At 39.1% G+C, this 72089-nt stretch overlaps 3 protein-coding genes across 4 annotated transcripts in view; 1 reads left to right on the top strand and 2 right to left on the bottom strand.

The window, feature by feature from the left end:
- Positions 1 to 10112, top strand: part of stc2b (stanniocalcin 2b) — a 12518-nt gene extending 2406 nt beyond the window's left edge. The window contains exons 2-4 of the mRNA XM_079587105.1: positions 6393 to 6535; positions 6720 to 6931; positions 9390 to 10112. Coding sequence (XP_079443231.1) covers positions 6393 to 6535; positions 6720 to 6931; positions 9390 to 9765 — 731 coding nt within the window. The 3' untranslated portion in view covers positions 9766 to 10112. The remainder of the gene's footprint in view (positions 1 to 6392; positions 6536 to 6719; positions 6932 to 9389) is intronic.
- Positions 10113 to 17844: 7732 nt separating this feature from the next.
- bnip1b (BCL2 interacting protein 1b) lies at positions 17845 to 30586 on the bottom strand. Its single transcript, XM_079587106.1, has 6 exons — positions 30448 to 30586; positions 30200 to 30292; positions 28521 to 28612; positions 28320 to 28421; positions 26838 to 26956; positions 17845 to 19227 (listed from the first exon to the last, which is right to left on the bottom strand). Exons 1-6 carry the CDS (start codon positions 30529 to 30531, stop codon positions 19031 to 19033), a joined length of 687 nt encoding a protein of 228 aa, XP_079443232.1. The 5' UTR covers positions 30532 to 30586; the 3' UTR covers positions 17845 to 19030.
- On the bottom strand, positions 30486 to 63410 carry crebrf (creb3 regulatory factor). 2 transcript variants are annotated; one of them, XR_013794754.1, is made up of 10 exons: positions 63270 to 63410; positions 48436 to 48646; positions 48210 to 48335; positions 45880 to 47095; positions 43816 to 44010; positions 43410 to 43599; positions 43105 to 43178; positions 41708 to 41830; positions 40510 to 40733; positions 30486 to 30618 (listed from the first exon to the last, which is right to left on the bottom strand). XR_013794754.1 is itself a non-coding variant. In XM_079587102.1 (10 exons), the coding sequence occupies exons 2-10, from the start codon at positions 48442 to 48444 to the stop codon at positions 30579 to 30581; spliced, it is 2088 nt and encodes a 695-aa protein (XP_079443228.1). In that variant the 5' UTR covers positions 48445 to 48646; positions 63270 to 63410; the 3' UTR covers positions 30515 to 30578. The 2 variants fall into 2 exon arrangements, 1 of the variants encoding a protein (XP_079443228.1); XM_079587102.1 differs by having other exon boundaries at positions 30515 to 30618; positions 40619 to 40733.
- Positions 63411 to 72089: the final 8679 nt, after the last annotated feature.

The raw sequence follows: 72089 nt of genomic DNA, 5'->3' as shown, positions 1-72089 counted from the left end.
TACAATTATGCGTCATAGTTTCGAACATCTCTGCTTTCAAAGTATACACAACAACACAAAGTGTTATTAAATGTTATTAAAGGTAATATTTTAATATTTAAAGTTATTAAATCTAATTTCGTGAAGAGTACGCCCATCTAATCTTCAAATTAATACCAAGGTATAAAAATGAGCCTCTTACCACTTCCCGTTGTTAGTTCTTTCAGCATTTGGCACACCCAAACCCACATTATTACTGACTTCCAGGAAATCGCGATCCATACGGTTCGCCTCCAACCTGCCTCAGTTTCAGCCTTCAGCCGATGCCACCACTTCCTCGTTCGCCGCTCATTCCCGCTGGCAATATTTCCATGGCCACCCCGATAGTGACTCTCACCTTTCCCCCATCCACAAGTGAGACCGTTATTGCTTCCTCTGTACTCAATTCTAATATTTCTCTCCATCCTGCCTTGCAGTCTCAATCAAATCCATCCAGCTGTGAAATAAACCAAAACGTGTGGCTGCCTTTGCAAATGGGCAAGCGTACGGATTTGAGCGAGTTTGACAAGGGCCAAATTGTGATGGCTAGACGACTGAGTCAGAGCATCTTCAAAACTGCAGCTCTTGTGGGGTGCTCCCGCTCTGCAGAGGTCAGTTTTAAAAGTTGTCCAAGGAAGGAACAGTGGTGAACCGGCGACAGGGTCATGGCTCATTGATGCACATGGGGAGCGAAGGCCGGCCCGTGTGGTCCGATTGACTGTTGCTCAAATTGCTCAAGAAGTTAGTGCTGGTTCTAATAGAAAAGTGTCAGAATACATTGTGTATGGGGCTGCATAGCCGCAGACCAGTCAGGGTGCCCATGCTGAACCGTATCCACCGCCGGAAGTGCCAACTTCGCATGTGAGCATCAGAACTGGACCACGGAGCAATGGAAGAAGGTGGCCTGGTCTGATGAAGCACGTTTTCTTTTATATAACGTGAATGGTCGGGTGCGTGTGCATCCCTTACCTGGGGAACACATGGCACCAGGATGCACTATGGCAAGAAGGCAAGCCGGCAGAGGCATTGTGACGCTTTGGGCAATGTTCTGCTGGGAAACCCTGGGTCCTGCCATCCATGTCGGTGTTACTTTGACACGTACCAGCTACCTAAGTGTTGTTGCAGACCATGTACACCCTTTCATGGAAACGGTATTCCCTGGTGGCTGTAGCCTCTTTCAGCAGGATAATGCACCCTGCCACAAAGCAAAAATGCTTCAGGAATGGTTTGAGGAGCACAACAAGTTTGAGGTGTTTACTTGGCCTACAAATTCGCCAAATCTCAATCCAATCGAGCATCTGTGGGATGTGCTGAACAAACAAGTCCGATCCATGAAGGCCCCACCTCGTACTTGCAGGACTTAAAGGATCTGCTGCTAACATCTTGGTGCCAGATACCACAGCACACCTTCAGGGGTCCAATTGAGTCCATGCCTCGACAGGTCAGGTCAGGGCTGTTTTGGCAGCCAAAGGGGGACCAACACAATATTAGGAAGGTGGTCATAATGTTATACCTGATCGGTGTATACACTCTTAATCACATCTTCTCTTCCAGTTTCTTCTAATGCAATGGATCCACCACCCATCTCTACTCATCTACGCTCACAGATTCTAGCAGGTGCGGAAATAGATCTCTCTTTTCTCCTCCCCTCTGTTTCAATTAGTGAACCCCGTTATTTCAATTATCAACCCTAATTTTTTTATCTCAAATCCAATCGAATTCTCACTATGGCTGAATTTTGCATCGATTTTGAAGATACACAGAAATAATTTGTTCTGTCTTCACTTCAAGATGCAAAGAACTGAATGACTTTTTATCTATCATGGCTGAACTGTCTCACTCCTATGGCGGTTCTCATTTTTTCACCTATTACAAGCTATTTTCAGCCAAATGCATGGCCTGAGTCACCCAGTGGAATCAATGTCCTTTCTGGGGAGCTCTTGACCTGGACCTGGATCTTTACCATAAAGTTTTCCTGCGCTGCCGAAGTGTGTCTTGCGTTTTGTATAATTCCACCACACATGAGCCTTCCTCGTGCCCCTTTTTCAATCCCGCCCCTCCAAGCAATTCAGGCACTAATCCAGGCACTTCTCAATTCATCAGTTCTACATCATATGTACCACAGTCTAAAGGCGATTCCAAAAGCAGCAATTTCAGGTTCACTTCAGGCAGACAAGTGTGTAATAACTTCAATCAATTTGGCTGCACTAGACAATGCTGAAAATATCTACATGTATGTAATTTATGTGGTGGAGCTCATGTTTGCTCTGTGTGCCCTGTCTTATTGCTCTTTAGCAACTCAAATAAAAAATTTAGCAAGTATCTGTCTTCTCCTATCATTGTCTCCTGTTTAGCACACAAACTGCTGACACACTCATGTCTCGTTTTCTATCAAAAAAATCTGAGCATTAGCCCCGGAGGTGGACCCAGACCCAACCCCAGTACTTCCCTATTCAGACTTAATATTCCTATAACTCATCCACTCAAACACCTCCACACCTTATCTCTGGACTCAATATTCCACACCGTCTCACCTAGAACACTACAATCCAACTGGACAGCATGGGGAGCCTTTAAACAATTCCATCCCTCCTACAACCAGCCTTTTCCCAACCTTTCCCTCCTTTCAATTTCTTCATTTGTCACGTATCTCAACCAAGTTAAGTCCATCCAATCCAGTACCATCAAAGTCTATTTTAGCGGCATTCAATTTTTCTTTCAATTAATCTACGGCCATCCATGTCCCTCTATAACAAACCCCTAGATTACACTCCTAATCAAGGGAATCCCAAAAAAACAACTCTCCCTGATTCCTGATCTAAAATAACACTCTCCCTGATTCCAGGCAACATTTAACCATTGATCTCTGTGGTAAATGCCTGACTTTCCTCCATTTGCCCTCCGATACAGCAAGAACTCTGAATGCCATGTTAACCCTGGCTTTTTTCGGGTTACTCAGAGCTTCTGAAATCACGACCAGTTCCAAATTCAACCCACCCATCCACCGAACCGTCTCCGACCTCCAAGTACTGGATAATGACACCATCCGTTTTCTCATCAAACGTAGCTAAACTGATTAATTAATGTTCCCATCCATATTTTCAATCTACCGACCCCCATCCAGCCATATCAATCTCTTTCCTTCATTCATGCACACTGGAAGGTTCAGATTTCCTCCCTGCTCAACCCCCTTTTCATTGACGAAAACAATCTTTCAGTCACTAGGCACCAGTGGCGTAGCAAGCTTTTCAAAACTGTGGGGGATGGATGTGGTCAGGGATGTAAAAATATGTTGTGTGGACCTCTGTCCCTCTAGGGGGGTACTAAATAAAATTTTGTACATTTTAAGGTTAAATGCATCAATCTGGTGCACTTTGAGAGCTCAAAATTAAAAGCTTCAACCGGTTTCGACCCATGAACTGTGCACACTGAACAAAGAAAAAGCATTGACTTGTACCTAAAGAGGGCTCAAACATCTTTTTAGTTATGATATAGAGTCTCAATCTACATTAGCCTACATTATGACTGGTGTTTTAGAATGCCAAACATTTATTATAATAATATAATAATGATTTATATAATTATTCCTACGATGGAAAATCCATATAGCCTATAAATGTATGCTACTGTATAAATGAAAATTAATATTTCAAAAGTATAGAATAGGAAAATTACAATACTTTTGTCCTAATTTCTTCACTTGCAAGAAATAAACACTTGAGCTTTTATTTTGGAGAAAACACCAGATCACCATGCTGATCACGTGAGCAAAGTGCGCACTTTTCTTTAAATCACGCAGCAGCACAAACAGAATGCCTACTTAAAGTCTTGTGCTGTTTAGTCTAAAAATCGAAATATAATACCGAAAACACTCGACATGTCAACAAAACATAAACATAACATCTTCCCAAACCCATATCAAGCTTGTTTTAAACCTCGAAAGCATAAACACTCATTCAAAGTACCTTTAAAAGGGAGATGTAAATAACCATAACCATAAGTTCCCGCCTCCTCAGCACAAGCTGACCGATAAATCTAACACACCAAGAGAGGCGGGACTTAAGGCAGAACAGCCAATCATCAGCCAGTCACACTCAAAGCCGGTGTCGTGTTCGAGAGGGAGGGGGAGAGGAGGAGCCGCTGCGAGCGCACACACAGAGCGGCCAGAGAAACGGAGGAGCGACTGTAGTACGGCGTTTGTGCAAAACTGCGGAAAAACTGCAGAAAAAGTGCGGGTGTTAAACCCTCTCACCGGGAAAAGTGTGGGTGTTAAAACACCCACATCCCCCACGGGTGCGACACCCCTGCTAGGCACAAGAGCACTTACCACCGCAGCCCAAAAAGGTCTGCCTGATTGTCCAATTAAATTACTGGGTCGCTGGTCCTCAGATGCCTTTCATTCTTACATTCGTTCCAACCTCAGTCTCATCAAACAAAAGACCATCTAACTCTTGCTTCTTTTTAATCTGGTTACAATCTTCTCAAGATAGCTGCCCCACGAAACCCAATCCAACCAGTGCCCGCCCAACTTGATACTGCCACTGTAGTGCCCTGCTTAACTTGATAGAATGATCAAGTACATTTAATGCAAATAGTATGAGGACATTGAGAAAATTCCAGTGGACTACCATAAATTTGTATTTTTAAAATGCATAAGCATATGAGTATGGTTATAACAATAATTTAGGTAACAGGACAGAACGTTGAGATTGACCTTCCCAGACGTAGTTACAATATCATCAAATATACAGGTCTTCTGTACACTTTAGGTCTTCAAATGACCTTCGGAAAATCCAGATGATGCAATATCCTGTTAAAAATGGGGGGAATGTGTGGTAACAAGGATGAGTGAAAACCTGGAGACACAACTAAAATGTGTATTTTATTTTATTTTTAAAACGTGTTTAGAGCACAGATGGGATACACAACAATGCAAAAGGGAAAAAAATCTGAAAGATTATATTTCATGTTAAAATTTTGTGTTAGAGAGTGGGGACAGGTAACAAATGCTATTTTTCAGTGTTTTAGGTAGTTAAAATAATATATTTTACATTTGCAGTTAGATATTTGCAGTTAGATTAATGTGCAGAACACTTTGCCTAATAATAAAATGTATTTTAGAGTTAATTCTCATGCATATTTGTACATAGGGACAGAAATGGCACCCATTCAGTGAAATGGCCCACATACATCCCTTAAAACTGAAACATTGTCAGACTCAGGCCGTTTTTTATTTACTGTAAATAAAATGAGCTACTATGGCAGGAGTAATGTGTAACTACTCTAAAAACTGTAATGCATTAGATGCTTTGTTTCCAGTCAAGACTTCGAGAAACGTGTGCACGCTTTCATCACCAGCAGGGTGGATTATTGTATTGGACTCCTCACTGGCCTTCCCAAAAAGACACTTTGCAAGACACTTGCAGCTCGTACAGACGCTGAGCAGAACCAGAACATATGAACACATCACACCAGTCCTCAGGTCTTTACACTGGCTCCCAGTCACATTTAGGATTGATTTTAAAGTATTATTACTGGTATATAAATCATTCAATGGCCTAGGTCCTCAATACATTGCAGATATGCTCACTGAATATAAACCCAACAGATCACTCAGATCATTAGGATCACATCAGCTAGAAATACCAAGGGTTCACTCAAAGCAAGGAGAGTCCGCTTTTAGCTATTATGCCAGCCGCAGCTGGAACCAGCTTCCAGAAGAGATCAGGTGTGCTCCTACAGTAGCCACATTCAAATCCAGACTCAAAACACATCTGTTTAGCTGTGCATTTACTGAATGAGCACTGAGCCACTGTGCGTCCGACTGTTTGCACTGTATTTTACTTTATTTTTTATTCTAAACTGTTTTAATTATTCTTATTTCTTTTGATTATTTTAATTTCTTCTATGTAATGCACTTTGAATTTAGCCTGGTTCTACCAGACTCTCGTACATTTCATTTGTACAGAGAGTCTGTACCTCTCTCCATTGACAAGCATTAACTTCATTGTAGGCGGGTTACTCTGTTGAAGTTTAAAACTATTGGATCTGCCCAGAGACACTCTGGATCTGCCATAACCAATCGCTAACGTTTGTTCGTGACGTATGACGACTCAAACTAGCGCACAACCTCAACGTCATCGTTCTCAGACACTCCCTCTGTTCGCTGATTGGACCGGTAAAAAATTGACTGGAGAAAACCCAAGAATACACCGCAAACCCAGACGTAGTACTAAAGGAAAATGAAAATTGAGCGGAAGCACGTAGGAGGGCGGAGCCAGGCTACTTTGAATTACCATTGTGTATGAAATGTGCTATGTAAATAAACTTGCCTTGCTTTGCCTAATGTTCTCTGTCCCCCAAACGCTCTCCAGCGGAGATTCAGCAGTGTCTGGTGAACGCAGGTGATGTGGGCTGCGGGATGTTCGAGTGCTTTAACAACAACTCCTGCGAGATCCGCGGACTACATGACATCTGCATGACATTCCTCCACAACGCAGGCAAATTTGACTCCCAGGTATGATCCTGACTTACTCACTCAAATCCCAATATGCGGTATCCCGTTACTAAGAGCTAGCAGTTTGCTCACTACGTTCATATCATTAGACATACTTGAGCTGAAATCATCTTGGTCAGCATTTTGCCATTAACTGCACGTGCTAACGGCTCCGGGTTGATGAAGGACTTGTGCATCACCGCAGGGAAAATCGTTCATCAAAGACGCGCTGAAGTGTATGGCCCACGGACTGCGCCACAGGTTCAGCTGCGTCAGCCGCAAGTGTCTGGCCGTGAAAGAGATGGTCTTCCAGCTGCAGCGCGAGTGCTACGTCAAACACAACCTCTGCTCGGCCGTGTCGGAGAACGTCAACGTCATGGTGGAGATGATCCATTTCAAGGACCTGTTTCCTAAAGGGTGAGTTCTTCAATATAATTGCAAAGTTAGCCGCGTTTCCACCCAAATTACCCAGAACTATTTGTCCCAGGAACTTTTTTTTCCCCCAGACCTGTGGCTGTCTGCATTTCCACCACAGTCTAAAGTACCGTGACGATTAGGCAAATAGTCCTGTGACGTATAACTGCTCGCTACTTTTCAGTTCCTACTGGGTTTCATCCTCTGATGAGAAGGTTCAGGCTTTATTAGGCTTAAATTCAGTCTTATTTTTTAAACTCCGTTGTTGATTCGAATAGCAAACAACTCTTACTGCACGCACCGCAACAGATTAAAAAAATTGGTGGTTAAAAACAAATACTGCGTTAGAATCAACCTGTCAGCATGTTCAGCGCCCAAGTCCCACCCCTGGAAGTTCCTGAACGTTGAAAAAGTACTTCCTCGCTAGCAGGGACTTTCTGAGGGGGAAATATTTACCTGGAACTTCATTTAGACTCTAGTTCCTGCGGTGGAAAAATACCAAGTCCCACCCCAAAGTCCCCCTAGTTCCTGGGGAAAGTTCCTGCGGTGGAATCGCGGCTATTCATATAAAAATATACTATTTTCTGGTACTTTGTCGATAACAATAAATATTTAGCTGAGTATGTTTTTGTGCTGGTGTCTAAATACTGTTTTAGGTCTTTCATATTCTTCATGTTCTGTGTGGTGGTTAGTTCACAGCATATTTGGCACCTTAAATTGATTTCCAGGAGCATTTTTGCCTCCTAGGGTATTTATTGGCATCGATGGTTTCATGAATAATTTTTAGCACCCATGGAACTTTTCCATTCCACAAAGGGTTCTTTAAAGTTTTGAAATGTTCTTCACACTAAGAAAAATTAATTATCTCTGAAATGTTCTTTGGGGATATAAAAATGGTTCTTCTAATGCATCACTGCGAAAAACAAACAAACAAAAAAAACATTTTGGAACCTTTATTTTTAAGAGCATAAGGACATTTTTTTCTAACTTTATTAGAGGTATGCAGAATTTTTGTCAAATTCTTACATTCAATCAATACAATCAATTAGATTAATAAGACACTATTTCAAATGAAATCAGTAGCAAGTAAATCCATTTTGCAATGCAGAAGTGGAACAGAAGCTGCATTTACAGTAGCATTTAGATGTATTTACACTGAAATTACAATTTTATAAATGAGATTTATAATATAATATTATAATCATATTTTTAATATAAAAAAAATGAAATTATACTTTTAAGTCACCATTATATCACAATTCTTATTGCAGTTTACTATAAATTATTTATCAAAATATCTTCCCTTCCCTCTTGCAGCAACATCTCTTCTCTTTTCTGATGACGAGGGCGGGGCAACCTGTCACTCACATGTGATCAACCAATAGCAAACCACAGCCATCCCCTATTCCCTTTCCTACATTTCTTATTGTTCTAGTAGCCGTTTTACTCCGATGTCACAATAAGAAAAAATCACAACTTTCCGTTTCATGCCGACTTGACTCATTCATTTCATTTAACCGATTCATTCAAATGGCTGATTAATTCAGGAACGAACCAAGTGAACCATTTATTCGTTCAAAAACGCTGATTCATGGAAACAAAAACAAAAAAAACGCTGATTCATGGAAAAAAACAACAACAAAAAACGCTGATTCATGGAAATGAAAAAATAAAACGCTGATTCAGGAACGAAACTCGGCTATGAGTTGCTCAGAAGAGACACAATCGTTCTGCTGTGGCTTTGGTTGCAACTACTCTCGATGGCGATATAGAGCAAGAACAGATAATCTTGTTTAAAATGTAACTCACAATATTACCTTAAAAGTCTGTAATGTCACATTTACAATCGTGCGAAAAAATTTGAACAAAAAAACAGCACGCTTATACATTTTTGCAGACTGAGTGACATACTTTATAATGCCAGCTAATTGTTTAAAGTTCCCCTGCAGTCAATAAGTATCTCTTAAATCTCATCTTTGTTCACCAAAATGACATATTTAAATGTTTTTTTCCTTGAAAAAAAATTTTCATGCCTTAAAATAGCTTGAATGTAACTCTACACCCTTGCTTCATTTATACGCGGTTCTTTGAATATATGCAAATGAGCCCCGCCTCCACTCACTCACTCAGCTCAGAGATCCACTGGTTGACGATCACACGTTGATCTGATTGGTTACAAGGTAGTTTGTGGCGTCAGAAACACCAGCGATTTTGTCTTTGGTTCACTGCAGTTTTAAGCAGAAAATACTCAGCGATGCTGTCGACTTATGAATTTACACATGGTTTGTTTTAAAGCATATTAAAAACACCACATAGACATATTAACAACATTAAACACTTGATTTTCACCACATGGGGACTTTTTTACGACAATTCGAAAACATTATCACTACATTTCACACACCCTTACTTCAATATCAGACGTGTGGGTAACAGTGTTTTTTCTGTCCTCCACTGAAAGGCCCCACGTGGAGTTGGTGAACGTCCTGCTGGGATGCGGCGAGGAGGTGCGTGTCGCCATCGGCCGGCGAATACGAACTCAGTGCGAGCAGAACTGGGGAGCTCTGTGCGGGAGTCTGAGTCTCTGTGCCCTCGGGAAGGTGGAGAACCAGGCCAGTCCCACTCTCGCCCCGGTCCCAGACATCACCACCCCACCGGGACCCAACAGCAACTCCCTCCCTCCCGCCAGCCTGCACCTCCCCGAGCCTGATGGGGAACCGGCCTGGACGCTCACAGGAGGAGATGAAGATGAACGTCAGTCCTCAGGTCCTCAAGACAACGCCTCTGAGGTGGAAAAAGAGCTAAAGAGGGCTCTGAATGCCACCAAGAGGAGGTGAAGGGAAGACCTCGTGCCTTTAGCCCACACTACAGGTCAAACGTGTGGAATAATTACCTTTTTTTATGTTTTTGGTTTTGGAAAGAAGTCTCATATGCACACACAAATACAGTAAAAACAGCAATATTGTGAGAATTCATTACAATTTAAAAGGACTGTTTTCTATTTGAATGTATTTTAAAATATAACATTTTCAGCATCATTACTCCAGTCTTTAGTCACGTGATCCTTCAGAAATCATTCTGATATGCCGATTTGGTTTTGAAACTATACTACTTTTTTTTTTTCAGGATTCTTCAATGAATAGCAAGTTTAAAAGAGCATAATTTATTTCAAAATAGCAAAATTATAAAAAAAAATGATACATTTTTTGATCAAAATGTGCTTTTTCTGCGTCTTTTCTGAATTAAAGTGTTTATTTAAATAAAAAAATACTGCTTACAAATCTTTGATTGGTAGGCGTACCAGGGTTTCTTCAAAAAAATTAGGCAACAAAAACATTGATAATAATAATAAATGTTTCCTGAGCATCAAATCATCATATTAGAAAATGAAGAATCATGTGACACTGAAGACTGGAGAAATTATGCTGAAAATTCAGCTTTGATCACAGGAATAAATGACATTTGTTTATTTATTAAAATAGAAAACAATTATTTTAAATTGTAATAATTGGGTAAATAATATTTCGTAATATTACTGTTTTGTTTGTTTTTTCCTGTTTTTTTAACCGAATGCATGCAGCGTTGCCGAGGGACTTTTAAGAGATGGTTCCACACACGGGCCTGTGGTGCAGAGAAGGGCTTGCTCACCGCCTCACTGAAGGACAGATCATGCGGTCTCCAGTGAGTCTGTAAGAGCACCAGCGATGACAGGGTATTGCAATGTGTCCTTCTGTGAGAACATGGACCGGGACAGTATTCGATCGGAGTCTCAAATATTTCAGAGGCGTTTCACCCTTTGTAGATTGTGGACTAAGTGCATTCCTCAGACTCTCCAGAATGCTTAGCCTGCGGTCCTGAAGAGCATTATTACAGAAACCGGGCCTTGTGTTTTTGTGATGACATCATTCCATAAGCTCAGTATTTGTCTGCTTTGAAGCCTGGCCATTTGGGTGAAGCTCACAGAAACATGTCTGGGTCACATGTCACCCCAAAAAATAAAATATATATTTTTTATATATATATATATATATATATGTATTGTGGTGCACCGCACATATTGTGGCCACGAATTAATAATTCGCTCTCTCGTTCTGGTAAATTGTGGCCACGTTGTACTAGTTTGTTTTAATTTATCTAAATAAAACAAGTGGTCAAATTATTACAACGTGGCCACGATTTAGTAAAACAATGGAACAAATTATTATACGCATGATTTACTTAAAACAAGAGAATGAATTAGTAAACGTGCTGACGTATTAGTAAGTCTTGGTAACTAAATGTTAATTCGTGGCCACGGCATATATCCGTATCAATTTAAAAACATACAATTCAAAATTATGAAAAATTATTTATTACATTACTGTTTAAAAGTTTGGTTTGTTTTTTTTTGTAATACTTTAATTCAGAAAGGGCATATTTACAGTAGCTGTCAAAAGTTTGGAAACATTCAAATGTTTTAATGTTTAAAAAAAAATCTTCTGCTCACCAAGAATGCATTTATTTAATCAAAAAATACAGTTAAAACAATTTTCACCATAATTTCTTCAGTCACATGATCCTTCAGAAATCACTCTAATATGATGATTTGCTGCTCAATAAATATTTATTGTTATTATTATCAATGTTGAAAAAACGTATATCTCTGGAACACTAGGTGGCGCTGTGTTCAAACTTAGCAGGTACCTTCAGGACATGCTGTCAATTGACCCTACCAAATTTTGTGTCAATATGTCAAATTGTTTAAAAGATATTGCAATTTATAAATAAAAAAATCTAAATGGCGGACCGATGGTTCATCCGATCCTGGCAAAATAGTTCTCCACGGATTCGATCAATCCACAGACATCAAGCTCACAATAATGACAAACTGTTCAAAAGTGATGTGCAAAAATAGCCATTTTCCAGATCTCATGGCCTGCAGGCGTCACTGTGTCACCAAATCTCCTTCCGATAGATCAAAGTTTGGCTGAGATACAGCCTCTTAAGTTCACAACATCATAACTTTTGAACAAAGATGAATAAAAAATCTGTAATTTCTGTGCGGCTCAGTCTAAAGGTCGTCTGAGCCCATTTTTGTAAGAACTGGACAAGATTTGGAGAAGTAGCGAACAAACTGAATACTGTACTTTTCAAAACGGCCATTACTGTAATGGTCAACGTCTTCATGTATGATGCTGAATGTGATCAGCTTGATGAGAGGAATCAGGGCCAAGTTTAAAAACAGTTTAACCGTTTTAAATGTGATTTTTTTTTTTTTTTTACTGATGGTGGCGCTATAGAATTGGTCCTAAAGACCCCAAATTTGGTCAGATTACTATCCATTACTATCACTACAATTGTGCCAATTTTCATGATTTTCCTACTTACGGTTCATAGGGCTGCCATAGACTCCCATTGGGGAGGAGTAATAAGAAAACTAACAATTAGTTATGTTTTATGAGTATCAAATCAGCATATTACAATGATTTCTGAAGTATCATGTGACACTATACTGGAGTAATGATGCTAAAAATGATGCTTTGATCACAGGAATAGACTACATTGTTACATGTACTACAAGAGAAAAGAGTTATTTTAAATTGTAATAATATTTCATCAAATAAATGCAGCCTCCTTTCATAAACATGATAAAAATCTTACCGACCACAAACTTTTAAACGGTTGTGTATTTGAAATTAAAATTAAGATGTTTAGGACCATTAAAATGTGGCGTTAGTTTCAAGTTAATTTGAAGGAGGGAAATGTCTAAATTGTCATTACCTTAAAGGAACACGCCGACTTTTTGTGACTTTATCTTATCCACCGTATCCCCCAGAGTTAGATAAGTCCACACACACCCTTTTCATCTCCGTGCGTGCCGTATCTCTGTCTGACGCACCCACCGCTAGCCTAGCTTAGCACAAAGACTGGAGGTAAATGGCTCCAGCTAGCATACTGCTCCCAATAAGTGACAAAATAACGCCAACATTTTCCTATTTACATGTTTTGGTTTGTATAGTCACAGCGTGTACAGATAACAAGGTCACATGAGACACAGCCATCTTCTAACCGTATATATACTGGGAACTATATTCTCTGAAGGCGAAGCACTGCTACTTCTGCGGAGTGATTTGCTCGCAGCGCCTGAGAAGCCCCGTGGTGAGGAGACGAGAGTTTGAGTGTTGTGCTAATCACTCCGCCCAAGTTAATAGGAAAATGTTGGTGTTATTTTGTCACTAATTGGGAGCAGTATGCTAGCTGGAGCCATTTACCTCCAGTCATTGTGCTAAGCTAGGCTAGCGGTGGGTGTGTGTGGACTTATCTAACTCTGGGGGATACGGGGAATAAGCTAAAGTCACAAAAAGTCGGCGTGTTTCTTTAATGCATTAAGAATTGTTTTTTTCAATGGAAATAATTATTTTTACTGTATGTTGAACATCTTTAACATTCAAATTAGCATTAATGCAGTTTATCCAATACTGCCATGCTTGAAATAATATAATGTTTTCCACATCATCTTTTTATTTATGTTTTGTTTTGGGGTGACATGGATCATTGAGCGTTTGAGCACAGGCACATCTCAGCCGCAGATATAAGCTCTTAGTGTCACACACACACACACACACACACACACACGTGTCCACTGCAGTCTGGCTGATGTCAAGGCAATGTGACACACCTAATATGTAAGATCAGATTTCATATTTTTCTTGCTTGGAATTCAGAATGGACATTTTTCATATACGTGATATAAACCTATGCCTTCTTGGATAAGATTGGTCACATTCGCACACATTTTAACATGTGATATAATATGCAGAACGTGGATTTTGGACCTACCTCATCTCTGTAACTCGCATCTGTACTGATATACTGTTTAATGTATTGCATAATGTATTGCATAAAACTTGTTAGAATGTATCCCATATTTTCACAAGGCAACTTGGTCAATGCATACACTCACTCCCCTCTGTTTCAATGTGTATCGTGTAGATATTTCCTTTTTTAATTTAAATTAATTTCCCCAAAGTTATGCATGAAGTGAATCTTGTGGATTTTGATCTGTTTTATTGCAGCCACTATAGAGTGCTGGTAAGTCATTTTATATGCTTGAGCTATTTATTTTTTTATTTTACTGTTATGTTGTTTAGCAAATATTAAAAAATAATATTAATTTGGGATCTGTATCAAAGTAATCAAATGTATTCGTAAAAAAAAAAAAAAAGTTTTTCCACAATAAATTAACCTCATAATCACTTTTTTGGCCTTCAAAACATCACTGCTACTGACAGAATGAGTTATGATGAAGATAAAGCAATAAAACATAATGACCATCTTGGGTAACTTTTTACCATCAGAAACCTAGAGCAGAGAGACATTTGTTTTGTGCAACACACACACACACACACACACACACATTAATATACTGCAGCATCACAGCAAAGCTTCACATAAGAGCAACAGGCTCTACTGTAATTCAGAAATCAGGGGCCTTATGTATAAAACTATGTAGATTTCATCCATACGCACTGAAGTTTTCAGATTTATTCAACTACACACATGCCAGACTGCACATTCGCTTTATAAAACCCAGTCTGCGCATATTTACGCCTATTTCTTTATTTTCTATAAATCCCGCAAAAGTTGCGTACACACATCAACGTTTATGCATCAGGCCTCTGGTGTCTTTAATGTAACACTAGAACCTAAAGGGTTGAAAGCGACTGCATTTTTGTCAATCTCATTTTTGCAACTGTGGATATATAAACGGCCATGACATTTTTTGTCTTTTTTTCCGAGACGAGTACATTTTCTACCAGTCAAATGTTTGGAATAATTCAGATTTTTACTGCTTTTGAAGAAGTATCTTAAGCTCACCCAAGGCTGCATATATTTCTTTATTTATCAAAAATAAAGTAAAAAAACAGCTCTGATATGTTATTTAATTACAATTTAAAATAACTTTTCTATTTTAATATATTGTAAAATATAATTTATTCCTGTGATCAAAGCTGAATTTTCAGCATCATTACTCCAGTCTTCAGCATCACATGATCCTTCAGAAATCATTCTGATATGCTGGTCAGTTTCAGGGGTAACTTGAGTTACGTAATCAATTACTTTTTCAAGTAACTAGTAAAGTAATGCATTACATCAAAATATTGGAGTTACTTATTTTCAAATAAATTACGCAAGTTACGTTTTCCCATTAATTGACTGACAGCTCTCCTGTCCCCATGTTGAGAGTAATCAGAGATAAAGGCACAGAGGCGTCGTGTGCAGTATGAACATGATTGTAGTTCTTGACTAAATGTGTGCATTTACTCATCTCTCACTCGCACAAACTTGACACTGACAATTAAGATAGGCTATATCAGTGCTTTCAGTTAAGTCTTAAGCTTTGTCTGTGAAACCAGGGGTTTAAGTATTTAATCTCACTTTATTAAAGTCAACATGAAATCAAAATTGACCCTATTTACTTTGTTAGCGCATATTACTAGTCTTGAGGTGAACAATTAATCCGTGCAAGTTAATATGAATATGAAAAAAAAATGTTTGCCGTGGTAATCTTTCATCAAAGTCTGAAAAGTCGCAATTCAACACAATTAAGGTTCATGTAATATATTTTTGTCGTCAGTTCATAATAATAAATAATGTTAGAAGGGAAAACCCGAGAAAATGATCTCCACTTAGAAAAGATCGCCGGCGCCACCGACCGGAAGTGAGTGGTTCTAGTTGACTTCATTTTTCTCCGTTGAAGTCATAGACAGGTTGGGTCCATAGACAGTATATAAACTGGACACAGCGACCCCATAGGTTTCAACGGAGAGAAATGAAGTCAATTAGAAGCATCACTTCCTGATCGCAAGGCGAACTGCGCAGGCTCAAACTGAGCTTGACGACGTAGATGTGACGTGAGCAACCTGTAGGTCTTCTAGTAGCTGTGCCGAGAGAAATCTGAATCATTCCCTTCCGAATCTCGCAGAGACGGAGAGCGTGAGCATTAGCTGTCCATGAGCTAGCAACGGGAGCAACTTTATCACTCTCTATGGGCTTCTCCCTTGACTTTATGCCTCCACGTCCTCCCGATTGCTTGCGAGCTTCTCTGCCTGTCCATACGGTAATTTTTCGACTTGTGCGACAGAGTCGCGCGGGTATGACGCAATCGTTAGCCTATTTTTACAAAAACTGCTTCTACGGGGCCATAACGTAAGATACAAGGTAATGGAGCCTTTTATACATTTTCGTGTTTCTTTAGAAATAAACAATGGACAAACGGTGTCTTTAAACGCCTCAGATGTAAAGTTATTTGCTGTCAAAGTGACGCCAAAATGAATGGGAGTTAATGGAATGCTAACAGCAGGTGGGGGTCCGCTAGCCAATGGCGGCGCCCAGGTCGGCTTCAATGTCTTTCGGAACACTGCCCCCCTGGTTGGGTCAGAGAATGTCTAATAAGGGGAGAAGGTTCACTCTCGCTACACTTCCGGCTTCTGACTGGTTGCAGTTCCACTCTGATTCCATATGAGGGCGCTCACAGGACGAGTGCAGAATGAATGGAGGTCTATGGAGCTATACCCCTCAAAATCCACTTTTCTCAAGATATAATTTTTTGTCTAGTAATTTGAATGTTGTATTCGAAAGGAGATGCAAAGAAATTGCTTATTGCTGGGTGTTAGATTTTTTAGAGTCACTTATTTGCTTTAAAAAGTCTTTCAAAATGTCAATGACGTCATACACATCGTACGACCAGAGATACTGCTTTACGGCAATCCTTCAGTCACTGTGGTGCTTTCGCGCTCTGCACTTTCTTTTCTCTCGAGGCATCGCCAGCACAGCGGACACAGGTAAATACACGGGCTAGAAGAGTTTCTGCTAGAATACATTCTGTTCCCGCTTCGGATGCCATGATGCCATCAAGCGGTATCTCTGGTCGTAACCAGTCCTTCACTGACCAATCAGCGTTCATTAGCAGAATGCTAGCGTGTTATGGGCAACAACAACTCAACCTGTAAGAAATCGAAAGGACATAAGTACTCGTTCATTCAACTTTCGACCTATAACCCATGTTGAACTTGCCAAACCTACAATCAAATCTGAGATTTCTCAAAGGCAATCGGCTGAAAGGGACAAATTTAGCCGTCTAGCTCCATAGACTCCCATTCATTTTGCACTCGGGGGTGATCGCCCCCAGTGGAACTCTGGTGGAACTACAACCAAAATTCTGTACAATAGGACTTAATAGGGAGTGAACAGGCTCTCTGTAGACGGGCTCTGATAAAAATAAATAATGTTAGAAGGGAAAACCCGAGAAAATTATCTCCACTTAGAAAAGATCGCCGGCGCCACCGACCGGAAGTGAGTGGTTCTAGTTGACTTCATTTTTCTCCGTTGAAGTCATAGACAGGTTGAAGTCGGTTGAAGTCTATGGGGTCATTGTGTCCATTTCTTTTACTGTCTATGACTTTAACCAATGTCTTTGCTGCTGACCTTTGATCATACTCAACCATATTTAGCCATACTAATAAGCAAAAATTACCTTAGCAATAAATAAAAAAAAGTGATGTTTATCTGAAGTGTTGAACTTTCCTCTTCTGTGATTCAGAATGGCTGCACAGCTGAAGGTTTGCTTGATCGGCGCCCTCTACTGTACAGCCGTGCATTGAGGTTTAAAGTCCCCCTGTCGTCATTCATGTTATTCCTTAAAACTAATCTTTGAAACAACATATTTAAGATTTTTTTTCTTCATGCCTTATATCGAATGTAACTCTACACCCTTGCCTCATTTAGTATACCTACGCCGTTCTATGAATATGCAAATGAGCCCCGCCTCGACTCACTCACTCAGAGATCCACTGGTTGACGATCACACGTTGATCTGATTGGTTACAAGGTAGTCTGGGACGTCAGAAACACCAGCGATTTCAAACCGTGTTTTTGAGACTGTCTTTGGTTCACTGCAGTTTTAAGCCGAAAATACTCAGCATATTAAAAACACCACAGACAACATTAATACAAAAACTTGATTTTCACCACAGGGGGACTTGAGTGAAACAATTCACTCGTTTAAGGTGTGAAAGAGCCTTTACATTTGCCTAAAACAGAACTTTTGTTTGTATGTTTTTTTGTTATTAAAAATTAAACAAGCAGGTGAAAAAAATAACACAAAAGTAACGTAATATTACTTCTCATAAAAAGTGACCTAATTACCGTAGTGACTTTTTTTTAGGGAGTATCGCAATATTGTAATGCAATTACTTTTAAAAATAGCTTTCCTCAACACCGCTGATAGTTCTTTTAAATCCAAATATTATTTCACAATATTAATGGTTTTAATGTATTTTTGATCATATGTACCAATAAGTTGGTGAGCATAAGAGACTTCCTAATTATTTAAAACTTTTGATCTGAATAAGGGACAAAACTACCGTAATTACTTTCTAAATAAAGTAAATCTACTTGGTGAGACAAATCCAGACACACATTACAGTAAAAAAGGAGATACGACACCCTCTAGTGGTTCATCCACTGAAGAACACACAAGACTCTCACACACCGAAACATGTCAACGATGACTAACACCACTCTCTGATCACGGGACAATAATATAGGCACCAAATATAGGCACTCAAATAATACAGGCACTCATATAGTCACCAAAATCAGGTGTTTTCAACAGAATCACACTCATTTAGCAAGCTATTGCTGATGCTGTAAAATATGAAAGATGCCAGACACTATTATGTACATTTTCATTATATTAATATTATATTCAATATGGCATGAACATCTAAGGTTGTTCTGAACTTTATCCACATTGTGTGTCATGGTTATGAAGTAGTTACATAACTAACCTGAACTAATTTCAGTAATTTCATTACTGTACAAACAAATGCAATGATTACTAATTATGCTACTGAATATGATGATGCAATCAGAAAAACTAATGTAGCAAAAAGCATAAGATAGCGCATTAAAGTGCATTCATTTGCTCATCTCGCTTCAGTAATTGCGTCCCTAGAGAATGTACAAGCTTCAGTCGTCACTTAAGTAAGTGTGTTGTTTAGGAAATGTTGGGCCAGTTCGGTTAGCAACATGGACAGTTTTGCGGGTCACGGTCTCCCGCTAGATGAAGGGGAAGAGTCTCTTCTTCAGGATGTAGAGCACAGTCGCCAGGAACAGAGCGAGAGCCAGGAAGATCAGCAGTTTGTCGGTCAGCTCGCGGCGATTATATTTCAGGATAAGTTTTCGGCCCGAATGAATGGTTCCCGTCATGGCCTTAAACTCTTCATTTGTCTCTTGTACGGTCCTCGACGATGTCGCTGGAAAGAGAGCAGATTGAATAAATAAATACATAAAACTTACATTTAAAGGGATAGTTCACTTTGATATTAAATGTTGGTATGTTTTAGCTTACCTGAAGTGCATCCAAGATGTAGGTGTCTTTGTCTCCGCAGTAGTTTCAATTTTGATATGTTTAGGTCAAACCGTTCTTGTCTGTCAGTCATATAATGCAGGTATATAGGCACTGTCTCCAAAAGCATGCAGAGAAAAGTCCAAATTCAAAAATTCCCCATCGTAAGTGCACATTGACGGCCTACGCTCGTGCGAACTCATCCGGGAGTGTTGAGTTTTCACTTATTCCCAATTTGTAAGCCTTCTATCTTGACACACTACTCGCTTCATTGTTCAGGTCAATCAAAGGCATACGTTGAGCCGTACAGCCAATCACACGCGTTTCTGCTGAGTTTAAAAATGCAACGTCCAATCGAAGGCGGTTAGATTAGTTTCCGGGGAAGAAATCCGGTGTAAACAGATCACTTGGACCTGGTTGTGTAAAAGAGATAAAAACGATATAAATACTGTTCGTTTTATCACACAAACCACTTGTTTCGTGTCTTAGGCCATCAATGTGCACTTACCATGGGGAATTGTGTAATGTGGACTTTTCTCTGCATGCTATTCGAGAAATCTCTGCATGCTTTTGGAGACAGTGCCTATAGACCTGCATTATATAGCCCCATTCACACAGCACTTTGAACCCGGCAAATTGCCGGCAAATTGCCGGAACGCCTTCTGTGTGAACGCAAACACGACCCGGGTTTAATGCCGGGATCGATGCCGGGTTGGGGACCTAGTAACATTGCCGTGTTCAGACCCGGAACGCGCGCTGTGTGAACAAAAGCCAGGACAAATGCCGTAAGGGGTGTGTCGTAGTGATGATGCACGAGCCTTCGCAATGACGTAGTTATCGTGCGACTCTGTTACTCTGTTAGAAGAAAGTTTGTGTTCGTCATCGATACAAGAAAGAACGAAAAGATGTCTGCAAACTGGACTGAAGCAGAGACCCGAGAGCTCCTTGCAATCCGCGCCGAAGCTGAGATCGTTCGCCAGCTTTGTGGAACGGTACGTGATGCGTTAGTGTACGACCGAATCCGAAAAAAAATGATCGTCGTCTTTTCGACGCGTACCTTATACGTCACATCATAACGTCACGCGTCTATCCGGGACATACCCGGGTTGTGTGTGAACGCGCTCTCTGATTCCGGCAAATCACTGGCAGTGTGAATGAACCATTTTCAAACGAACCCGGGTCAAATCCCGGGTCACTTTATCCGTGTATTTTCCGGAATCTCTGTGTGAAAGGGGCTTATGACTGACAGACAAGAACGGTTTGACCTAAAAATATCAAAATTGAAACTACTGCGGAGACAAAGACACCTACATCTTGGATGCACTTCAGGTAAGATAAAACATACCAACATTTAATATCAAAGTGAACTATCCCTTTAAGGATGGTGGGAAAGTCATTTGGAGACTTTACAGAATAGCAGATGTAGACAGATGGCGGTTGAGAAGCAATGTCTTCCATGTTTGTAAAGTTTTTATAATCAAATGTAACGATTTACATTTAACTAGAGTAAAATTAATACTTTATAGCCATCTCAAATCTCAAACAGATCAAGCATCACAGATCATTTTACTCAATTATTAACATTTTATCTGCAAGTTTAAAATAAAAGAAAAAATTCCAACTTATTTCACTAAATTAATTATTGGAAAAGTTCGGTATGTACACATTTAATATAATATATATTAAAGCTGTGAAAGGGTTAATCACATCCAAAATAAAAGTTTGTGTTTCCATAATATATGTGTGTGTACTGTGTATAATTATTTTGTATATATAAGTACACACACGTGCTTTATATATTTAAGAAAAATTTGTTATGTATATATAAAATATTTCTATTTATATATAATATAAAAAAATATATGCAGAATATAAATGCAAATATTTCTCAAATATATACATGCACGTGTGTATTTATATATACAAAATAATTATACACAGTACACACACATATATTATGGAAACACAAACATTTATTTTGGATGTGATTAATCGATGCGATTAATCGTTTCACAGCTCTCAATATATAATATATTTATATAATTTCATCTTCACAAAGCCAGAATCATTCACTATAATCTAGTCCTCCTCTGATATAAAGTCCCGTTTTACTTCCTTTAAGAAAATGTCAAAACGTTTGAACACAAAAGCTCCGAAAACATGTATCGTCCCTGAGTCTGTTGTAAAGAACCTGTAATTTCTCATGATGATATTATATTGTGATTTGTGTAATTCTTATATCCACTTGTGATGTCGGTATGGACGCCTTATGTCACAGTTTTCACAGATTGGCGTTTGGTAGTTTACACTGAGGTGATCAGAAACGTGCGCTTTGAAACCACACCGCATAAACGCATATAAAGTCTTCTGTTGAAAACAGCGTCACGTAAACGGCCCCAAAGATTAATGAGATTTCTCAGACTCTTCATTTCTGTAGGTGTAAAACCTTGTTAGTTAGCAATTCATATAAATAAATATTAATAGCAATAAATCACCCACATATGATTATTCGTAAAATGTCTACTCATTTATGCGTGAACTATCCCTTTAAGCGGCACCCCCTTTTTTTAATAGACAGGAAAATGCACATGCCGAACTTAAATGGTTGTAATTCAAGAATGCTTTGGAATATAGATGTAAGATTGGTCTTGTTTTAAAGAAGACATTTGGCAGATGTTTGTGGAAGTGAAATAGATTAAGAAAGTTAAACAGAAAAAAAGTTATAGAGGTTTGAGTTTAGGAAAATGTCCAATGTTAAACATTTAATTATTCATATTTTATATAAATATACATTTTCAAAACCTGGTGGACTCTAAAAATGCAAAAAAAATCAAAGCCAAAAATCTGAACAAGTTGTGTTTCAAATTGTAGGTTGATATCTTAAAAAATCAGCTTTCAGTGAGATTTAGTTTGGGCGCAGTACCACACTTCTCCACTAGTTGACATTACTGCCCATATAAGGGCGCCTCCATTTCCATATGATGTTTGAGAGATCTGAACCATTATTTTTACAATTTTCATACAATTTATGAAGTAGACATCTTATTCAGAAGTAGTATTGGAAGTTTGGCAGATTTTGAAATGAATTCAACCTCTAAGAAACACAAGAAGATCACGTATGTGCATTATAGCTCGCTGCCACATCACTAATGCTGAATCTATTATTTTTAGGTGTTCAAGCACGAAGTGCTGAAAACCTATTGTAATTGTACCGATTTTTATTATTATTATTATTATTATTCTCCTGTAAAACGCATCGTGCAGCCCAAACCGTAAGTGCTAGAGACTTGAAACTTTGCCACAAGGTAGTACAAAAATCGAGGAGAGGTTATCAAATTATGACCCCGATTGGCCCATAGGTGGCGCTATAGCAATCAATTGCGCGAAACTGCTCATAACTCCTAGACCGTATGTCGTAGACTCAAGTGTCTTATATCATTGGAAAGCTGACCACCTGACGTAAAAAATGTATATCTCCGATTTCATTTCCGGTATGCAAATTTTTCCGCCATTTTGAATTTTGTCAAAAATCTACTTTTGCAAACTAGTCCCTGGTTTTTTGCCCGATCGGAACCAAACCAGTGCAGAAATGTTCTCTGGAGTCTGAAGATTAATAATAATCGAAAAAAAGTTGAATTTTCAAATCGGGCTCGCTAGGGGGCGCAAAATGAACGTTGTGGGAGGAGCCTATTTGACTAAAATGCCTATAACTCGAGAAGTAAATGAGATAGCTTCACCAAACTTGGTACACATGTGTAGGAGGTCAATCTGAGGTCACGATAAAAAAAACGCGTCGATTGGCCACATGGTGGCGCTATAACACAGAAAAAACATATAAACACCTGACCGTTTGTCCGATTGACTTAAAATTTGGTATGCAGTGTCTTGGCCCAAGGCCCCATGTATGTATAAAAGGATATTGGCGTATCTCAAAAAACATGGCCGCCATTGGCCAATTAAGTTGAATCACCTATTAGACAAGGTTAACGGAGGCCAATCAGAACGAAACTCGGTGGGCGTGTTCAACTCATGGCCCCAGAGGTCTTTAAGAGTTTTGAAAGAAATCGGACACTAGTTGGCGCTAACTAGTTTTAAGGCTCTGCAATCACGTGGTGTTACAAATATCGTCACAATATGCATATCATTTGATAGATCTCCTCATGGTGAACATATTTGCCTCAAGAACCACTGCTGTCAATCAAACCGTTTATTAAATATTCACGAATATGCTAAAAACCTACTTTTGCGAACTAGTCCCTGGTTTTTCGCCCAATCAGAACCAAACAAGTCTAGGACAATTCTCTGGACTCTCTAGATCAATAATTATTGAAAAAAAGTTGAACTTTTGCATTTGGGTGGCTGTAACAGGGTCATTTTAAAAAATGGGCGTGGCAAATTACACTCAAAAGCCTATAAATCCTAAACAAAAACTCAAAACTTCACAGAAATTGGTAGGCATATGTGTCATAACATGCTGAAGAAGCACGCCGAGTTTCATGGAGATCGGACCATATGTGGCGCTATAACTGTTAAAAAGCTTTGAAAACCATGTATTCCCTATGGTGACTTGCCTGTATTGGCTGTAAATAGTATTTTCCATCTCTGTAATCACGTGGTGTTAAAAACATCCACATAATATGCATATATTTTGATAGATCTCCTCATACTGAACAACTTTGCCTCAAGAACCACTACTGTCAATAAAATTGTTCATTAAATTTTTGCTATTATGTTAAAAAGCTACTTTTGCAAACTAGTCATATTGACATAAGTGGTTTAATACTGCCCCCTTCTGGTCACTTGGTCATACTACTCACTAATATTGTTCTATAATTCATATTTAGACTTTATAAAATCACTATTTTAACATTTACAATCACATTTTGACAAAATTCATCTATTGGAGTATTACTATTGTATCACACTGAGAAATGGGAATTGTTAAAGTGAAACGGAGGCTGCCATTTAGGCCACGCCCCCCGCAGTACAAATTCACTCATAACTCGAAAACGGAAAGTCGTTGCGCGCTCAAATTTTGATGGTAAGGTCCACTCCAGGCTCTTAATCGAAATCTATTGTCGCGGAGCTCAGGAACGCCCCCCCCCCCCCGCGAATGTCGAATTCGCGAGACCTCCAAATTTGAACGGCTGTAACTCCCGAACCAGACCACCCCGATCCTTGTGGAATAGCTTGTTGGAAAGGGCCCGTCCTCACCTAGCATCGATTCGATTTTGGTGCGATTTAGCCCGGGCATTCCCGAGATATAAGCCAAAAAAGGATTGCATTTGAACGGGAATAACTCCCGGCCCCAATCACCCACCAACACCAGGATGGTCTCATTACACAGGGCACCTCGAGCACTATCTAAGCTCCGATTTTCAGATTTTTTCGTCTTCTCGTTCCCGAAATATAAGTGAAAAACCAAATTTCCATTCATTCATTCACTTCAACTGTAAAATGGAGGCTGCAATAACACTGTTGTCCACTAGAGAGCGCAGCAGGATTATATTTGTAATCTTTTTATCAGCTTTCAGCATTGACTAACAAACAAATGCTTAAAGCTATATCTTTGTTATTATGATGGACGTGTAATGTGTGTAAGCATGCATAATGGAGTTAACATGCAAAAACTGGTTTGGTTTAGTGCAAAATACTGGTAAAAATCAAGACTTGAAAAAGCACATGTGAAAAGACTATTAATAAGTAGAATGTCCAGCAGAGGGCAGTAGAAGACCACTTATTGGCTCACTTTCATTTTACATGTATATATTTAGACACTAAAAAATCCCTTATATAACAATTACTATTATAACACAATCATATTTTGTCAGAGTTTATCACTTCATTTGTTCTGATGCTTCACATTATTGCTAGCAACATGGTAAATCATGGTAAATAACGCTAGAAACATGGTAAATCACAGTAAATAGGGTAAATCATGCTAGAATGTGGTGTATCATGGTTAATCATCCTGTAACATGGTAAATCATCCTGTAACATGGTAAATCATCCTGTAACATGGTAAATCATCCTGTAACATGGTAAATCATCCTGTAACATGGTAAATCATCCTGTAACATGGTAAATCATCCTGTAACACAACATGGTAAATCATCCTGTAACATGGTAAATCAAGGTAAACAAAGATAAATCATGGTAAACTATGGTCAATCATGCTAGAATCATATTAAATCATACTAGAATGTGTTCAATTGTTGTAAATCATGCTAGATCAGGGTAAATCATGGTGAATCATACTAGAACTTGGTATATCATGGAAAACTATGGTAAATCATACTGGAACATGGTAAGTCATGGTAAATCATGGTGAATCATACTAGAACATAGTAAATCATTATAAATCATCCTAGAACATGGTAAATCATGGTAAACTATGATAAATCATGGTAAACTATGGTAAATCATGGTAAACTATGGTAAATCATGGTAAACTATGATAAATCATGGTAAACTATGGTAAATCATGGTAAACTATGGTAAATCATGGTAAACTATGATAAATCATGGTAAACTTTGATAAATCATGGTAAACTATGGTAAATCATGCTAAATGTATGGTAAATTGTAAATCATGGTAAATGGACTTTTCTATCTATTATGTCAGTGGTTAAAAGCTTGCTAAATACAACTTAATGTCTTAAATGCTTTAATGTGCTCAAAGGCCTTAAAGGCTTGAACACCGATAAATGCTGCTTGCAGCTTTAATTTTCTTTATATTTAAAACATTTTCAGACCTTTTTTTCTAAAAGAATTGAATGGATGCTATCTTTTGAACTCTTGGCATGAAAACAAACTAAAATGGTTTCTACCATTCTTTCATGATTTTTCATGTTCATCACTGTTCCGGATCTGCCGGCTCCTCCTCTGTTCATTGTGTCTCCCCTACAGGTGAGCGGAGCACAGGTGTGGCGTGTCGCGTGTGATTGCTTCCAGCATCTTTGGCTTTAAAAAAGCTCTCCAGACCGGGTTGAGGAGGTCGCCGCTTCTCCTTCTCTCCCGCACCGTTTTGCTGATTTTGTTTTCCTTTTAGCAATATCTCATATACCCTGATTGCATACGTTTTTCTTTATCCAGACTAACATATATACTGACTTTATTTACTTTACGTTGCTCATTCTTTATCTTTAATAAACATATTTTCTTTAAATCAAATAATCCGCGTGGTCTTCCCTCTCTGTTGCACGGCCCGGCACAGGCCAGGTGTAACAATCACTATTTCAAAATAAAGGTCTGAACTCGCCTTAGGAGTATAAAAATATTCTTGTTGCAAATTGATAAATTACGGCTCCACTGTAATTTATTTAGAAAATCAGTCACCAAATATGTGAACTAGAGATTGTAAGCTTTCAAATGAGATATAGTTTGTCAAGATTAGTTTAGGTTTTGTATAGGATATTACTGTTTTAAATATGTAATGGCTGCCAATGTATGCCAATATAAGGGGTTATTAGATGGACATTTTGATATCATGATGGAGATAGGATTTTTTATTTTTACCCAGACTGCCAATGGTCTCCTCGCTCTGCTGCACCTGCTGTGACATCATACGGCTGATGCTCATCAGACTCTCGGTGATGTCACTGGACGTCTGCACCAAACTCTCTTTAGTGGCCTTCCTGAACACAGAACAACACGGTGGGTTGAGGAAATATGGATTAAAGTGCACTGGCTTTAAGTAAAAATCGAAAATGCTACATACATTTTTTTTTTTTTTTCAGACTTTATTCTAATTCACCTTTGGCTAAGCCCCGCCCCCCTTAGTTACTGTTGCTACGTCCGTCAACTTCATCTGGGCTCTGGTTTGGTATCAACATGGCTTATGCTGTGACGGCTCTTCCTGCTGGAATTTTATCAAACTTTTATAAAGCAGCAAATAAAGTGTCCGATAGAAGTAGGCAAAAGGGGCTGCAGTGTGCGTTCGAAGGCTATATTCAAGACATACCGGTGAAACGCAAGCATCAACAAGATCCAAATAGAGGCAAAAGCATAACGGTCACAGTCAAAAAATGAACCACCGCATATCCTAATGGAGACGGAGGCTGGGACTCACAATATCAAGAGCAACACTGTTCATGCAAAGCTGGGTAGGTCTCTATTCACTTCTATAATCGTTATTACAAAGCAAACGGACTACGCGAGTATAAAGTTGTATTTATTAGCAGCGTGTGCTAGCGTATCAACAATTAGGGCAGAGAACCGAAATCATAACCTAAACCAGCATAAAACTGTCTAACTAGTATAACTTCACAGTAAGGTTAAAAGCTAAATGTATCTTAGAGCACAAAAGTGTGCTTGTTGATCCTTGAGGGGTTTCGCTGACTGAGGACGTCCACACAGTTTAATCCAAAGACGACACTTCAATAATAATAATTCGTTACATTTATATAGCGCTTTATCTGAGACCTCAAAGCGCTTTACATAGAAGGGGGGAATCTCCTCAACCACCACCAATGTGCAGCATCCACTTGGATGATGCGACGGCAGCCATATTGCGCCAGAACGCCCAGCACACACCAGCTTACTGGTGGAGAGGAGACAGAGATGAAGCCAATCAGTATATGGGGATGATTAGGAGGCCATGATGGACAGAGGCCAAGGGGCAAATTTGGCCAGGATGCCGGGGTTACACCCCTACTCTTTCTCGAAGGACATCCTGGGATTTTTACTGACCACAGAGAGTCAGGACCTCGGTTTAACGTCTCATCCGAAGGACGGATGAAAAAACGTTTGAAAAAACGGACACCCCCCTCCAACCTCTCTGGGAAACGCGTATCTGTGTTACAAACGCCCCAGGCACAACGCTTAACCATATTTTTGCCATAAAATATGAGACGCCTGCGTTGAAGTCAATGGAGCGCTGTGAAAAAGTGTCGGACCTCTGTGGGAGCTCGTTCTTGGCTGCGCTGTGATTGGTCAATCTACATTCTAGGGCGTGGCTTAGCCAAAGGCGAATTGGCTGAAAATATCGGCATGATTTACCTTTGTCTCACAGAGTCGGCTCCTTGAAGCAGTTCGTCCTTCTCCAGATTATCAATGGCCATCTTACAGGCCAGGTTTGCTTTCCTCCAGGCCATCTGGTTACTGACACATGATGAGAGGAGGGATAATGCTGAGATTCAATCCGACATTCAATACATAATCAGAAAAAACGATTGGAGAATAAACAAATGTTTGTCTAACCTTAACATCTGCTTGCGATGGCTTTGCGTTTCACTCAAGATAGCTTGCTTATCAGTCTCCCGGTCTTCTTCTTTTGCCATCTGTTCCATGTCCTATCAAAAAAGTTGTGTTTTGCTAAAGTCAGCTATGCTAACAAATTCAATATTGCTCAGATTTTTTTTTTAAATGGAACAGTTTATTTAACTTTAACTAAAGTTTCCCTCCTCATCCTTCCGTCTTCTTTTCTCTCGCCTCATCTCTCTTTACTCCGGTGGACGCCTCAGTTTAAAATGATGCTTTTCTATTTAAATATATTTTATAATGTAATTTATTCCTGTGATCAAAGCTGAATTTTCAGCATCATTACTCCAGGCTTCAGTGTCACATGATCCTTCAGAAATCATTATAATGATGATTTATTATCAATTTTGGACACAGTTGTGCTGCTTAATATTATTTTGGAACCTGTGATAATTTTTCAGGATTCCTTGATGAATAAAAATGTTTTGTTCTTTTAAAAAGAACAGCATTTATTTAAAATATAAATCTTTTGTAACAATATACACTACCATTCAAAAGTTTGGGGGCAGCAAATTTTTCATATTCTTTTTTTTTTTTTTGGAAAGAATTTAATACATTTAATCAGCAAGGATGAGAGTTAAAAAGGGAACTAAACGGTTATCCGGACCACACGTGTGTCTTTTAGTCCCGTATAGTCCGTATAGTCATCCCTGATTGGTCTTAACCCCAGTGACGGGTAGGTTTAGGGGCGGGGTTAGGGGTAGGCCATCGTATGATTGGTCTTAACCCCAGTGACGGGTAGGTTTAGGGGCGGGGTTAGAGGTAGGCCATCGTGTGGTCCGGATAACCGTATAGTACCTTAAACAGTGATAGTAAATATGTATATTGTTAGAAAATATTTCTATTTTGGGTTGTGATTCAATGAATCCTGAAAAAAAAGTATCACAGGATTAAACTGTTTCCAACATTGATAATAACTGAATATCAAATCATCATTAGAATGATTTCTGAAGGATAATGCGACACTGAAGACTGGAGCAATGAATCATTTCTGATCACAGAAATAAATTATATTTTAAAGTACATTCAAATAGAAAACCAATATTTTAAATTGTTATAATATTTCACAATATTACATTTTCTTTCAGTTTTTTTGGAGTCATAATAAATCCAGCCTTGGTGAGCAGAAGAGACTTCTTTCAAAAACATTAAAACATTAATGTTTCCAAACGTTTGACTGGTCCAAATATAATTATTATACCATTGCGATGGATATTATCCAGCTGTCCATCACAAAAATATTACCATAATAACAATAGTTTCAGCCATAACAGTAACAATAAACCCACAGTAACTTGGCATTATCCACCGTCATTAAAAAATGAAATAAATGCAGATATACAAAAACAATACAGGTTTTTGTATATCTGCATTTATTTTATTTTTTTATTATGGTAATGTTTTTGTGATGGACAGCTGGATAATAATATTTTAATAGATAGATACATAAAAAAAAGGTCATTATTTCAATAAATAAATAAAACTAACAGAAAGACGAAAGTAACGTTGATTCTGGAAGCTGCTTGTATGTTGAATTAGTTCCTATATCATCATTATTATCGTCGTTTGGCCCTCAGTTGCCCTGGCATGTGAATCTTACTGGTTGAATATAACGTTACCTGAATCCTCAGTCTTAACTGATTGAACTTTTCCTTGACAGTGGAGTTGAGATCCAGCAGCACCGCCTGTGGCCCACAGCACTCTCTTATATCCTGACACGAGAAAACAAACAATTCACTGTTTCCATTCATGCTGATTGACAAAGCCATGACACTTATGGCCACATCTTTGCATTTACACTTAGTTTGTCGGACGAACTTGACAGCAAAATCCGGGCTGATATGATAATAGGAAGAATGAAGTCTACCTGAACAAGAGCTTTTATTTCCAGATCGTATTTTACAATCTCTTGTCCACATATTCGGACGTGTACATCAGAAGCGGACGCCATCTTTGTTGTTATACGGTACGTCAGAAGGTCCAGGCGTTAACGCATTTTCATAACGCCTTTTTTCTTGATGCGCCCTGCAAAACTGTCCTGGGAACAGAGAGGAATGCGGTGCATACATGATACTTTATAATACGATTTCCTAAAAGAACTACCTTGTGTATTTATATAGGGTTTAATACATGAGATTTTTTTTTTAAGTGACAGTAAAACGATCTTTTTTTTTTCATATGCTGCTCTTTTCTACTCTACTGGAGTAATGGCTCACAAGAACACAATAATACATTGCATTTTAAGATAGAATACCATAATACTGTGCCAAATGTAGCCTAATGTATATTATTTATTTAAAATGAGCTAGTTAGGATTGTTTTGTACAGTTCTTAACATTCAAACATACTGTGAAAGATAAACCAAACCCCACATAACTTCTGACAGAAGAGCAGGGGAAAGTTTGTGGTTTCGTTTTGACTGAGAAATGCATGACTGTTGCCAGGAGTGACAGGCATCCAAGAACAGAGTGAGGAAGAGAGAAAGAATTGGAGGAAGAGAAGAAAGGAAGAACAGAATGAGGCAGTTGGGTCTTGGGACAGTCATAATGCTGTCAACATGACATTTATCAAGAAAGAATAAATCTACAGCTTGCACAATTTAAATGTATGTGACTGAGTTAAGAAATATATTGTGGTTTAGAGAAAATGCTTAGCATTTATTAAATGGATAGTTCGCCAATTTTCAAATTTCTGTCAGTAATTACTCACTCTCATGTCGTTCCAAACCCATAAAACTTTCGTTCATCTTCTGAACACAAATGAAGATATTTTAGATGAGACCTGAGAGACTTCTGTCCCTTCGTAGACAGCTACGCAACTACCACTTTGATGTTTCAAAAAGTTCATACAGAAATCATAAAACTAATCGATATGCATTTTCTGAAGAGACTCGATAGCGTTATATTATGAACAGATTTAATTTAGGCTTTTATTCACATAAACATTGATGAGCGCACACATCAGTAACGCAAAAGCTTGGGTAAATGGAAGCTCCAGCATGTTCTCTTGATGTGCGAGAACCAATGAGATTCATTCGTGTGTTACGCATCACATTTGAGCTTCTGCAAGAACCAATGAGATTCGTTCTCGTGTTACGCATCACATTTGAGCTTCTGCAAGAACCAATGAGGTTCATTCTCGTGTTACGCATCACATTTGAGCTTCTGCAAGAACCAATGAGATCCGTTCTCGTGTTACGCATCACATTTGAGCTTCTGCAAGAACCAATGAGATTCGTTCTCGTGTTACGCATCACATTTGAGCTTCTGCAAGAACCAATGAGGTTCATTCTCGTGTTACGCATCACATTTGAGCTTCTGCAAGAACCAATGAGATTCGTTCTCGTGTTACGCATCACATTTGAGCTTCTGCAAGAACCAATGAGATTCGTTCTCGTGTTACGCATCACATTTGAGCTTCTGCAAGAACCAATGAGATTCGTTCTCGTGTTACGCATCACATTTGAGCTTCTGCAAGAACCAATGAGATTCGTTCTCGTGTTACGCATCACATTTGAGCTTCTGCAAGAACCAATGAGGTTCATTCCTTTGTTACGCATCACATTTGTGCTTCTGCATGAACCAATGAGGTTCATTCTCATGTTACGCATCACATTTGAGCTTCTGCAAGAACCAATGAGGTTCATTCTTGTGTTACGCATCACATTTGAGCTTCTGCAAGAACCAATGAGATTCGTTCTCGTGTTACGCATCACATTTGAGCTTCTGCAAGAACCAATGAGATTCGTTCTCGTGTTACGCATCACATTTGAGCTTCTGCAAGAACCAATGAGGTTCATTCTTGTGTTACGCATCACATTTGAGCTTCTGCAAGAACCAATGAGATTCGTTCTCGTGTTACGCATCACATTTGAGCTTCTGCAAGAACCAATGAGATTCGTTCTCGTGTTACGCATCACATTTGAGCTTCTGCAAGAACCAATGAGGTTCATTCTTGTGTTACGCATCACATTTGAGCTTCTGCAAGAACCAATGAGATTCGTTCTCGTGTTACGCATCACATTTGAGCTTCTGCAAGAACCAATGAGATTCGTTCTCATGTTACACATCACATTTGAGCTTCTGCAAGAACCAATGAGGTTCATTCTTGTGTTACGCATCACATTTGAGCTTCTGCAAGAACCAATGAGGTTCATTCTCGTGTTACGCATCACGTTTGAGCTTCTGCAAGAACCAATGAGATTCGTTCTCGTGTTACGCATCACGTTTGAGCTTCTGCAAGAGGTTTGTCCTTGTGCATTAAGCAGGTTCGGTTGAACTTCTGTTTATGTTTGCTGATCAATGTTTAATTCAATCTGTTCATCATATAAAGAGATCGATTCCCTTCAGAAAATTTGGACTAAACCTCTCAATTCTTATGGATTAGTTTTACCATGTCTTTATGAACTTTTTGAAGCGTCAAAGTGGTAGTTGCGTCCATGGAGGGACAGAAAGCTCTCAGATTTCATCAAAAATATCTTCACTTGTGTTCTGAAGATGGACGAAAGTCTTGGGGGTTTGGAACGACATGAGGGCGAGTAAATAATCAGAATCAGAATAAAACAGAAATGTAATTTTTGGGTGAACTATCCCTTCAAGGTAATGCAGTAAAAACACACGACAGATGAAGTGCTGCAGTTTCTAATGTTTATTTTGATAGTAAAATCAGTAATATAATTAGACTATCATGGTTACAAGCAGAAATGTGGTACCAACTCCGGGCTGATACAATGCAGTGACAATTAAGGATAATACAAAAAAAATTTAATCAAATAATAAGAGGCACAATAACACAAACAGACACATTTATGAAGATCAATCACAACTGCTTATAAGCCTACTTCACATCTGTACACTAACAAGGCTCGATAAACCAAGCTGTTCTCCAACTAGTTGTGCCGAAAAAAACAAAGAAACAAAAGTGAAAGAAAAAGTCAAAACCCAGCACAACACTGAAACATAAATAGAACAACTGTCAAGATATTGAATTTGAACAGGCATATATGTGAACTACAAATATAGACATTGCTAATAGGATCAAGTAACTGTTAGTTTCAGTAGGATACACTTCTGCAAAGTTTTGCTTAAGAATATCACCAAGAGATCTATGACAGAGCACTTAGCAATGAAATACAGCCTTCCTACTATGACTGGATCAAACAAACAAACAAAAACTAAAACAAAAAAACAAAAAACAATAAAAAAAACAAAAAGAGAGAGAGATTTTACACTTGGGGAGTACACACACAATACTAGCTACTTAAAGATCCCATGCTAAATTATCAAGTAGAATACCATACAACATTAGAAGCACAAGTTCACGTATTGTGTATTTTTTTCTTCTTCGTTTTTCGTTCTTTTTCAAAGACCTGACACTTCATGCCAGTCGTTGTTAAATTGAATGTTGTATGGATTTTCAGAACTAAAGAAACGAAAGGAATCGAAATAAAAAGCTTTCGGTGGCCCAGGCTAAGTTTACCGCAAACCCGCTTCCAATGTTGAAGGTCAATTTAGTACTTCGATGCAAATTTGGCAAAGGTTCGGAAGGGAATGTAAATCACTGCAGCTTAATTGTGTAGAAAAGTATGCGATCAGACAGGTGCGAGCATTCGTCCTCGACCTTTTTGGTAACGTTGGTTTTAGAGTCCATTAGTGATCCGAGTGATCCGGGCCAAACAGTCCAGGTGACCCTACTAGCTCTCCATATCTTCCTCAACAAACAGAAACAAACAAACAAACAAACAAACAGACAATCAAAATTAGCTATCACCGCTACATTATCGCGGCCCTTTTCCCGCTCGACCACTGGTTCGGTCCAAGTCCAATATGAGCGCCCGGTATGGGGTCAGGTCTTGGCACAGCTGTTGCAGTGGCGTGAGCAGATGTCGTAAGAGCAACTTTATTTCGGAACGGTTTCTAGCGTAAGATCGGGGGAGGGAGAAGAGTTCACGGACCTGACCACACATGCCAAGTCATAGCTCCGAGGGTGTTCAAGTACACATTTTGAAATTCAGCACCATGGGTGGCGAGACAGGACCTCTACCCAATGTCCACGTTTCTTTGAACCCAATAAAACGAAGAGCTTCTTTCCCCCTTTTGCCGTGAAGGGAGCCATGCAGCAGAAACCACCAGAAGAAGACTCAACTTTTCTCTGAGGGAGTGACTGAGTGCAAGGAAAGCGTCCAAACCACACGAAAGATATCCACCGAGACTTCCCGCCCTCCACAGGTCTTTGACTTCCACCACTGGTCGATCTAGGCCGAGCGATGCGCACCTCTGCTTGTGTCGTCTTTGCGTTTGAGGAAAACCTTGATTCTGTTCAATGGAGAACAACTGCTGAAGGCCATTTCTGTTGGTTAGTGAATGACTCTGCTCCAGGTCATGGTCGGCAATCTGAGGAACAGAAGATCCAGAAGAATCGGGAGGCACAATAATCTTGAGCATTGGTGAGGGGACACAATAATAAGGTTGTACATTGTCTTTGCAAAGCTTCTTCCACTCCGAGGGCTTCCCACTACGCACGTCGAACATATAAAAGTTACAATGTATCATGTACGAATGGATTAACCTACTTCTACCAAATCAAGACGAGGTCAAAACAAAGGCAGAGACAATTGAAACTTGCACCAGAATCTAAACAGAAGACATCTCACATGGTTTATATATATATATATATATATATATATCGATGATATAAACATTTACAAAAACAAAACAAAACAAAACAATGAGTCTATGATTGCAGCACTCTTTGGATAGTCTCTCAACCAAAACATACGGGACAAAGTCTTTACGCTTAATCATATTGGACTCCACTGAAGGAAGACTACATTCATCTTTCAATGAAAACTGTAAGAGGGCAAAGCAGCAACAGTTCTCATCTGAAGCAAGCTCACTGCTAGATGCAGCAGGAAAACAAACAAAAGAGGAAAAAAAAAGAGAGAGAATTTCAGAGGAATCTTGTGATTTAATTCTTGGCATAATGGGCAAAAATCTCATTTTCGTAAAAAAAAGTCAATAGATCAAGTTTGGGTTTTCATGTCTGAATAAGGCACCTGATTTTGCAGGCAACATTTCAAAAATAACATTGTAAATTCTGTAAAACCAAGTGCAATGCGGGTCTTTTTTCAGCTCGCGAGCTGAGTGTGAAGGAGGTGATTTACATCAAAGTGTCAGAGTTTCTTTTCCCATTTGTGCTCATTGGTTAGAACAAAGACTGTCTGTCGCAAAAAAGCTCCATGAATATCAATTTAGCAAGGTTAGCATGCGCAAACAAACATACCCATGGTTTCAAATATCATATGTAAAGGGATCATACAGAATTGTGAATGGAACATTTACGAGCAGCCGGAGTCATGATATGTAGGAATGCATGCTCGAGTTCTGCTGCTAAACCTTCAAGCGCTATTATGCTAGCCTGAAGGTCATTCTACTATAGAAGAACACTCAAGTTGAAACGAGAACACAAGATACAGAGTAACAAAATGCACAGAATGGTAAAAACGATTCATCAAGGTCCATTAAACAACAGCACAAAAGGAAAGCAAAAAATAAAAAGCAAAACAAAACTACAACATTCAATAGGTTAAATACATTGGAAAGAGCATGTTTATTTAGCAACAATAAGACAGGCCGCCTTCCGTGAAATGCTAGTTCTCAGCTTAGTCACCATGTTGTTTACCATCGACAACTAATTTTACAATACCCATGAATCAGATACAATTGTTAAAAAAAATACAAGTGCTGTAAACGAAAGCATCATCCTGTCTTTCTACAGAGGAAAACCTGCATAGTGCACCAATAGGAGTAATCTTTCTTATATATAGCGAACACATCTACACAAACCATCGAAAAGGAAAGGTGTAGACGCTTGTTTGAATGCTCTTGAGTATATACTGTAGCCATTTTAGAAGAATCCAATGTGAATTACCCAAATGCGTTTGATGAATCCGCGGTATAAAGATAGTGGCGTAAGATCCATCTCGCGATAAATAATTGTTTATCATATAAAACTCATTGCTCGTAGCTTGAATGTAACAGGGAATGATTCACTATACAATTTTACAACGTGATTTAGCAGCTTTGCGTCCAAAATTATTGAATCATCAACAATATGCAGACAATGAAAACAATCAATCAATCAATCAATCAAATTGAAAATAGCTAGCTTACTCTTTTTTTTATTTTTTACTTTTTTAGGATACATTAGAATATCACGGTGCGGTCGATTTCTAATAAAATTACGCAAAAAATACACGCAAAATAAAGCAAACCACGCAAGTCGTTCAGAAACAGAAAGCTACATTATTTCCCTTTAAAAAAAAAAAAAAGAATATGATGCTAAATGTCCGAATATGCAAGAAACATATTAAACTGCGAAATATATTAAATGCTGTATAAACAGTGAATTATTTGGACTTTTTGTGAAGTGTTTTTTTTTATTTTGTTTAAATGTATGCAATGCATATATGTGTTTTTGAAGGCAGAAGTAATTTCCCCAAGATTATAAAATAAACAATTAGTTCATATGAATGTTAATCACGCTATGAAACAAAACAAACACACATATACAAATGTGTGCGTGTATATGTGTATGTGTTCCTTAAATATCTTTCTTTATATAAAAAGCTTATCAGCAAAAAAAAAAAAAAAAACAAAGAAAGAAAGAAAGAAATATAAAATACTGGCTTTAAATAGCAACCTTTTCCTGTTTGAATGCCACAGAGTCCCCTGGTTGAAACACTAAACGGCACAGCTCACAACATCACGCTGAATGCGAGAGCTTGCGACAGCAAAACTACAATAACCACCAGACGCTCTCCAGGCCGTCTACAGAAGAAGGACAACATGCATGTCCGTCTCCGTTTGCTCAGTCACTTATTTTACAGGACAATCGTTATCATTTAGAGCTAATGACTTGGCACAAGAAAGGCCAGTCTTATTCGCCATAACAAATGGCTTTTGAGAATAGATGGGTTCTTAAAGAAAAAGTAAAAAAAATATATACTAAAACAAAATAAAGACTAGTCCAATTGATTCCACATGGCAAATGGAACTGCCTTACAGTACAGCGATATTTATTTATATATATATATATAATTTTTTTCTGAGCTCCTTTCTCAGATTTCCCTCCTCAGTACGTAAAAAAATTACTTAAAAAAAAAAAGAAATCAATGACCACAATACCTATCTCTGGCCAGAGAGAATGTGTCAACACTGTACATCGACCTGAAGAAAAATTCAAAGCAGAATTTGTATTTTTCCATAGGAAATGTCTACCGAAGGCAAATGAAGATTGTGACGTCAGAGACCTCACTACTCAATGAGACGCATACCGATGTCCGTCTCCGCTCGAGACCTCTCTGTCACACTGCTCTGGTCAAGATGGCAAAAGTCAAGTACGCACCGCAGCATTCAAACGAGGTCGGTTTTTAGCAGCAAATGGGGAGGGGGAAAGCTTTTTTTGTTTGTTTTTTGTCTTGTTTTCTTTTTTCTTTTTGTCTAGACAAAGTGCTTTTGCTTTCTTACATGTAATATAGAACTTATTATACATTTATAGATTTATAGATATATAATATAATATATATATTCCACATTTAGATTAAATCTAAATTCCTTTCTATGTACAAAAAAAAAACAAAGGAAAAAAAACAAAACAAGTTACAACACATCATGGACGGTATATAGAATCTTTACTATGCTACCAAAAGTAAATACAGAAAAATAGCTTTACAAAACTCTTTCTACCAGTTTAGATTTTAAAGGAAAAAATATTCTCCCTTTTTTGATCAAAATGATATTTGAGCAACAACCTTCTCCGCAAGCTTCAGCATAAAGTCACTTTTAAAAGGCCTTTGGATGAGATTTTTTTTTTTTTTAATTTGCAGCAGCTTGAGATCACGGTGGCAGGGAATTTCCCACTTCAATTAAAGTCATTCTCATTTATTCCACGTAAACTGTCATGGGTTACTTTACTTTTTTTTTTCTTTGATAGTGGGGTTCAAAATAACCTGGACTTTTTATCATGAGAATCAGCCGGAAAAAGTACATCCAAGTAATTGATTGTGTTAAATACGGGATCATCTGTTTGTCCTTAGCAAGATAAGTGCTTTCAAAAACATTTCAGAATGTGGGCAGCGAGGAGAATAAAGATCAAGGCAATCTCTACAAAAATAATTTCTCTTTCAATATTTCAACAATAAGAGTAAGAAGACACAAGCTTAGAAATGTTTCATGCTGAGTAACTCATCAGTTCAGAAGGAGGCATCTTAATATTGATTAATGCGTATACAAACTATAAACAAGACAAGAACTTTTGAGTATTATTTTTGTGTGTGCTGTGCACTCTTCTCTACAACTATAGGAAGAATCATAAACCTTTGAGGTTTCGTGATCCTGTCTTCCTACGGGCACAATAGAAACATCTCGATTCACTTCATAGCTCATCTTTTAAATACGCAACAAAACTTCGTGGAGGGAAACCGAACATTTCAAAGAAATATATTTGAGAACAAAAAAAGAACAGTACAAAATTGTACAAAACGAGGATGCAAATGAACGCTTCTTTCTGCAGAGAATTGGACCCAAGCAAATTTCACAGTTCATTAGAAATCCCTGACCCTACCATTTTTCCTACATTCAATACGGTGTCAGGTAAGCTGTGCAAAACCTTACTTAGACTGGCTAGTTGCCATTTTAAGTTGCATGTGTCTTTGGTACAAAAAACAAAACAATCAAAATATAGTGTGCAAACATCATTTTTGTATTTTATATGTGAATATTTCTTATATAGTACGACACCGCCCACCCCCCGTCCCCTCTTAAACGAAGTACCGAAAAAAGACATTTGCCAGAGCCATCTTTTGATACAAAGCACAGACTCTGTGGCATATATATATTTTCCATGTTCCTATGTACATTCAGAGTATCTTTAAAGAGCTGAATTACATTACAAACCTCGCCTCGACTACTTGCTTTCTGCAAAATGGTCCATTTGCGCTCTCTATCGAGTTTTATTTTTCCTCAACTCCGCGATTACAAGGCACAATGAATCTTACTTCTATATAAAGTACAAATATAAACAAAACCCAATCTGGGAATCAACTTTTGAAGCCCCTTTCGCTGAGAATTCGCAAAACAACATCACGGGTGGTTTGACGCGAGGGCACTTCAACCAAAGTGTAGAAAGGAAAAGGTTTCACCAGTGGGTAATAATCATCCCGCCTATTTACAATAAGGGGTTTATAACTGACCATCTTCTCAAGTCAAGGAAAGAAGAAGAAAAAAAAAAAACACACACTCTTTCTCTTTCTCTCCAACCTGAGACGATCGCAAACGTGCGGAAGTGGGCGTCTGAGGCCCGCTTCCTCACCTCCGACTCTTTTGACGCATCCCTATCCTACATATATACACCGAACTTCAGTAACGTTGCACTACTCTTTGTCGAACGTCAGTTTTTGCCTTCTTCCCTCGGCAATGTTGCAGTTGGTGTGTAAAGGTGTATCTCGAAGGTGAAATCGCACATGCCGTGTTCGAAAGCTCTACATTTACACCTTTTTTTCCGACCGCTAAATCAAAGGAGCTAATGCCTTCGTAGTTTCTCTGCAGAGCGCGCCTCCGCTTCCCAAAACTCTTTATGGGCATTTGACAGATTTAGCTGGATGCAAGAGGAAAATGGCTACAGCAAAGACTGGTGCTAATTTAGCTTTTTTTCTCTCTTTTTCTCGATTGTAGGAGGTATCTCATACATTGGCTTTTAATATTTGCAACATGGCGGCCTGTTGATTGATACCAGCCACATGCACACATGGTAGGAAACAGACTACTGAGTGCAAAGTTTAACTACTATAGTTTCATTTCCATTGGTGTGCAAGTGGTGAATATATACATACGTTTGCACAGACAGGCGGGTACCGTATGCATGTATTCACTTTAAATGTGAGGGTGCGTCTCCAAGTGAAATGGACATGCAGAGTGTTGGGCCGATACAGTGTGGGACAAGAATGGCGCGGATGGCTTCATGTGTGCTCCGAGGTTTACACTTTCGATGTGGGCACACGCAAGCCCACCAGCCCTCCGGTGGGATCTCCTTTCCCAGTGTTCTCCAGGATCTGATTCACGAAGTCTGAAGTCTGGCCGGCCACTGGTGGCTTCACTGCATGAACAAAGAAAAGCTATTACTTTTTTTTTTTTTTTTTTTTCAATAAGAGTTTGTAAAACATATGATCTAATATTGAACAGTTTCATTGAGACGAGGGCACAGAAAAGACACTAATATTGCCACCTTAGTGATGAGTCTACGTTTTCAAACCAGGAATTAAAGTTGCGGTCACATTTACCGTTGTTCAGCAAATTTTCATGGGTGAAATCCAGCCATTTCAATAGGAATCCACGTGAAATCCATCGGAATGTCACGTGAGGGCGGAAGATTTCCCCACACAGATTTCGTTCAAGTTGGTCACGCGAATTCGCCACGTTGATAAACAGAAAGATGCTTGGTTTGAAAGTGGCTTATGTGTGAGCTGTGCTTCATACATCGCTACACTAGTAGACCTTTTTTTTTTTGCCCCGTGAAATTTCAATTTTCAATTGAGGTTGTATTATTAACACTTCTATACAATTTCAGCAAAGTAATGGAACTCACAAGATTACCATTTGTAAAAACTTTACCAACATTGCCGAAGAGTTTTATTTCCCAGCCTTTGGCGACATGAGCTTCCATCCTGTTTTGTTGTATGGTTTAAGTTATGGTTTAAGAGAAAATATTTCAGTGATAACGACAAGAAGAGGTTTAAAACATTTATCTTATGTTCTTTTAAAGTTGTTTTGATAACTACGACAACAGTACGACGGTCAATTTTGTGGCGTTGTGATTTGCTTATTGTCCCTAACAAAAAGCAAACAGAGCAAAGCAAAGTGGAGGCTCTTAAAATTCTTGAAGGCACAAGGACAGCCGCTGTTTGAGAGGATGCAGCTTCACCACGTTTGTAAAGCATGCAGATCTAAGTTGTTACTAGTGTGCATGAGGACAACTTGAAAACAGCTTGTGCAAGATCACACATCATTGACATATGCGAAGTCAATGCTAAATGCACTTTTACAAGTGTAGAATGCAGCACATTTTCTTACCTAGAGTCTCATCAATGAGTTTATCCAACTTCTCCGTCATGCTCGTCTCTTTGTCGTTTGAGATATCCTGAACTCTGATGACTATCTCTTCTTTGATTGCGTTGATCACAAACAGCAAACGATCTGAAAAAGAAGATAATCATATCTTTGGTTCATTCTTGGCATACATGGATGCATTTGCTTGGTTGCAAGAATGCGGGGTGCGTTTCCCGTACAACGACGTAACTCGCTGCTTAACTACCATAGAACAATGCATTGTTGAAGAAATCAACTACCGTATTTTCCGGACTATAAGTCACTTTTTTTCATAGTTTGGCTGGTCCTGCGACTTATAGTCAGGTGCGACATATATATCAAAATGAATTCATACTGACTGAGATGAACCAAGAGAAAACATTACCGTCTACAGCCGCGAGAGGGCGCGATAGTTAGCGGAGTTGTTCAGAAGCGACACAGAGGAAGAATTCAGTGTTGTGGAATGAGATCGGAAGCTTGGACTCGCTGGTTTATGTTAATTTAGCCTATTCAGCCTCCCAGGTATATGTTCTTTATGATATTGTGTCGCTGAATAACTGTTAATGTGTTACGCTAACACACCGGACACCTTCAGCCTGTTGTTCTGTGTGCTGTTGTGGAGCTGAATAACTTGCCTTTCCAGATTAAATGTCAGTTCTTGGTCTTGGATTTTGTAAAATAAATTTCTAAATAAATGCGACTTATAGTCCAGTGCGACTTATATATGTTTTTTTCCTCTTCATGACGCATTTTTTGACTGATGTGACTTATACTCCGGAGCGACTTATAGTCCGGAAAATACGATAGCAAGTCACGACTGTTTCCCGGAAACGTATTGTTGCAAATTTGTTGTTCAACCACGTTAGTTAATCACGCATGTGGTGAAGTAATAACTACTTTTAATTTATCCATTTGAGTTTTAATGCTATAATTAATGCGAATTAATGCTATAAGTTGCAGACATGTCGTCTGAGGACTAATTCTTCACTTATTTTGGTGTATTTCCAGATTCAATCATAGGCTCGTTCTTACGTACCGGAGCACATACGCACATGCACACTCTTCAAAAAACTGTGCTTTGTATCTCTTGACGAAGTAAGGTTTGTATATATTCAAAATGAAAGATATATTGTATTGAATGTCAGCTTGCTTGTTTGGCTCAAGATAAGGATTTATTGAGTCCACGTGTCATGCAAAAAAGAAAATCTGCTTCTATACCCACAGGTATAGAGCTGATAAGGACAGAACTTGCGACCATAGTTGGCTAACAATACTTTTGGGAAACGCACCCCTGGTTAGTAGCAAAGCAGAATCTAGAGAGATTCTATAATAAACAATCTCAGGCACTTCCTTTAATATTTGTTTGCAATGTCAAAACATACCGTATTCAGTTCCAAGGCCCCATAACTTGACTTTGTTGGCTTCATACTGAGCTTTTTTCTTCAGCCTGCAGGCCCTGGTGGAGAAAACAACCAAAGAGAAGAATCAAGAAGTGCCGTTTCATCAGCATACTTATACAAAATTTACATCTTCATTAATAAAGGTACTGGAGTATTTATGGTGCACTGTATTTTAGCCTTTAATTCACTAACCATCCACTACATAAGAATAAATCTAAGAGAAGTCATTGGGGTGTTGGCTTTGAGAAATGAAAGCAGAAGTAGTAGTTGAAATAGCAAGGCTTTACCTGGATGCGAGCTTGTTCTTCTCCTTACGAGATCGAGGCCGAGCGGTTAGTGGTAATTCACTAACGGGCGTCAGGTCACTAATAACTTTATTGAGCTTCCGGAGTTCATTGCCAATCTGAAGCAGCTTTCGTGGGTTTGGAGTAAGATCTTCCACATCCGTCCGGCGTGATTTCTTCAATGCGTATTTCCCTAAACAAGTCAGTCAAGCATTGGCAATTAATATATCAGGCTTGATAGGACATACTGGAAGATGTTCAAAATAATTGCTGGCATTTCCTACATGTTGTAAAAGCTTTCAATATAATGATCTTCTGTGATTATAAACGGTAGCGTGAACTGAATAGCCACTTTTTTGGTCCATAAATGTAAAGTGGGAACCTATGAGAGGGACAGTAAATATCTCACCATGGTGCAGGCCATTCTTTTGATACATGTTGCTGGGAAGAGTTTCTCGGTCCCACTCAGAGGGTTTCAGCATGCGCTCCTGTTTGGATGGGATGAGCTGCTCACTATACTCCCAAAAGTATCGACGCTTTCCCCTCTTCCTGGAAATCCCAGTCGTCAGACCTTTGACATCATCAACCATATCTGTGTCACATCCTGTTTAAAAGAGATGGTAATGAGAGGAAGAAAGAAACGAACCATGATCTTTTCCTAACATGCATTTATAGAATCACTTTAATCTAGCAAATGAAGAGTAGTTTTTAAGAAAAATACGAGTACTGATACTTCTGTTTTGGCATTTGCTGTTACGTATACCTGTATTTCAGTAATGATACAAAATTGGAGGACAGTCCAGCGAGACTGATGATTCACTTCAACAGCAAATACAGGAGACTACAGTATCATTATGCAAACTTCTGTGTTGTTGAGAGCAACCTGAAAAGAAGCTTCTGGTGAGTGGGGTTTCAAATTATTGTTTTCTGACAGGTGGAAATTTGGGTCTCTTCAGTTTCCAACAGAATTGGTAGATGAGGACACATTTAGGGTTTGACACAAATTATGACACTCCAACAAACCCTAGCTGAAAGTTTTCAGGCTTCTTAACAAGTGTCACTAGGTTTCGCCAAAGCATCATCCAAACCCTAAAATTGCAAACTGCTGTAATGAATCATATAATGTGGTCAAAAGTGTAAGTAAACCATGCCTATTGCAAACCATACGTATCATTTTAAAAGAACAAATTATAATAAATAAATAAATAAATAATTACAGACACACGTGTACTTAGCTATCTAAATGGAGACTTTCCATAGACATCAAATATGGTAAACAGACACTGAAATGTGCTTGCTTGACACATAAGAGCCAATGAGCTAAATTAAATCTGTTCATCGTAAAGCGAACACATACCTTCAGAAGACTTGGATTAAACCAATCAAATCAGATTTCGATGTCATTAGGAACTTCTTGAAACATAAAAGGTTTTGGTGGGATGTACTTTCAATCGAGGGACAGAAATCGCTCAGGTTCAATTGAAAAGATGTTATTGCAACACACGAACCAAAGTCCTATGGGTTTCAAACAACATGTGGGTGAACAACTGAGGACAGAATTTTTATTTTTCGGTGAACTATCCCTTTGAGTAGGTACACACACAGACATACACATAATTGCAAAATGCTTAAATTATTAGTTCCAAAATGCCGCTCACAAAAAGATGTGTGCCTTTAAGAACCTTTACGTGCAAACGCGTGACACCAAGGTCATGAGTTCGATTCCCAGGGAAAGCAAGAACTGATCAAATGTGTACCTTGAAAGCACTTTGACTAAAACCATCTGCCAAATGCATACATGTAAATGTAAAGAATTGGGTCAGATCAACTGCTACTTTCACTTCCCTTGGGTTATCTTCACACAACCTTACGATGCACTTTCCAAGTTGCTAAGTCCTAAAAAAACGAACTTCCCAATTCTAGTTGAGAGCGATGACAATCTAGGAAAACGAACGTGATACAGACTCAGTCGGGTTAGACGCCACATTAAATTTAACGTGGATGAAAACAAGGAAGTGAGGGATAGACTTACAGTCTTTACAATATCAAGCACTGTATAAAAGTCCAAGATCACTCAATTTTTACATAAACAACTTTCAAAATGGTTTTATGGATTTTTTTTTCCTGTAAAGACATTTGTCGGCTGTTAAACAACAGTACAATCCATTGAACGCACTGTACATCTACCTCACAGCCTTGTTTACATTCCTGTCAAAACTTAAATATGTCGCATCCCTAATCAAGTTCTCGCTCTTCCTGCTCACTTAGTTTTAGGTCTGTGTGCTGAAAGTACTGTGTACTCGCTTGGTGGCCCTGAATATTGTACCTTTAGAAGTATGACGCTTGGGGTTCTTAATGTACAGAACATACAGCACATGAGCAACAGCATCAGATCTGTATCAATACCAGTATGTTTTTTTATGCATTTGGTTATAACAGCATCAAAAAAAAAAAAAAACATGTAGTTTCGCACCTGGCTCAGAGAATGCATCACTAACGTAGTCATCTTTGTCGCCTTCATAGTCCTCATCCTCCTCCTCCTCCTCTTCTTCCTCTTCATTCTCTGAGAGCTCGTGTTCACTGCCGAACCCTTCATCATGGTCTTCATCATCTATGTCCAGTCCCTCTGCCTCTTCAGCCTCTTCCTCTTCCTCGCCTTCTTCTTCATCCTCCTCCTCCTCCTCCTCCTCCTCCTCCTCCTCCTCCTCTTCTTCTTCCATGTCAGCTGAGGCCTTCGCTGCCAGTCTGGCCCTGGTTAAGAATAACGAGTAGTTGTGCTCTTCCTCCTTCTTTTTGTCGGCGGCGGAAGTGTCGGACCCAAGGGCGCTGGTTTCACCTCCGGCAGCAGCAGGAAAGTGGACTTTGAGTGGCACCGTCCTCAGAGTCGCTACGTCAGGACCAGGACTGCGTGGTACCTCTCGTTTAGGAGTCTCAACGCTCTTCTCACAGATAATGGAGGATGCCATGTTAGCGGCAATGGCTGTATCCTCACAGACCATTGAAGCTGTCGACTCCTGCTCCTCGATTTGAGGAACGGTGGAAACACTAACCTGCTGGGTAGAGCTCTCAACTATAGGCTTGCGTGGTACGCTGATGCGCACCTTGGCTTTGCGAACGTAATCCATGTTGTCTGGAGTCCCAGGTGGGCCTTTGAAAGGGCCCTGAAACAGGGCCTTGGCCATTGTGTCCGTGCTGGAAGCAACAGGCCAGGTCGCTTTCTGGGATCCCTCTGCGAAGTCTGGCAGAGGGTTGCGACTCAACGAGGCGCTGGTTGCAGAGTTGCTGAGTCTGTTGGCGTTCTTTGCCATGGTGGAAGGTGGAAACAAAAGCTGCTTTTGACCCACCAACAAGTCCGGATGGTAAAGAGTGTCGCAAACTGGCTGTGAGTCTTCACTGTTGAGCTGGGCAAGGGTAGGCGTCCGACCTATCACTTCCTCGTCCTGGTAAGGGCTGGAAAAGTCATCAAGGCCCAAGAAATCAACTTCTTTGGTGCCCCAGATATCACAACTGGTGAGGCGGGTGTACTTCGTCAAGTCCTCCCAGTACGTGTCCCACTGCTCAAAGTTCGAGCTGTACGCGGGGTCGTTGTCTGCCAGCTCAGGTAGATGATCCATGCTGTCCATGTCCTTGCAGTCCCCTACTGTGAAAATGTCTCCTCTAGGGCTCTGGCGGCAAGTCATGTCCCGATCCTGCGAACATTAAAAATGTCACTTCTTTTATACGGCACACTAAAGAAACTGGCGGGCTTTTAACACGTGAAATTAATAACCCAGTGTCATTTACATAACCCTTTGGAAATCTTGTTGCATGTCTACACTTCACCTTGGGTTTGTAATTAATGCTGGGCTGTCAGGTTTCAACTTTTCACACTGGTCTTTCATAAGCCTTTGGTTAACATTCTTGAGGTTAGTAACTTTTACCACACAAGTACACAATGCAACCTGGTTTAATAACTGCTTATCCCTTTGTGGAAATGTCACCACAACTACTTCTGGCAGTTTTCTGAAACTCTATACAAAAGTAATGCAGTCAATTTGTCACTCAATGTTCATGAATTCATGACTTCCATTGCATGAACTGTATATTACAGCCATATGGACATTACTTTTTTTGCCAGAGAATGAGCTCCCCCTGATGATTTTGGAGCTTCTCAAGGTTTTTCTCCAATACCAATTTTTTTTTTTCCTTGACACGGACACCTCTGGCTTGTTGACTGTAATATTTTGCATTTTCTGTAAAGGTAGATTGAAATTATTTGTATTGGGAAAAGCGCTATACAAATAAACATGAAAAATGTAACTGAACAATGTGTTATCAAATCTTCAAATTTAATCAAATTAATTTAGTTAAATACACAGGTCACATGGCCCATCAATCTTCCAAAAGGGCACCAAGAAAAATAAAGCAAGCTTTAAAATAAGCAAAAGTAACAAGGTATTTCTTTTTTTAATTCACTACCTTCTTTGAAAAACCAGGGTTCGCAACTCGAATATCTTTAGGTAGCATAATTTTATAATTGTTTTTTGTTTTTTTTAGAACTGGAAAAGTCATGTAAATTAGCTAGCGTGGCCACAGATTGAGAATTGATTTCAACGTTTTAGACAAAGCGCAGCCATGTTGTACTAGTTTGTTTCCTCTTTTTAATTAAGTGAAATTGTGGCCATGATTTAACTAAAGCAAGGGAACAAATCAATACAAAGGCACAATATAAATTTTAATTTTTTTTCCCCCGCTGCAAGTTATGTGCAGGGCCTGTAATGTGAAAATAAATAAATAAAACTGTGGATATTGAGGGTTACTCACCAGCTCATACATGAAATCTGGGTCAGAATTGTTGGCCAACAGGTCTGTACTGGTCAGTGCCTGGTCAGCAAAAGAGCAGTTTTGAAATGCATCCCCAAAGGGAGGTTCCATACCGCTAATGCTGGGCTATAAGATGAAAGCAAGAAGCAGAAGCAAACCATGAGACCTACTTCAAAAACACATCAATTTCAATTTTGATACCAAATCTGATCAACAGGGCCTGTACCTGAGGCATTGCCAAGCACAGATCTTCAGTTCCGTGAAGGAATCTTTTATGCGACCACCCCTGTCTTAATCTTCCTCACTTTTTGTCAATCTCTGGATAAAAATTTGATTTTAAGCATAAAAAAAAAAAAAAAAGAGTTCTTGTTTTGAATATGGAGGATTTATCAGCACGTTTAAGTATGGCTGAGTTGTCCTCCTCAGTTGACGGTTGTCTGTGGAAAGAAAACAGAACAGGAGAGAGGTTAGCTAGCACAAATATTACAATAACACACATTATCTGTACAAACACCAGTGTACAATACAGGACACTAAGCCTGCACAGTCTGGTAAACGCAAGTCTATAAACAAAATGTCACTTACAAGCTGCGAAATGGCACAGACTATGAACACTAACAACACAAAAACAAATGTGTGTGCTGACATTAGAACGGCAGCACACAGGTACGTCTCATAGCCATCAATGCTTTTTGCATCTGCAAACATCCGCAGAAACATTGTGTTTTTTGTTTGGTCATGGTCGAAAAAGTTAGGGAGGTTGCCTGAGATCCATGGAGGAAGAGAAGGGAGCCCTAAATCGTATCAGTGTGATGGGCAGCAATAGTGCAAGAGCATCGAACACTACGGCTATTTTTAAAACGACGTCAGCGGCACCCTTTCCCCTAGACTCGCACACAGCCATAGGCAGTGAGACCCGAAACGCCAGACACTCTTTGCATAACAAATCAACAGAAATACGCCAGAGCATGTGAGGCTTGTGCTGGCCAGCTTCAACGCTGAGCAAAACAATCCTGTCTCTCTTGTGCCTGATGACATCATTTCCTCCTGGTGCACCGAGCAAGTCAAATAAGCGCCTTATCACCCTTCGGCTTCGTGCACGGCAGGGTTTGCATACAGCCCACAGAAGTGGAGGGAGAAGAAGAAAAAACTTCACTATTCTACTGCATACTCACTGATTTACACTTTCTGATGAAAATGTGGTTTGTTTTGACTGATTTGTAGGGTTTTCTGTTTAGGGGGGTTTGTACATTGCTAGTGTGCACTGGGTGTTTTCTATCTAGGGCATTGCTAGGGTAGTTACTTACTGGCCTAAACATACAACTACAAGCCGCACAATTTGAGGTATCACATGGTATCATTGCGTTACCAGACTTGTTAGCCCAAAATGAGTGTTCACAATGACAGCGACCAGCAGTCATTCATTTTCAACGATATGAGTGAGTGTAACCACTGACAACATGGTGTGGGAAATTACCTTTTAAATTTAACTTCATGCAAACGAGCAGTGAACTACCAAATGAAGTGACGTCAGTAGAGCTCACATGCCCATGTCTCCAACGAGATGCTGTATTTGAAGTTCACGTTAGTGTCATTTCACTGTTCTATACACTGAAAAAATATTAAGCATCAAAAAGCGCATCAAGTTTGATTCAACCATTGATAATTGTTCATCTTGTTCATGATATGAGATTAGGCATTGTATTTAAATATAAAAACGTTTCTTATAGCTAATTTTTAGCTAAGCGAAAGCTGGGGGGCGTGTCAGTGAGAAAAAAAAATTTTTATGAAAAGGTACATCGCCATCTTGCTTTAACTAAAGCGACTTGAACGCCGTAATTGCAACTTCCCAACTCGTTAAATTAACTAAATGAATAAAATTAATTTTCGAACAATCATCGAATATTATTTTAGCTTGAAATGCAATCCTTAATATGTGGTGTTTTAAATGCCTGTTTGAGGTCTCTGTGAAAGTTTTAAAGCAGTCTGTTAGTGCCGCTTTCAGAGCGGTCACGTCCGTAACATTGTTTTTTCCTCAAAAATGCGAACACTGAAATGAATATTTTATGTTCTGTGGAGAGCCAACCCTTCTTCATCCGGTGGGTAGTATTACTTTTGCTTTGCACAGTGTAATTCACAGAATTATTTTAAAAAAAATTGCCACCTAAAAATGCAAGATTTTTTTTTGTCACGAAGACAACGCATGTGTATTTCCCTCACATTAAACATAAAACACATGTGTAGACTGATATTTTTCTTATGTCTTGACTCATTTATTAAGGGAGTATGAATATATAAACAGACATTTCAATATATTGGTATTAAATGCATTTTCTGAGAATTTATATTTCAAGTTTTGACTGCAAATGTCACGTCCATAACGCTTGAATTGCCCAAATACAAACTTCCCAAGAGGACCTGAACGCACTAATAGTATTACACCGAGATTACAGTATGCATCTGATGGACACTTTACGATCACTTGAGGCCGCAACACACATTCATACTATATAGACCATACATTTTCTAATGGTCACAAACTTTGTTCTCATTCAAATGTAGTTCAGGTCTACTCACAGAAGAATGTGATTTCTGATACACCATGACAAACATAGTCCATGGACCGTTGGCTGAACGTCTGATGCATACGGTGCATTCACACGAGGCGTCAGCGTTAACGCTTCTCATTTGCTTTGAATGGGTGACGTCATGCATTGTAGGAAGACCGCGAGTGCTTAGGGCGCCATTTTGTAAAAGGCCAATGAGATGGTCTACTCTCGTAAGTGCTCATTGCTGCGTCACACGTTCACGGCTCGAAAGTACTCCTAAAACTAAAATACTTTGAATTAAAAATCTTTATATTAACAGTAACACTGTTAACACTGTTAGCAATTTAGTGTTAAGTGATTAATTTACACCAAAAAAACAAGGTAACATGTTTTGAACATTATTTTGTCCGGCATTTCATAATGAACTCAAGCTCAAAGGCCAACTCGTTTTTCCGTCAGTTATTTTTCGTGAATTGGAATGTGTGCAAAGGATTGTGGGTGATTTAAGGAAGTGAAGGATACACTTAATGTATCATTCAAAGTGAGCTGAATGAAGGACGCGAAACAAAGGCTGCCTTCAAAGGCTCATTCAAATTGACGAGGCCTTCAGTGGCGCTTGACGTAGTAGCCGAGATATGCAGCCTTAAAAGTACATAATACTTCTCGCCTTATGCAAAGCTAGCAGGCTAAGCTGCTAACTGACAAAACAAAGAACTGGAAACATTTAGCTTTTTTAGCTTCAGTAATATATGTGACACTTAAAAGACGTGAATTCATATATTTGCATGATAATCAGGCACCGAACGCAGCCCACCAATAACATCAGGGCTAACGACAACAAGTACGGAGACCTGGCAACTCCCAGAGACAACACTTCTGTCAGTGTGAATGGGGTACAAGTACACTATTTAAAATAGTCTTAAACACGAAAGGTTCTTTACAGTGGAAAAAGGTTCTTTAGATTATTAAAATGTTCGGTAACACTTTACTTGAAGACTTTATGTATACTGCTTTATAAAGATAATGTACGTTATAATGCATTATATCTTTTCAGAAATAATTGTAACCAAAGTTAAAATGCATTATAATATTTGCAGATTCCTTGTTACATCTGTTACACATATTCATGAACCATACTCTGCATTATAAAGCATAGGCCTAATTAATGCATTAAAAATAATTGTATAATGCATTATATATAAAGGCTTTAAAGGTGCATTAAGCAACTTTTCATGTTAAAAATACCCGTTTTCTAACCCATACATGCTTAAACAATTGCCTGATGGGCTGAATGAGCCCTTCTCTGATCACTGAGATTGTCTCTATAATCCTGTAAAATAAAATAAATAAGAGGGATTCGGGCCGGAATTTGAGACTGGGCGTGACGTCATGCGCGTTCACGGCACGCTCACATAGCTATGTCTGGCAGGTTTGTGTATTCGCCGTAGAAGATGGATTGTAAGAGATCTGCTTGTAGTTCATTTCAAACACCAACGCAAACTCCACGTAAGATAAAAAAAAGAAAACTTTTGTCTATTGCGTGCACATCTCTGGCTGCAGTTTCGCTTGCCGCCAGAGGTGGCATAGTTCTGCAAAAACTCACAATCTTGCGCTATGCACCTTTAAGTAAAGTGTTTTTCACACTAAGAAAAAAAGATAGTTATTTTAAGAACTGTTCACTGAAATGTTCTTTTGGGGAACCAAAATGGTTCTTCTGTCATCACTGCCACAAAAAAAAAACTTTAGAAACCTTAATTTTTAAGAGTGAGTGAGTGAGTGAGTGAGTGAGTGAGTGAGTGAGTGAGTGATAATAATAGTGATTTGCATTGAGCTCTACCACAACAACCAACACGTACATTGGTCAAAACTAGGGCTGGGCTATTGATGGACATTATGGGGCAATTTAGTCAAGAGTGATGAGACACCTGCCATAGGAAACTGAAAAGAGGAAGAGACACAGGCTCTCAGTATGAGCAATCCTGCCATAATATATTATCCACCTGTATAACTCATAACTCATCTCAGCAGAATCATGGGAAGGAAGACAATGCGGACGGACTTACATCAAAAGTACAGTCTCACTGAAGAAATCAGCCTTCATGTTATTTATCAAAACTAGGCCAGCTTAGCAACGACTAATAGCAACATGTTGGATGATGTGAAAATATAGAAGCACGGATGAAAGGAGAGCAGCTGATAATGATTATCGTGTGTAGTAAACAAGCATTGTTCTCGTGAATACACGTCCCTGAGCGGCTGTAATGAAAGGTCTATAGGAAAAGAAATATGATCTGGGAGTGACAGACTATAGACCAGAGGAAACATGATTTGAGCTGTAGAAATTATGGGTTTTGGATTGAATACCCTTTCTGAAAACGTCATTTCAAAATGTTACTTGATGGAGTTTTAAATTATGGTTCACATATTTTTTAATGTTTTGAAAGAAGTCTGTTATGCCCACCAAAGCTGCATTTTTTAAAAGAAGAAAATACAGTACAAACAGTAATATGTTACCCTGATGAAGGCTGTTTGCGCCGCTACGCGTGGGTTGCTTTTCCCCAATGTCTTTTAAATTTTCTACTATGATATAGCCAGTAAAATAAAGGCTTTGTAAATCATTTTGAAGGAGAGTGCCTTGGATTTTCTCTTTTCTACATTTATTTGAATTCCCGACCCCAACGAGCACCCTGGACACTTTTTTTGGTCTTTCTAGTAATATATTTATATTTGAATACATTGTAAAATGTCACATGATCCTTCAAAAATTATTATAATATGCTGATTTGCAAACTTTTCTTACTATTATTATCAATGATGAAAGCAATTGTGCTACTTCCACATATTTTTGTGGAAACCGTGATGAATTTTTTTCATGATTATTTGATGAATAGAAATTTTATTTAAAATATATATCGGGAAAAAAAATTCAAATCTAATAATTTAACAAATCTTTACCTTTACTTTTAATCCATTTAATACCTCCTTACTGAATAAAAATATTACATTTCTTTCAAACAAAAACTTGTTTATAGGTGGTGTATACAATAAGCAGCAATATTTGAAATGAATTGGACAGGTTCACAAAACTGGTCTGAATGACTTGTTCATTATTCAGACTGAATACAAACACGTCCAACAGGTAATGCCCTGTCCAACAGGTAATGACCCAGGTTATGGTTTACAATGAGCTGAGAACTAAACAGGGATCTGATTCAAAGCACATTTGTACTAGTGAAGCAAACAAATGGTGAAAAGAAAGTTACTTTCATACCAATTAAAGCTCCTTGTAAGACTAAGTTCAATAATTTCCTCTAATTTCCAATTACAACACTTAGGGTACATTTTTGTTCATTTTTGCAACTGCACATGACGATATTAATAATCAAATTTTTGTTTATTCATTAAAAGTCCAGGTAATCAATACTTTCAAACTTGAAAAAAGCGTGTGGTTTAATCCAAGTCTTCAGAAAAGACACAATCACTTTATATGATGAAGAGATTTTATTTATTTTATTCACATATAAACATTGATCTACACAGTACATACATAGTGCACATCAAATATTGTCAAATATTGTCAGAAGCTTAAACGTTTGTGCACCCAAAAAAATGATCAAAAGTGCATGCATGCAAAAATGTACTTTTATCATTAGGCAAATTTCAGCTAAATCAATATTTTCAATGAGTCACATTAACACTGAATCATTTTAATATTGTATGTCATGTTAAAATTAAATAGTATGAAATGTACTAAACAATGTATGAAACTACCAATAATGAAACCTTGAAAATGATCTACTTTATCTGCAATATTCAAACTTAGGAAACATATGCCTGTATGAAGGTTTAGGTAGGCGATATACCGGTAGAAATTTGCCAAACGATAGAGATTTTGGACTATCGTCTCGATCACGGTTTCGCTCACATGACGTTGCTGTGCTACACAGTCACGAAGCCTTATCGTTTCAATCAGAATCAGAGAGAGCTTCATTGCCAAGTATGCTCACACATATAAGGAATTTGTCTTGGTGGGAGAAGCTTTCAGTGCACAAACAGAATGACAGCGACAACACAAAATAATAAATAATAAAGAAACACAATATGAATGGCTGTTCTGGTGCTCAGTGCTCTGTAGACAGCAACAGTTCAAAGAGGAAGTGGCCTGGATGTGAATGACCCAGAATGTTCCAGAATGAATTTGAAAATGATTTTGGATGAGTATAATTCTTGGAGATTGGGAATGGGCGTACCGATGATTCTCTCAGCAGTCCAGACTCTCCGCTGTAGTCTTCTGAAGTCTGATTTGGTGGCCGGACAGTCACAGAAGTGCAGAGGACAGACTCTATGACTGCAGAAGCAGCTCCTGTGGCAGATTGAACTTCCTTAGATGGTGAAGGAAGTACAACCTCTGCTGGGCGTTTTTCACAATGGAGCATAATATGTGTGAGTGTCCCATTTCAGGTCCTGAGAGATGGTGGTGCCCAGGAGCCTGAATGACCTCCTGCCACAGTCCTGTTCATTATAGTGAGTGGGGGGAGTGTTCCTCCTGAAGTCCACAATCATCTCCACTGTTTTGAGCGTGTTCAGCTCCAGGTTGTGACTGCACCAGATAACCAGTTCTTTAATCTCCTTTCTGTAAGCAGACTCGTCACCGTCCCGGATGAGGCCAATGAGTGTAGTGTCGTCTGCAAACTTCACCAGCTTGACAGAGGGGTCTTTTGCAGTGCAGTCGTTGCTGTGCAGTCATGAAGAAGAGCAGTGGGGAGTGAACACAACCCAGGGTGGCGCCAGTGTTGATGGTCCAGTGACAAATGGGATGGGTACAGAGAACTTTAGTCAGGAGCATATCTGGGATGATAGTGTTGAAAGCCGAGCTGTAGCCCACAAACAGGATCCTCCCACAAGTCCCAGGTCTGGAAGATGTTGCAGGATGTAGTGCAGTCCCATGTTGACATCTGCAGACCCGTTTGCCCGATAAACAAACCGCAGGGGGTCCAACGATGTCCTCCAGCACCAGTTCCAGTGACTTCATGACGACAGACGTTAAGGCAACATGTCTGTAGTAATTCAGTTTGTGATTTGAGGTTTCTTAGGGATGGGGAAGAAAGTGGAGCATTTGAAGCAGGAACGTACTTCGCTTGGCATCAGTGATCTGGGGCCAGATGGTCAGCACAGGTTTTCTAGACAGGCTGGTGAAACGGCGTCTGGGCCTGGGGCATTCCTTGTCTCCTGTTTCGGGAAGACCTGGCACAGTCACAGGTTGTTGGGAGAGGGGGGTTGCTGAAGGTGTTAATGAATGCGTGGAGTGAAGGTTGGAACGGGTGTGGGTCGTGAGACTGCAATAAAACTCATTCAGGTCATCGGCCAGTTGTTGATTCGACACAGTGGGGGAATGGTGTCTTGTAATTGGTGATGTCTTTCAGGACTTTCCACACTGATGCAGAGTCGAGGGCTGAAAACTGTAGAGAAGTTTTAGAGTAGCTTCTCTTGAATATCTCTGATCTCCTTTGTCAGTGTCTTTTTGGCCTGATTATACAAGACTGTGTCCCCACCTTTGTAGGCATCTTTATTGGCCTGACTAAGCTGTCTGAGTTTTGCTGTGAACTGTGGTTTGTCATTGTTGTGTTAATTAAGTCCTGATAGGAATGCACATATCCTTACAGACACTGATATGATGTAACAGTTTCAGTGAGCTTGTCCAGATCGGTGGCAGCAGCTGTGCACTCGAAACAGGCTTGCAATGCCTGATCTGTTTCATTGGTCCCAGCCTTTACTACAGTTTTAGATGATTTAGATTACGTTTTTGCCTGCATAAGATGAATCAGACAGTGATCAGAGAGCCCCAAAGCTGCATGTGGGACAGAGTGATATGCATCCTTTATGGTGGTGTAGCAGTGGTCCAGTATATTACTGTCTCTAGTGGGATATGTAACATGCTGTCTGTGTTTGGGCAATTCATGAGAGAGATTTGCATTAGTAAAGTCCCAGAGAATGATTATAACAGAGTCTGGGATTTGTTGCTCCATGTCTATGATCTGATCAGCCAGCTGTTGCAGCGCTGCGTTCACACACGCTTGCGGAGGAATGTAAACACTAGCGGGAATGAACAAGGAAAACCCCCACGCTGAGTAGAAAGGCTTACAGTTGATGAGGAGTACTTCTAGATCGGGACAGCACATCTTCTTCAATGCTTTTGCATCTGTACTGTACACCACTTTTCATTGATGTCCCACCGCCTCGCGAATTCCCAGCTGATTCAGCGTCGTGGTCTGATCTGAACAGCTGGAAGCCGGCAGATGTAACGCGCTGTCCGGGATGGCTACATTCAGCCAGGTTTCCATGAAACACAGAGCATCAGAGTTTTAAAAAGTCCTTATTTGTTCAGGACAGGAGAAGAAGTTTGTCCGTTTGTTGCCAGATGGATGCTAGGCAACGCCGTCTAAAGCAGCGCTGTCAGAGCTTCACTAGCACGCTGGTGTTCTGACGAATAACGCTACCTATCAGAGGTGCTACCAATGATTTTTTTGCATTTTTTTAAGGGTAGATTTAGGGTAGGGTTGATATGGACGTTAATAAAGCCTCAAACCACATGAAAATGATGCTGGTAGCATTCTTCGCAGTCGAATTCTGCTCCCACTGTTTAAATGGGAGGTAGCACAAATCGAGGCGTGCATGTGACGCCTCATTAGCACTTGAGCCACCGGCCTTGCTCTGTTCCCACGGCTCTCAGCCCCACACTGCTTGCCACATACTCCCATCATCCCCCTCGCAGGCCAGGGGGTGCCCGTCACGGCGCCCGTAGCACCTGGGGGTAAGGACAGACGAGGTGAAAAAAAAGGAGATGGAAGGATGAGGAGAGACAGAGATGAGTGAGGAGAGAGAGGGATAAAAAAAATTCTTGGTCCGGTTCCCAAAATGCACTGCCGCTCGCTCGGTTCCCAACCAGCCGGGAGAACTTCTTCGCACTGGATGCCCCAGGTGGACCTTATTCTCCCCCTTCCTCTGATGGCCGGCAACGGCTCCTCCTCGACGACGTCCCGGCTGCGAGGCCCTTATCCCGCGACACCTGCTCCTCCACATGCGGTGACGTCTCCTCCGACCCAACGGCAGCCACTCCTCCATGCTTTGGTGGACAGATGCGAGTATATCCGTCCCCTCACTGATCCCTCCAGATCCACCGCCTCATGCATTCTTGGCAACAGATTCTGCTCAATCCAACTCAATGGCACCTCGACTTCCCCACATGGCAGCGCTTCTCTCCTTCCTCCCAGGTTTCGGTACCAATGTAACAACGTACATTGGAAGAAGGAGGAGGGAACCGGCAAACATTTAACATAAAACTCTAATCCAAAAATAAACAAACAATAAAACTACAGTAAAGCGGCAGACCCTCAAGGACAACTGGCGCACAAACATAAACAAAATACAAAGTAAAGTCCAGGCCTGGTCGCCACTCCTCCTTTTATCCTTCTAGAGCTCCTCCGTAAGACTCGAGACGGTGTGGCGCGCAGGTGACGCTCATTAGCACTCGCAACACCGGCCTCGCTCCGCTCTCATGGCTCTCAGCCCCGCCCTGCTGACAACAGTCCGAATAATGAAAACCGGTGAATGATTGGCTGGTGTGTACTGCCGAATGTTCAGCAGTTCATCCCTGATGAAACTGATAATCTAAAGACAGGTCAAACTAACAAAAACAGTAAAACAATTGTGGAGCTACACACCGAGGTGGCTTGATGCATGAGTTAAGTATTGCGATTTAAAAACTATTTTAAACCATTGAAGTCCATTGTAAGCAGCGTAAGACAACTCATTTTGTTATGCGCATTAGGGTTTGACTTGTGCCCAAAAATGATATTCGAAGTTCGTTTCGTATTAATTGAATTAATATTCAAATATTTATATTTTGACCATTAAATGCCTTCAGTAAGACCTATATTGGTATCAAACTTAAGTTGCATATGTTCTGTCCACCAGAGGGCAGTGTATCAGTCAATGTCAATAGGCAGAAGAAAAACACAGTCACGACTGTTTTTTTTTTTTTTTTATATATATATATATATATATATATATATATTAAAAATCAGACCCTGGATTAAACACAAACAGTATGCTTTCGCTGACACTGTTGTTCCTATCAAAAATAAATAAATTATTATTTATTGGCCATTGTTTTGGTATACAAAATAGGCGCTAACCAGGACGCTAACGTCAAGCTCGCGATTCACAACTTCACCAGGCGTGAAAAAGCCTCGGAATCTGAATTGAAAACAACGTTTACAATTACAAGCAAACACATTTACAAAAAAATAATGCCCATAACAGGTTTGAAAATTAAAGGCTGCCTAATATTCGTTCAAATATCATTTTTTTTTTTAAATATTCTAATTATATTCGAATAACGAAGTTCGGAGTCAAAGCCCTAATGCGCATACTGTCAGAGAGACAGTATCTCAGTGCTGTCTGAGAGATATGCGCACTTGACATCTCACATTATGATTATTTTTGCCAAAACCACGTGATCCGTGACATCCAAAGCTTCGTTTTCGCACACAACCACGTGACTGCTTCGGATTCGGAAATAGCACAAACATCTTGCGCAGTTCAAGTGTTATTCGCTTCTTTGATAACAATAAATCATAATCCGAATATTTACATGTGTAGTTTTGTGCATTTTCAATTTCAGTATTAATCCCCAGCTCACAAGTACTTTAACTGACCATTCGACAAAAATCGTCATTTATTTTGATCATATATGAGCCTTGTCTATGAACTCATGTTTAGGACTTTGGCCAAAGTTTTATGTGAATCGAAGCAGAAAACTGCTACAGTAGGCTACTGTACAACACTAAAGTAACCAACGCAATTAGTTAATTTATTGATTTGTATTATTTTTTATACATTTAATGATACAGAATGCAAGTAAAGACACCTAAAAGTAGGGCTGCAAACGATTAATCGCGATTAATCGAATCCAAAATAAAAGTTTGTTTACATAATATATGTGTGTGTGTGTGTTGTGTATAATTATTTTGTATATATAAATACACACATGCATGTATATATTTGAGAAATATTTGCATTTATATACTGCATATATTTTTAAATTATTTATATTACATATAAATAGAACTATTTTATATATAAATTACATTTTTTTTCTTAAATATATACATGCATGTGTGTGTATTTATATATACAAAATAATTCTACACAATACACACACATATAATTATGTAAACACAAACTTATATTTTGGATTCGATTAATCGCGATTAATCGTTTACAGCCCTACCCGAAAGACTGTTATTTATATAGATTCAATATTTGTATTGCCGTATATGCTTTTGGCAACACAAACTGAATTATTATTTGAAACAATGAAGAATGGCTGAGTCATCTAGGCATATTTTCCACCTTTTGACCACAAGATGTCACTAGTGTGCACCGTGTTGAAAAGCTTCGAGTGATGAACCAGTTTCTGATGCAGTGAAAGCCTCAGTGCTTCACAAAGCTTCTTTTCACCATCACTATTAAAGTGACACCAGCCTAATACACCGGCTGCTGTCTGTCTGTGTTATTAATGTTAATCAAACACGAAAAAAAAGAGAAAATCTTGTACTCCTCTTGACTGAATCACTTTTGTAACTTTATCAAATGTATAGATTCACTTACACCGTGAAGGCAATGCAGTGTTTTTAATACATTTGAATACAATTAATCCAATATTTATATATTGTGCTTGAAGTTTTTCATGTAGGCTAGGTGTATTTCATGTGTGTCTTTGTTCTTTTCCCCCCTATATTCTTGTAATTAGTTTCTTTTTCACAGTTTACGCATCTTCTGTAAACTTTTTTTGTTTTGTTTTTACTTAGGCTAGTATTAGCCTAGTTTTTTTGTGTGTGATATTGAAAATGGTGACAAGAATTATGAAACTTCAAATGGTATCCGAAATGCTAATATCATAAAAACCTTATTTAAAGCAAAAATAACCCAAGCAATATAGTGATACCATTACCGTGTAATAAATGACTCATATCGAGATATAAGATTTGGGTCACATCACATCACCCACCCCTCCTAGTTTATGTCCATGTTGGTTGTATACTAGTTCTTTGCAGTTTGCACTTGCAGGACGTCACTCTGTTATGCACAAGCTGAAGAATCTCTTATGCGTAGGCGTGCTGTGATCAAACTGGTGGCCTTTGCGCTAAATCTACAGAGTACAGACACACTGTGGCTAATACTCAGGAAGTATGACTGGAGACAGTCTGATGTTTAGACATGTCTTATTAGCTCCAATGTCTGTTTGCACCTGAAAATGACAGTCTGAGCTAATTACAAACTGGTGTGCATTTTGCAGTCCAGGCTTCAAATGCACAGACTATTCTGCAAATGTCAGAGGTCTCTGCTCGCTGAGACGGCAACAGCACACTCCTCACACACACACACACACACACACACACACACAGGCGATGCATGCTTCTCAAGGACAACTGAAGCTCTCTGGAAGGCAACTGAACATTTTCATTAGGTTGTGGATTATTGCTTTAAACTATTGACTGACTGTCATATCATATTATCCCATCACGTCATATTAAACATATAATTTCATATGAAATACAAAAGGAGAATTTTTGAATAATCGACATTAGTGAAGCACCTACATTTTTTTTTTTTACAGAAACACTAAAATTTAAAATAACATTTGTTTCATAATTAATTAATTAGTTAACTACCGTATGCCTTCAGAATACATAATACTTTGGAGTTGCATGGGATTATTTTTATTAAGTTTAATTACATTTTTTTATTAAGACTGAAGCTCACAATTGCACCTGTGCCACCTGCACGAGGGTGAGTTGAATAAATAAATAAACGAGTTAAACTTTTGAAGTGAACTAATGTTTTGGCATTTGAGAAATTCAAATCTTAGGTTGGGTAAACCCCTTATTCATTCACTTATCCAAACAAGGACGAGAACACTCCTTAGCTTAGAGGAAATACAAGCTCGGTTTCATAGCTGATTGTTTGACTTTTAGTACTTTAATATTTCATGGCAATGAAAGGTCAAATCCAGCTATAAAACATGTGCATACTGTCAGTACAGGCCTCGGGGTGAAGTCCAAATCCAACACTTTTGCCATGACATTGCACTCAAAATTCAGTGCATGCTCACTTTTTTGTCTGCTCATCAGCCAACACGTGGCTTAGTAAAAGCCTGAATATATAGCAAGCTGATGTAATGCTATCCCTCTTATAGGTTACCACCCCTGCAATGTGGCCATGAAGACAGAATGACCCACTAAACATATCTTGACTGCTCACATTTCAACACTTCTGGGACCTCACAGATTAAACACATCCGCAAAAACTGCATTAAACCAAAGGAATGTTGCTTTAACGATTAGCGTTGTGGGCGAGATCCTACTTTATTCTGACCTACTAACACTTCACAACAACACCCTGAACTCAACATGGCCCCCCCTTCAAAAACAAATAGCGACAACCTAACCCTGCTGCGATACTGCGCCAACACCCACGCAATGGAGCGTTCTGATTGGCTGTGAGCAAGCTCACATCCCGCCTCCGCATATTAATGATTGCACCAATTCGCAGTCAATCAAGACCCGCCCCACTAAGCTCGGTTGACTCGACGAGCAACAAACAATATCGCAGGCCTCCACACGTTACGTAAACAGATGGAATGCAAAACATTATTTCCGCAAACTTTTAGTTTGCAGACAAACGGTCAATTTTGAAGCCTTCACAAGACAGCAGGCAAATGAACTTGAGATTAAACGACTCGTTTGAAACTGACCACAAATTGCATTTTAATGCGGGGTTTTTTTTTTTTTTTTTTTTTTGGTGCACGATCAAAACACATTTAAATCAGTTGGGATAGTTATCAATGTCCCAAAGACATTCTATAAAACGCGGAACCCATCGTGTTTTGTCATTTCACTTTGCATCGTGCATGATGGGGGGCGTGTACCCTTGCAGACTTATAGTAAGACACCGTAAAAAGAATCTATGAATAAAAAAAAATCACTGATTTCCCAATTCTGAGAAGCTTTATTTAATGCATCTAATTTTATTTTCAGCGTATTAGTCGAGATCTGGACTGGGTTTGTACACTAAAAAGAAAACTCTGGGGTCCTGCAATGTTCTAGAAGTTCTTGTGTAACTGAAAGCGAACCAACACCTCCTGCCCTTACTCAGCACCAATGACTGGCAAGCTAAGCAAACACGGGGAAAATATTGATCTGAAAGGACAAACGGGCACCTCAAGCTGCGAAACACGATAAAATATCGCTCTGAATCCAGTGAGATAAACAGACGAGAACGGGTTAGAGGAACTAGCGCTGCTTCAACACTATGGCCTCCGCGTCCCTCCCCTCTGCTAGCATAACTTAGCCAGAGAGCTAACTACAAGAGACACTGTTTTTATCATCATTAAACAACTATCATTGCATAATTCACTGCGTTGGCATAGTTAAAAAAGATGACTCACCTTTAAGCAACCCATTTACAAGAAAAAATCGTTGTAACTCCAAATTTTATTCGTCTCTAGGAAAACTTAATGTCAATTCTTCTCAATCCACGCCGTCTTCCTCTCTCTGGTTTGTTTTGTTTATCTTCTTCCTGACGGGTTCCTGGAAAGCGCGTGACTCCCTGGTCACGTGGTTCTGCTCTGACCAATCAAAGCGAGCGCTCGGTCTTGCCCCAAAAAAAGTTATTTAAATAATTTAGCCTGAAAAATGGGGTTTCATACTATTATATTATATTATATTATATTATATTATATTATATTATATTATATTATATTATATTATATTATATTATATTATATTATATTATATTGTATTATATTATATTATATTGTATTATGTTATATTATATCACATCATATCATATTATATTATATTATATTGTATTACAACTATATTGCATTACATTATATTATGATATTATATTATATTAATTACATTATTATATTATATTACATTATATTATATTATATTATATCATATCATATCATATCATATCATATCATATTATATTGTATTACAACTATATTGCATTACATTATTATATTATATTATATTATATTATATTATATTGTATTATATTATATTATATTACAATTCTATTCTATTCTATTCTATTACGTTACATTATATTATATTATATTACATACATTACATTATTATACTATATTATATTATATTATATTATATTATATTATATTATATTATATTATATTATATTATATTATATTATATTATATTATATTATATTATAACCCCAAAAAGGGCAAGACCATAAAGAGAAATCAGAAAATTAATTTATTACTATTTTCCATCTTATTAGGACACAAATTATACAATTTCATGAATTTCTTTTCTTTTTTTATATTAATGTGTGTACAAACCCTGTGGGTTATAAATCCACTGAGAACAGAATGCTTGTTAGGCAATGTGTATTACAATTATTACATTTTAGAAACATGTATTCTCTCAATAACTTAAACTAAACATTATTTTTTTAAATCCTGTTGAACAATATAATGGCTATTTAATGAATATATTAGCCTATACTGTATAATATTTAATATGCACATTTCTAGGGCCTATAAATTATCAATATGACCAAAACTTGAAGAAAACGGAAGAAAAAAAAATGTTGTAGCCGACACAATCTACTTCATGCCTCCTGTCATCTGATTGATAGTTCATACTTTCTTTAAATAAGTATTTTTCAAAAGTAAATGTAAGATATTACTGTTAAACCTTTACTCTCAACACGGGTTTACTTGATTATTCATAGATAATAAAAAAAAAAAAAAAGTCATGTTAATGTTAAATATAAGACACAAAACTCTTTTGGGGAACTTTTAATTATCATTATTTTGCAATGCATATATGAGCCATAAAAGCCATTTTATACCCCTAAAAGGGCAACATATCCCCTGAGATAAAAACATTTATAGACAGATTATGAAAAAGGTAAACATTTAATTCAGAAAATTTCAACATAAACATACAACAACTTTTTAAACATGTAAGCCCAGTCAAAATATATTGTAAAAATATTGTAAATATATGAAATATATCAACTTTTATCTGAAGCTGAGTAATTTCTCACAACAGGGGCCATGTTGTTTTTAAATGCTGACCGCAAGATAAACAAAGAATGAACAAAGTCACCAGATCAAAATAGTAAAAAAAAAACATGAAACCGAGAAATGAGACCCACACTTTCCCCACAGCCTCTTTAATGTTTGCATCTCCCAGAATATAATATAATATAATATAATATAATATAATATAATATAATATAATATAATATAATATAATATAATATAATATTGTAGAAAATCCTGCTGTGATCTGATTGGCTGACTGAGTCTTTAAAAGATCTGTGGTCCCTTATGCTTCAGTCTCCACTTGTTTGAGCCAAGAAGCTGTCGTTCAGACATGGTTTGTGTGGAATTGTTGCGTTGTTGACCATAAAGCAACAATTACCATCACTGCCATCTGAGAAATGTCTACTCCTATATGTCAAGTCAAATAAACTGGGAAAAGTAACTGATGACTGAATGAGTTTTAATGGACCCACCATTCCAGTAGCAACAGCCAAATCAGCCTAGAAGAATTCCTGCTAAATTTCTACAAATATAATATAATAAAGTTGTGTTGGCTTTGGTGTATGAATTTCTTTACAAAACCTATACCTTTTTTGGACCTGATTGTGAAGGAAACGCAGCCAAGAAGTGTCCGGCACACATGGGAACTCCTTCAGGAATGTTGGAACAGTTTCTCAGGATGTACCTCCAGTAGTTTGAGCGAAAGCCCAGAGTGTTCAGAACAGGAATCTAGGTTAGAAGTGAACTTTTTTTGTCATCAACTTTTTAAATCAATATTTGTATGCAAGTCAGGCACCATTATTTATATAGTGCTTTTTACAATGCAGATTGTTTCAAAGCAGCTTTATAGTGATAACAGGAAAATAATGCAACAAAGTTTGTTTCCAGAAGAAAATAGTGTAATAGTCCAGCTTAAGATGTTTAATTTTTGTAGTGCAACAGTTTTAGTTAATTTATATATATATATATATATATGCAGCTCTGGAGAAAACCGTGATGCTATCGTCCAGCTCAGTTCAGTTCTGCAGGCAGATCAATCATATTGAATATTAAATTAAATGTCCCCCATGTGCAACATTCAAGTAATAGTAAGATTATGTATATGATACACACCACCATACACACACACATATTGCAATAATCACAAAAGTGGAGTATGAAGACCTGTTTGCAGGTGATTTGCAAAATCAAAAAAAAATAATTATGATTACAAACATTCATCAATATACCCAAGCCCATATTGCGCTTTATGGATCACAGCAGTTTCCTGATCATCCTGATGGTTCTGATCTTCTGCCTGGTGTCTTGGATTGCCCTGTGTTTTGACCATTTGCCTGATATGTGGATTACAATTGTGGATTATTCCTGATAATGTGGCGTTTGGATCTTCTAACCGTGTGTCAGAGCAGTATATGTAACAGAAGACTTCACCCTCTACAGAACCAGTAGCCGATTGAAAGCCAGACCACACATGGATTGTGATTCGAACCGTACCAGAGTTTGTTTGGACCCGGATCGAGACCACCTCTTCAGCTGTGTCTCGGTATGGTTGTTTGGTCCACACACGAGTGTGATTGATGTATTCACACCTGCCCAAAAGAATCGCACCAAGGGGGGAAACGAACTTGAGTTCGATTCAATCGAACCAAAAAAGACAGGTGTGAATACACCCTTAAAGGTGGGGTATGTAATTCTCTTTTTTGGCCATTTTTTAAAAATCACTTAAAATCCTATTCCTAACCCACTTACAGCCACTGAGTTAGAAGCACTGAAATATATAAGTAAGTGCGTCAATCAATCGGTCGTACCATCCCCCCCTCCCCCCATCCATGTCCATGTTCTTTGAATGGGTGGAGTCAAAGGAGAGAAGGTAGGACCATTTGAGTTGTGTATTTTCAAAATCTGCCAGCCGTTTTGCAAATCACTACCCCACCTTTAAGCCCCATTCACACAGCGCATTGATCCCGGGAAATTGCAGCAAAATTGCCAGAGTGCCTTCTATGTGAACGCAAACACGTCCCGGGATTGATGCCGGCATCGATCCTGGGTTGGGGACCTAGTAACATTGAGCTAGTAACCGGGATCAGTCCCAGAACGCACCCTGTGAACAAAAGCCTGGATCAATGCCGTAAGGGGTGTGTTGTAGTGACGTGCCATCGCGCGACTCTAGAACATTTGTGTTCGTCATCAACAAATAAAGAACGAAAAAATGTCTGCAAACTGGAACGAAGCAGAGACCAGGAGCTCCTCACTATCCGCGCTGAAGCTGAGAGCGCTCGCCAGCTTTGTGGAACGGTACGCGGTGCGTAGTGTACATGTTTTTGACGCGTGCGTAACACGTCTCATCCTGAGGTAATGTGTCTTTACGGGATCTTACCGGGCTGTGTGTGAATGCACTCACAGATCCCGGAAAATCACTGGCAGTGTGAATGAACCAAAATCAAACAATCCCGGGACAAATCCCGGGTCACATTATCCGTGTATTATCCGGAATCTCTGTGTGAAAGGGGCTTTAGTGAGTTCCTGGAATATGCACTTTTGTTAAGTTGTTCCCCTTTCACTAGAGGAGGACCCTTCCCCTAAACATCCGAATCCGGTGGGCCCGACTCCACAGTTGTCTTGGCCACAGTACCTGAAGCAACTACAGCTTTCCCAAGGCAGACCCAACACTGATGTCGGTGTGAGCGGCTGGCATTCTGGTGGTTCTTGCGCACCCAAGTTCAGTGGTCCCATGTCTGGGGGTCTAAGAGGTCCTTCCACTGTCGGCGGTGCTTCCTGTGATGGCAACCGCCATTTTGTGTGTGTGGGTCGTATACACTTCTCCGGCTCCACCCGAGGCTCCTCCTGTAACTGTTTGAGGAGCGTCTGGAATACACTCCTTAAAGGGGTCATGACATGGGTTTTTTTATTTTATTATTATGTTCCCATAGGTGCAATTATAGTATTACGATAGTTTTTTTTTACAAAAAACGTTTAAAATGTAGTGATTTATGACCTTTTCCCACCATGTTTCTCATCCTCTGATTCAAACAGTCTGTTTTGGGGGTGTTTCCCCTTTAAGAGTTCAGTGTTAACGCCCACTGTTATGATTGGCTAACGTCAGTGCCTATGCATCAATTATTAACGCCCCCAGCCAGAACATTTGCGGATTCGGCACAACTGTTTAATAGCGATGCATGCGAAGCGATGGCTCTTGCAATGATAAAACCTTATTATGTTTGAGCCGGAATCAGAGGAAAATGAACCATCACCACAACAACGAAGACTGGATCAGCCCGTGTCCACATGGAAAGTGAAACTATTTTGTATTAATAAAAAAATTGTAACCCGAGACACTTGAAAACAGATTATTGTTGCATAATTATGCTAACAGTTTAACATTATTTAACTAATTTCAATGACATGATAGGGTGTACCACGGACAAAAATGCATGCACAGGCCATCTTTGAAGATGCAGCATTGATAAAGGCAACATTTAAAATTTTCTATCACATGTAGGCCTAACGTACTAGAAAGGCGACATATTTTCAAGATTCTCTTATACAAATGTGTTTATATTAGCCATGATAAAAAGTAAGTTTGCATCGTCGTTGTTGAGCCCAGAATAGTCGACACAGACTTATCTTTTCTAGCAAAGCCAGCATCATATTGGGATTTTTTCTCAAAACAGTCATCCTTAAAATGTATAGAACAAACGCTTAAACTAACACTGCCGTGACTGAGACGTCCGCAAAAAATAAAGTGCTTCCATTTTCCCTGACGACTGGATCTTTCGCAGCGTATTCAAAGATGTTGTTTGTCCACAGCCAGGAACAGCACATCTGCGGCATCGTAATTTCCCTGTACACAGACCCACTCGCTGTCCGTCGACTGAACACTTGTGAGGCGCGCGGCGATACGAAATGAGCGTAGTTGTCTTGCGCTTAAAGCGTAGTTGTCTTGCGCTGGAGGCGGTCATTTGCAAACACTGGTACGTCACTTCGTACCGTGACGTCACTTCTTACCATGGATCCAGAACGAGCTGTATTTAGAGCTTGATTAAATAAATGATTCGTTTATAATGGGGAAGACGTCTTAAGCTATGAAACTTGCAGGACGTTTTAATGGTACAAAGACCTCTTATATACCAAAAGATCAAGGCAAATTTGGTTTCTCATGTCATGACCCCTTTAAAGTCTCCACCAGAGGGCACTCCTCCCGTCTCCTTTGCTATCTGAACATGACCTTCATTTCCCATTACCCATTGCCTGGACTGGACCCATTTGTGTCATTGTTCTCTTAAGATCTGCCTTGTATGAGCCTTGGGTTTTCATTCACACTTTGCAAAGTCTTCTTTGTGTTACACTGCATTTCTGAGCTCTTTTGCTGTTTTCCTGAATTTCCATGGTTGCCCTGTATTTGCCTAGTATATGGATTACGATAAATACATTTAAATTTCCCTAATAAAGCGGCGTTTGGATCTTCTAACTGTGTGTCAGAGCAGTAGGCTACGTAACAATCGTTAAGACGTGACAATCTGCTTCCACACTCTTAGAAGAAAAGGTTCTATAGGCGCTTCGTATTTGGAACCCCTAAAAGGTTCTACACTCTTAGAAAAAAAGGGTTCATTGGGGTTCTATATAGAACCTTTTCTTCTAAGAGTGCATCTTATTTTATTCTTGGCAGCATGTTGTGTTTTGCCCCATGATAGGTGTAGTGCTTTTGGTTCGGCTTCTACAGTCCTCTGAAGGACATGCCCAAGCCATTTCATCCTACGATGCTTGATCTCTATCACCACACTGTGCGAGTTGGTCTTCTTATATAACTCAGGTTATAACATGGTCAAACTGCAGATCAGTATAACCATCTTCTGAGGGATCCCATAGGCATGCAAGATCTTCCACATGGTGTCACAGTGTAGTCACAGTGTAGTTTGAAGTCAATGAAGTTAAAGGTGCTCTAAGCGGTGTGGGGTGACGTCAATTCTTGTTGACGTTCGAAGTATTATCAAACAAACCAGAGGCTAACTAGACCCTCCCTCCTCCTCATCCCGTCCCCTCCCATCCGTGCTTCCTTCATGTGCACGCGCACTAACCCCCCAACCCCCACCCTCACATCATTCTTGTCGGTTATTGGCTGGAACACTGTTTGTTATGTTTCGTGGTCCAGGCTGGGACAGTTTGTTGTTGTTGCCGTTTGTGGAGCCTGGGCTGTCTACAGAGACAATGTTTTTTTACAGTAGCCGCGTTTCCATTACCCTTCAAATTACGCAAATTGGAAACAAGTAAATTTCGCAAAAACTCCCACTTATTGCAAAAATGTTTTTACGCTCGCATGAGGTGGTTTTTCAGGCAATTCGAAAAATAAATATTTCGCAAAACTGCAATGGAAACAATTTTTGCGCATTTACAGTCACCTGACGTAGATGACGCGGTGTGTTTGGACAGAATACGAGACTTTCTTTATTAAATTAATAAAAGACAAAAGAATTACAGGAATACTGGATTCTAAAGAAATGCCACAATCAAGACCTCGGAGCAGAAATGAGTGAGAAATACCTCATATCCGCTCACAGTATAAGGGTCTTTCCTTGCCATTAATGCTTGGATAACACGCCTTCGTCTCTTTCCCTTAATAATAATAATAATGGCCAGTGCAGTGGCTGTGATAAATATAAACCAACGTCCGTTGCCATGATTTTTGGAATAACTTATCACGAGAGGAAAAAATTACAGTTTAGTCGCATAACATCAGTTAATGGAAACACCGTAATTTCGCAATCGTTTTTTTTATCGATATTTAGAAAAAAATCGCTAAAGTTTTGTGCAAATCTGTAATGGAAACACGCCTAGTGTGTTCAGGGGACAGGCAGCTAGCGGATAGTGAGGAGATGTTTGCTGTATGTGACAAAAAATGTTTTGGCTTAAATTACCATTAACATATTCACTACTCGATGATGTTTCTTAGAGCAAAACTCTCCCCTTCCTGAAACCAGCGTGCTCTTGTCTCAGCCTGAGGTCAAGAGGGGCTTTCGCACCAGAGGAACCTATTTATGTTCCTAGAACTAATGGTGAAAGTACCCACTTTCTGCTGTGTTTGCACCACAGGAACTGGGAACGATGTTAGTTCTAGGAATGACTTTTGGGGGTCTAACCCAGCACAATGGGAACTACCAGTTGTTTTTATCTGAACACACGCGAAACGCCAGCACCCGCCATTTAAAAAAAAGACGTGTACACACATACATTATAGCCTTTAGTATTTACATTACCATAATGCATTTGGATGTGTTTTGTAATTCTTTTTCCTATAATAATTATCATTATATCATGCCTCTCACTAAACATACTTTAATACAATATTTTAAAAACTAAATCAGCAGTACATTTACATACACACACACACACACGTGTGTTTTCATGTTTTATGGGGACTTTCCACATGATTGTTATATTCTCAGCCCTTACACTAAGCCTACTCCTAAACGTACCCATCAAAGAAAAATGTCTGCATTTTTACATTTTCAATAAACATAATTCTGCATGATTTATAAGTTGTTTTCCTCATGGGGACCAAAAAATGTCCACACAAGGATTTCAGATATTGCCATCATTTTGGGGGTATTTTGTCCTAATAACGTAAGGTTTACCTGAACACCACCACACACACACACACACACACACACACACACACACACACACACACACACACACACACACACACACACACACACAGACACAGACACAGACACAGACACACACACACACACACACACACACACACACACACACACACACACACACACACACACTTACTTAAAATACACCGCAGGAACTTCCCCCAGGAACTAGGGACTTTGGGGTGGTACTGTGTGTGTTTTGACTGCAGGAACCAGGGTCTAAATGAATTTCCGGGCAAAAATGTCCCCCTCAGAAAGTCCCTGCTTGCGTGGTAATTTTTTAAAAGTTCAGGCACTTTCAGGGGTGGGACTTGGGCACTGAGCATGCTGACTGGTTGAGTTAACACAAGGGGGTAATCCATCAGCCGGAAACCGAATCTTCCCCGGGGGCCGCCATTGATTAGCAGAACATCTCCTGCTGTTAGCATTGACTCCCATGCATTTTGGCGTCACTTTGACAGCGAATAACTTTACATCTGAGGCGTTTAAATACTCTATTTGTCCATTATTTATTTCGGTCCCACTT

The sequence above is a fragment of the Phoxinus phoxinus genome (assembly GCF_949152265.1).
Source record: "Phoxinus phoxinus genome assembly, chromosome: 17".
NCBI lineage: Eukaryota > Metazoa > Chordata > Actinopteri > Cypriniformes > Leuciscidae > Phoxinus > Phoxinus phoxinus.
The sequence above is the reverse complement of the archived record's forward strand: the minus strand, read 5'-3'. Positions and strand labels throughout refer to the sequence as shown.

Coding starts and splice junctions, on each gene's coding strand:
- bnip1b (XM_079587106.1), bottom strand. CDS start 30,531: ATGGCGTCCGCTTCTGATGTACACGTCCGAATATGTGGACAAGAGATT. Junction 30,293..30,447: donor AAATAAAAGCTCTTGTTCAG/GTAGACTTCATT, acceptor TTCTCGTGTCAG/GATATAAGAGAGTGCTGTGG. Junction 19,228..26,837: donor GGAGACCATTGGCAGTCTGG/GTAAAAATAAAA, acceptor CTCTCTTTCCAG/CGACATCGTCGAGGACCGTA.
- crebrf (XM_079587102.1), bottom strand. Junction 43,179..43,409: donor AAGAACAAGCTCGCATCCAG/GTAAAGCCTTGC, acceptor TTTCTCCACCAG/GGCCTGCAGGCTGAAGAAAA. Junction 30,619..40,618: donor CGTGTGCCCACATCGAAAGT/GTAAACCTCGGA, acceptor CTCTGTTCCCAG/GACAGTTTTGCAGGGCGCAT.